The sequence below is a fragment of the Cyprinus carpio genome, chromosome B16 (genome assembly GCF_018340385.1).
Source record: "Cyprinus carpio isolate SPL01 chromosome B16, ASM1834038v1, whole genome shotgun sequence".
NCBI classification, from domain to species: Eukaryota; Metazoa; Chordata; class Actinopteri; order Cypriniformes; family Cyprinidae; genus Cyprinus; species Cyprinus carpio.
Genome location: NC_056612.1, coordinates 10,143,850 through 10,204,797, shown reverse-complemented (window position 1 = coordinate 10,204,797; position 60,948 = coordinate 10,143,850). Strand labels below are relative to the sequence as shown.

The 60,948-nt window shown below is 36.5% G+C and overlaps 3 protein-coding genes across 6 annotated transcripts in view; all 3 read left to right on the top strand.

The window, feature by feature from the left end:
• The first annotated feature begins 3,099 nt into the window (after window positions 1-3,099).
• LOC109063617 (protein kinase C gamma type-like) lies at window positions 3,100-31,559 on the top strand. The gene is made up of 17 exons (XM_042740648.1): window positions 3,100-4,056; window positions 5,117-5,451; window positions 8,455-8,486; window positions 10,067-10,149; window positions 12,319-12,430; window positions 13,084-13,212; window positions 14,893-15,049; window positions 15,170-15,371; window positions 17,445-17,627; window positions 20,008-20,181; window positions 25,390-25,481; window positions 25,853-25,915; window positions 26,001-26,139; window positions 27,772-27,852; window positions 27,955-28,062; window positions 28,252-28,392; window positions 29,356-31,559. The coding sequence occupies exons 2-17, from the start codon at window positions 5,222-5,224 to the stop codon at window positions 29,515-29,517; spliced, it is 2,088 nt and encodes a 695-aa protein (XP_042596582.1). The 5' UTR covers window positions 3,100-4,056; window positions 5,117-5,221; the 3' UTR covers window positions 29,518-31,559.
• Window positions 31,560-33,149: 1,590 nt separating this feature from the next.
• LOC109106385 (voltage-dependent calcium channel gamma-7 subunit-like) lies at window positions 33,150-48,154 on the top strand. 4 transcript variants are annotated; one of them, XM_042740646.1, is made up of 7 exons: window positions 33,150-33,385; window positions 33,478-33,568; window positions 37,719-37,914; window positions 38,995-39,081; window positions 39,166-39,306; window positions 45,223-45,368; window positions 47,374-48,154. In XM_042740646.1, exons 3-7 carry the CDS (start codon window positions 37,719-37,721, stop codon window positions 47,836-47,838), a joined length of 1,035 nt encoding a protein of 344 aa, XP_042596580.1. In that variant the 5' UTR covers window positions 33,150-33,385; window positions 33,478-33,568; the 3' UTR covers window positions 47,839-48,154. The 4 variants fall into 4 exon arrangements, with proteins under 4 accessions (XP_042596580.1, XP_042596577.1, XP_042596578.1 ...); XM_042740643.1 differs by having other exon boundaries at window positions 33,478-33,596; XM_042740644.1 differs by lacking the exon at window positions 33,478-33,568 and having other exon boundaries at window positions 33,152-33,385; window positions 47,374-48,153.
• Window positions 48,155-51,558: 3,404 nt separating this feature from the next.
• Window positions 51,559-60,948, top strand: part of cacng8b (calcium channel, voltage-dependent, gamma subunit 8b) — a 22,431-nt gene continuing 13,041 nt past the window's right edge. Inside the window, exon 1 of the mRNA XM_042740642.1 lies at window positions 51,559-51,848. The gene's annotated coding sequence lies outside the window, so the exon portion shown is untranslated. The remainder of the gene's footprint in view (window positions 51,849-60,948) is intronic.

The following is a 60,948-nucleotide window of genomic DNA, read 5'->3' as shown; positions in this document are numbered from 1 at the left end:
CCAAAAATGAGAATTCTGTTATCATTTACTCACCCTCGTGTCCTTCCAAATCTGTCTTGTGTAGAACACACACAAAAAAATAATAATAAATTGTCACTTTTTTTCCCTCCAACTGCAATAAATAGGGACTGGGGCTCCCTGCTGAAAAAACAAACAAACAATAGAAACCCTCAAAGAATTTGTAATGGTTTAAATGGTTATATTGGGAATTTTATTGGTTTTAATAGAGACTGTAATCATCCCTGTGGGTCTCTAGAGATAATTTGTTGCCTTCTATTCATGACATGCTAAAACTGCTAAATCCTAATGGAATATGGCCCAAAACACACCACTGGACAGGGTTGCCAGATCTGTGTAACAAAAACCAGCCCAAGAGCCAATCAAAAATAGCCCATAACAAGCCCAAAGACCCTATCCAAATATTTAAACTCATTCCCATACATAAAATACATATTTTATACTGTAGTCACTGTTATGCATTGTACACAATTTCAAACTGAAAATGACTAGTAGAAATCATAAACAGTATGTGTAATGTGTTTTATTATTAGTAGAATGTAAAATATTTTAATACACACATTCTAGTGAATTACAATTTATGCAATATGTCAAACTTTAAATTGCATGAAAAAAAAAACAAGAAGCCCAATTCCACTTAAAAACCACAAATTTGGCAACAGTGCTACTGGAAACCATTAGATAATGATTTTAATGGTTAACAGTTGATGGTTTGTAAGGTTTGTAATGGTATTTGTAGTGGAAACCATTAGAAATTCTATGATGGTTTCTTCAAGCTTAAAGAAGGGCACGTCACAGAAGTATCATAAATGTGCTTCATATGACTTGTGCACTATTTTCACAGTTCTGAATTAATATGCAAGCATTGTTTGAGGAACATACTGTAACTTATTCACTGATAATATTCTCCTCCAATAAGCTGTTATATGGAAGCTTGTCTCAGGCCCTTAATAAATTCAGACGTAAGTTGCATCTCACATTTCTGACTTTTTTCTTGCAGTCTCTTAGAAAAAAAAAGTTTGAATTGTGAGATAAAAAGTTTCAATTACCTTTTTATTTATTTATTCTTTGGCAGAAACAAGCTTTCCTAGTTAATCCCTGGTGAGATGAATCAGTTTGGTCCATGAATGAATCATTCAGGCTGCTTGTGTGAACTGGATCAACTGATTCATTGACAATATCTAACTCAAAAAAGACTTGTTCATATAACGCACTAAGTAGCACTAGAACAAATTTGGACTGTTCCACACACAAAGCTTATTATAATGTTTTTGGAATAAAGCAAATGAGTTATATGGCTCTTTTTTATGATACTCTGTTGGTGTGTTCATTGTAAATGCATGGAAAAGAAAGACCAGTACAATTTCTCAAAATACTTCTTTTGTATTCCGCAGATTTACAAGGTCACACAGGTTTTGTACGACATGAGGATCAATAAATAAGTGAATTTTCATTTTAGGGTGAACTTTCCCTGCAACAATTTCTCCTCTCCACATAACAATATAGATGACTATAGATAAGTGCACAGGCCCTTCACTTTGTAAAGCCCATCTATATTCTGCATTATTATGCTATTACAGCATGACCAGAGACATGAAGCTGGCATTGATTTATCACTGCAGACATTAGACACTGAAGCTCTGAAATCATTGCTGCAGCATGTGCCTCCATCTGAAATTAAGATATAAAACACGCTGACCTACACACCCTCTCTCTCAATGACAGCGACACACACACACACACACCCATAAGTCTCCATACACATACCTGTCCAATGATACTGTTTTGCACTTTAACAATCTTGCTAATTATAATTGTTAATTCATTTTCTCACAGTGTCCCCATCAGGAGACTAATAACCTACATTTTACATAATTAGACCTTCAACCTTTTACTCGCTCCCTCGTTCCCTCCCTCTTCCTCTCCTCCTCTCCTTCCCTTCACATCACCTCCTGGACTCTGTCTCACTCCTGTTCTCTGGATGTTAGTGGGTTAGTGTTATGTCCTAACACTGCTCCTTGCACCCTTGTCCCAATATAACAGCACTGTGGCAAGACCCCTCACTGTCGCGCTTCCCTCTGGTCTTCCTCCCTCTTTTAATGTCAGTGTCTGACGGCCATCTTGTCTGCCTCCTCTCTGTCTCACATACACTGTGACCTGGTTTCAGATGCAGCTGTGAGAGCTACAGATAGCTACCTGTGTGCAGGAGCATCATGCACCTATTTGTTTTCAGGGGGCACCAGGGGCACTCCTGACTCACTTTTGTGCTCGGCAAGATAAGACAAGCAAACTTTTTGTATTTGCCAGGGATGTTAGTCTAGAGTTAGTCTTTTTTTTTCTTTTTCTTTTTCGTATAGTGTGCAAGGTGACCTATAGGTTCAGATCCTCACTCACTACTGTACGTTGTTTAACTAGAAAAATTATAAGTGAACCCTTGAGCCATTTTTATTTTAGTTTATAATAATTGATCTGTCTATCGTATATTGTTTTTACACGCAAACATTTTGGGTGACATGAACCTTGTCTATTTATTTATTTTTAAAACGATTGTGCTTTACTTTTGTTGGGGGTCAGTAAGATTTCTAAAATGTTATTGAAATAAGTCTATTATGTTCTTAAAGTCTGATAAATAAATAAATCATTCTAATATGCTGATTTGGTGATTAAGAAACATTTCTTAACATTTTCATTGTTGAAAAAGTTGTGGAGTGCAATATTTTTGTGGAAACCATGAAAAAAAAATAAGGATTCTTATATAGAGTTAAAAATAACAGAATTTAGTTGATTTGTGTGTGTGTGTGTGTGTGTGTGTGTGTGTGTGTGTGTGTGTGTGTGTGTGTGTGTGTGTGTGTGTGTGTGTGCGCGCACACGTGTGTGTGTGTGTGTGTGTGTGTATGTGTGATAAAGTGACTTTTTTGTCACTTTTGATCAACTTAATACATGCTTTCTGAAGAAAAATATTATTTTCATTAAAAGTAATAATAATAATAATTTTACTTGCCCAAAAAATGTAATGGTATATGTATGTGTGTATATATATATATTATATTTAATAAATTTTTATGGGACCTATAATTTGTGAGTGACATAAATGCAAACATTTCATATTAGAATTTATAATCATTTTCATTATTTATTTATTTATTTATTTGTGAGCCTGGCTTATAAATCTGGCAGGGTCACATGCTCAGTTTGAATGAACATGACTATTCTGCCTGCATTAACTACCATTACATGCTGTTTAATGCTTTGTATTACTCTTTTCAGGAATGCTGAACTTCCTGTCTCATTCTTAGAGTCCTTACGTATGAGCAACACGGCTGCCAAGACACCCATCTGTCCAAACACGTGTATAGAGTGAGACTGGCAGTATTACAGACTGAAGCTGATTATTGATCACTGATCAGATTTCTTTGCATTCAGCACTTGTCTGCACTGGAGGAGCTACTGGCTGACCAAGCTGCTGGCCAACATCTCCCTCTCTTTATCTCTCTCTGTCCTCTTTCCTCACCCTCCCATCATCTGTCTCTCTTTTACTCTCTAGAGAGGGGTAACCCAGATTTCAAAAATGAATTGCTGCCTATTTCTCTTCATCTACTCCTTCCTTTTCCCTCTCTCTCTCTCTCTCTCTCTCTCTCTCTCTTTCTCTGTCTCTGTCTCACTTCACTTCACCCCCTCTTTCTGTTGGTAAAAACAGAATCAATCTTGGAAAGTGAAAATTGCCTCTTTTCCTCACCCCCTCTCCCTCTATACTCTATTGGATAAAGGAATATACGGCCATACACTCCTCCTTCTTCTCTCTTTCCTGGAAAGCTGCTGTATCATCCTTCACTTCATTCTTAATTTCCTTTTTGGGCTTTGATTCTTTTTTTCAGGTGCATTTCCTCTCTTGTAGACCTTCTGTTTGGTCAAGTTGTCTCTTTTTTTCTTTTACTTTTTTATGAGCCAAGGATTGATTGCATAGAATAACAAGAGTCTTGAGAAGAAGTGAGAGGAAGAGAGGGGAGGAAGAGGAGAAACCATAAGCCACACTTACAGGTATTTGCAAATGTCTTTCTCTTTCTTTCTTTCTTTCTTTCTTTTATAAATGTAGTCTGTCATTCATTTGTGGATGTCCTTAATTCTTTGTTTCCTTTCTTCAGTCTCCAGCTCTATAGATCTGCTCTTTAATTAATGTGACGATCCTTTGTTCAGTATTGTCTCCGGTTTGATTTGATCCTGTGTGTCATCATTCATTTCAGATTTTCTTGATGCATTCTCTTTTATTAATGTGAGTCTGATCGATCCTAAAGCACTCCACTTCTGACTGACCTCAAACCAGCCAAAAACAGCAGTCAGTTTATATCACAGACGTTTAGATGTATGCCTTATTTATTGCTCTTGTCATTTTAATAATAAAAAGTATTTATAGATACAGTATTTATAGTATTACTTTAGTGATAATGTAAAATATAACACAGAACTGTATAATAATATAACTATATTTAATACATATACATTTCTATAAACACACCTAATATATATATATATATATATATATATATATATATATATATAAACACTTATTGTTTTTCTAATTTGATAAGAATTCCACAGTTGAACTCTACTGAACTGAAGCTATAAAATTACAAAAGCAATATGAAAAATTATATTATTATTTTATTTTCTATTATATATTTAATAAATTGTATAAATAAAGAATGTTGGGGACAATGAGCTTGCAGAAAATGTGGAAGAGCAGGTGGTGGGAATCTGGTTGACATGGAGAATGTAGGGTGTGTGTGTGTGTGTGTGTGTGTGTGTGTGTGTGTGTGTGTGTGTGTGTGTGTGTGTGTGTGTGTGTGTGTGTGTGTGTGTGTGTTTGAAGTAGGGCAGAAGGTACACTAATCGCTATGCGTTTTGAAGTCCCAGTGGAAGTTTCTCTTAGAGTGTGTATTAACCTCTATTTCACTCTCTGTTTCTCACCCTCCCTTTCCTCCTCCTGGGAAACTCTTCCTTTAATTTCCTCAACATCACAAACTGAACTGCCATCACATCCTTTTGAATTCCTTCCTTTATGTTCCACGTAACCTCTTATGTTTGATCTGTGTTTTACCAGACGTTTTTCTTTTCCCCGTTTATAAATAAGGTCGCTTGCATAACCTGTCCATCCCTCTCCAAGTCTTCTTCTCTGTGTCTTCTTCTCTCCAACCCAACTGGTAGCATGTCTACCCCGGTCTCTCCATCTCCATCTCTTTCTCCCCTGGCCCTGTCCTCCCCATCTCCCTCCTCCTCCCCGCTCCCCTCTCCTCTTTCTCCTCCCCCCAGGCTGCCAGTCTTCCAGAGGAAGGGAGCTCTCAAGCACAAGAGGGTCATTGAAGTGAAGGACCACCAGTTCACAGCTCGATTCTTCAAGCAGCCTACCTTCTGCAGCCACTGCACTGACTTCATCTGGTACTTCACACCTTTAACACTGTTGGCCACATCTATAACTCATAACATTATTATGCTGTAAACCGATACTTCTACCTTAACCTTTACACTGGACTGCATTTATGTATTGATTTAGTCCTAAAATCTTAATGTCCGTATCGTGATTCATAGCATAACTCACTTTCAATGATGTACTGGCCTTGTTAAGTACTTTGTAGTTTATACTGAATTGTTATAATCTGAAGCCTCTTCAAATACAGTTAGCCATAACACTACATCATTATTTATTTATTAAAAGACTACATTTTAAAGTAATGAGGATTTTTTTATTTTAAATCTTTGTTTGTACTACACTGTTTAAAAGTTTTGGGTCTGTAAGATTTTTTTAAATATTTTATAGAGCTTTTTATGCTCACCCAGACCACATTTATTTAATCAAAATGTTATGAAATATTTTTTTTTAACATTTCAAATAGCTGTTTTCTAATATAATGTGTTTTATATGTATGTAATTTATTTCTGTGATGGTAAATCTGTTTTTTCAGCATCATTACTCAAGTCTTCAGTGTCATGATCCTTCAGAAATCATTCTAATATGCTGATTTGGTTCTCTAAAAAAGTTGTGCTACTAAATATTAATGTGGATAATATGATACAATTTTTGCAGGTTTGATAGAAACATTTTTGAAATATAATTTTTGTAACAATGTAAAAAATGTTTGGCCCTTTTGATCAATTTGATTCATCAGTGCAGAATAAAAGTATTTATTTCTTTAAATATATATAACTGACCCCAAACTTTTGAATGGTGGTGTATGTACAAAAATGTAAGTGCCTTCCAATAAGACATATTTCCAAAAAAAAACATACATAAATTTAAACTTAAATAAAGCTTAATCAGGTTTATGCTTTAAAAAAACATAAGAATAAGTAATACACTTACTTATCTATAAATATTTATATAATTTACTAGAAAACAAGACTAAAGAACTCAGTTGGCATTTACACTGAGTACACTTTCGATGACATACACAGAGAGGGCAGAAGAACACTGTCCCGAACATGTGTTACATGACTACACTTGTTCTCAGTTTCCTTCGTGCCTCATAAAACTCATGCCCCGAGGGGCCTCTTAAATTATGCAGTCCTCTCTGTTTGAGCTGCCATTTAACCACAAGCTCCACAGAACCCACATAGAACTGCGGCTGGCCATATGGCCCATGCATTGTCCTCTTATAGACCTCATGTCCATCAGTACAACTCAAATAGCTTCTGATAGATGCATCTGCTTCACATTTCATCCATTCATTTCAATTCATTGAAGTTTTATTGCTATCTGTCTACTGGAGTACAGCATTTCCAAAGAATTTTTAAGTACATTTGTTTATTTTTCAGCTTTATAATGTTCACAAACTCAAAGTCTCCTAACCTACTGTATGTCAGTGGTATGAGTACCATCAAAATGTTTAAGTAGATTTTTAAGGAGAAAGACTGAAATGGAATGGCATTACTATTCCAAATACTGTAGCTGTTTTCTGTTTAAATGCAGTATGTTTTAAAGTAAAATTTATTCCTGTGATTTCAAAGCTGCTGTTAGTCCAGTCTTTAGTTTCACATTATCCTGCAGAAATTATTCTAATAATCTTGGTGCTCAAGAAACAATTCTTATTATTATCAATGTTGAAAACTAGTGCTGTCAAATGATTAATCATGATTAATCACATCTAAAATAAATTTTATGCCTGCATAATATATGTGTGTGTACTGTGTATATGTATATATAAATACACATGCATGTGTATATTTAAGAAAAATATGTTTTGTTTATATATTACATAAATTTATATATAATGTAAATATATGTAAATATTTTTAAAATATATACTGTATGTGTGTGTGTATTTATATATATATATACATTTAATAAATATGCACAGTACACACACATATATTATGCAAGCAAAAACTTTTATTTTGGATGCGATTAATCACGATTAATCATTTGACAGCACTGTTGAAAACAGTTGTGATGCTTGATATTTTTGTGGCAATCATGGTAGACTTCTAGAATTCTTAAATGCATACAAGAGTTCAAAAGAACAACATTTATTTTAAATGTAATTTTTATATATTTTTAATAAAATATAGGTGTCTTTATTGTGTTTCTCCCTCATGTGCCCTTATTTGGTCGTTCCTATTCCTGTCCTCGTTGTCTCTTAATTAGTCATTCTGTTCACCCTATGTTCCTCCCAATTGCCTCGTTGAGTCATGTATTTAGTTATAGTCTGTGCGTTCCTCTTTTTTCGGGTCTATCAGTTGTGTACGTGTGTTTTCCTTCCCTTCCAAGTGTGGATTTACCCTGTGTGTTGGTTTTAATAAATGACAGTTTTGTTTATCCATGGCTCCTTCATTCCTTCCTGCAGCGTATCGTGACAATAAGGTGAATTCAGGTCAATTTAACCATTTTTTGACATTGAGATGACTCTGTGACTGCGGACAAATTCACCCAAACTAACCCTACAGTAGAAAAATCGCTGCTGAATCCTATTCATTTGAATCCTCTTTTCCATCTCCCTGTCTCTTTGCCCATGTCCTGTCTCAACCTATATTTCTGAGTATATGTTGATGTTGATTGGCCCACAGGATGCTCTTAAAGTGTCGTATATACTGTACACTCAGATGCATTTCAGAGCAGATCATGCCCAAAGTGTTGGGTGTCAAAGTATCTTATTTTAGCACTTGAGGGATTTATGCTAAGTTATGTTTTGCATAGCAAAGATTTCATGAGCAGAGCAACCTGTTATTATGGTGAACTGAAGAGCACTTAAATTGCCCGTCGGATGAGGATTTCTGGAAATTACCTTATCTGTCACGTCCTCAGCAGCTTATGTCTTCTGTTTGCCTTCTGTGCTCTTACACATACACAACACCACAGCTCTCTATGATCTCCTCTTTTCACAAATGTATTTAATTATTCACAATATAATTAGACACATGATGTGAGTTGTTGTTAATGTTTTACAGGGGAATTGGAAAGCAAGGATTCCAGTGTCAAGGTAATAATTTTGAATGTATAACACGTTTTAAATTCACTCCAAAGATTTAGTTAACTTCAAAGGTTTTTTTTTTTTTTCATATCTTCCAGCCCATCTATAGCAGTGTTTTGTTTTTTAATGGGCCATTCATTTTATTGGCTATTTATAAAATAAGTACTGTTAATTGTTATCATGCATGAAGATCCAAGGATGTACAGTAACTACATTTTCAATATTTAAATAGGGCTAAATTTAAAGTGTAAGTCTCTTTCATTGAAAAACCCATCAATTTGAAGTGAATATTGGGGGAATGCATGCCCCCCTCAGTGTCTATAGTGGTTATGACCCTGTGAAGATCCGAAAGTGTTTTGCTGAAGCAATTCATCTTTGACGATAGGTAAGCTGAGGCAGCAATATCTGAGCAAAGCCAGTTTTTGACCCGAGTTCAATCCCAGCTTGTGGTCCTTTCTGATCCCGTTCCTCCCTCTCTCTTTCTCACTTCACTTTTTGTCTGCTCTCTGTACTGTCCTGTAATCAAAAATGCCAAAAAAGTACTATCAGTAAGCAGTGTAACATAAGCGAAGAAAAGGTGTGAATTTTTGCAGCTGACCTGATTGCATATGCATTTGTAGGAGTTTCTCATTCAGAAGCAAATTTTATGGGAGGAGAGTTTTTAAGTGAATCATGCGAGGTGATTTATTAAGGTTTCAGGGTTCCTACGTGGTTTGGAAAAGTATGGAATTTGATCTGAGTAATTTCCAGATTTAATTTTCTTAATAGAAAGATGGCAGTGATGCATAAAGGAAATAGGTTATATATACTGTATATACAGTATAAAACAATAAATTGTAATGTGTGAGCATGCAAGAAAAATTCCAATACGCATTTCTAGAACGCACAAAAAATATTATTTTTAAGAAAGTTTTTTAGGGGCTCTGTATGTTGTCACTTTGAGAAAATCAATGAATAAACCCCTGAAAAAATAAAAATATTTACTGGTGACTGTACTATACTAAATATAAAGATTAAATAATGCTTCTATATTATGTTAAGCATGGTTTGAAAATCTACTGAGACGTTTGGAAAAGTATGGCATTTTGAGATTGGAAAATGTGTAGGAATCCTGAGGTTTGTGGTAGTCAGTTTACTGGTATTTGCGCTATTATTTAACTCCCAAAAGAAGCATGTCTTCACCCATTTTGCCCCAATGTGATTATCATCAGCTCTGCTTGTTTGCGACCCTATGCTAATTTGGGCTGCTCTTGGTAGAAAACATTGATCATTATGGACATGAACTGGCTGCGTCTGTTTTCTATAATTTGAGGATTGTCAGTAGATCACCCGCAGAACTTTCCACTCTCATTGGTGGTTTTATGGGATTGCGTTCTCATGCTAATTTGACCTATTTAGTAAATCTTGCCCATAATATTTCTGATTCGATTCAGAAAAATGAGCTTTTCGTTGTAAATGAATAATCTCCTATAAGCCATTAGCATATGAAATATTAATGTAGTGTGCTTCCATTTTACTTAATAAGCCTTGATGACTTGCATTTGACAAAACAGAATTGCTTTACTAGATATGGTATATGTTTCTTTTAGTCTGCAGTTTTGTGGTGCACAAACGCTGCCATGAGTTTGTCACTTTTACTTGTCCCGGAGCCATCACTGCTCCCAAAGCAGAGGTATGTATGTACTGTGAGTGTTGTTCTCTGTTAATGTATACAGTAATCAGTAAAAAGTAATCTTTTTGCCATTTAGCATTATTATTATTATTATTATTTACATTATTTTTTGTTTCCTATCATTATTTTGCTTGATCATCATATAACTCTTCTTTTCATGCTTGATGTTCTGCTATGATCACCGCAGTTCATCTTTTATTCTACTGTATTATCCGTACCCCATCTGTCTCTCGCCTCTTCATTTTCACATTTTTGCATGGCAAGCCATTTATTTTTTGGCTGAGTAAGCCAATATGGAAGTAGGTCTCACCGTCACACTCATCTTTTCCTTCTCTTGACGAGCCTTTTATTGCTCTCTCTTGCATTCCTTCTTTAAAAGTGGAGGCTTTAAAGGAAAGAGAATATCAATTTTCTCTCTCTCTTGCACTCTCTTATTCGTGCTACACTACGATAAAATGTGCAGGGGATGTGATATGATGGTGTTACACTGCTACTCACACTCACGTAGTGCGGAGTGTAATAATACGTGTGAAAGAGAAAAGCAAGGAAGAGGCTATATCGTAACACATTTCTATTGTTCCAAATCCTAGTAAGCAGCCTATGTAGGCAGCTCTTTTCATCAAAGGCATCATGGGCTGCTTCCAAAGGCTGTTTCAAAAGGCAGACGATTTAATTTTGCTGCCTGCAGTACGAAAAGTGATGAAACATAGTTTGCATAGTTAAAAATTTATTATTTTACCCAGTATCTGTGTCTGAGCTTAATAACATGACATGACATAACATAACATAACATAACATAACATAACATAACATAACATAACATAACATAACATAACATAACATAACATAACATAATCCCCTGCCTAAACTCAGTAATGCTTGCCTGCTTATATTTATTTATTTATGCCAATTTATTTGAAATTAGGTAAAAGGCAGACTTGTAAATAAAATTGTTAAAATTATATATTATATTCTATTAAAATGTATTTTAACTTCTCATTTTTTTGTGCATATGCAGCCTTGTTAGCATTTAAATCCTGTCAGTCTTGCAGGGATTTATAAATAACTCTAAATCATAATATAATAATTTCTTAATTATTAGAATAACTTTTTAATGAATTCATCTGTGGGAGTCTCTTTATGCTTTGTATTCATTCCCAGAATGAAAACCTAATCCAAGATGCTGGATGGTATACATAATTCAATATTATTCATAAAAATGTTTATTTAAATAAAAGATTTACAGTAGGTATTTTATGCTTATTAGAATATCACACTGTTAGCTTAGCAACATGCTAATGTTAAACTCTATTGAAATAAACTCAGATTAAGTGTGTAAAGCAGTGTTTAGTGGCACATGGCATGTAGAGCATTCCAGATCAGCCACTTGTTAAGATGCTGTCTTAAAAGCCAGCTGCCTGTGTAGGCAGTGAGGCAACATACTAGTTTCTAAACAGAGCTGAAGTCTTTATTTCACCCTTAAAGACTGAGATTTTTTCATAAGCAGCTAAATAAAATGGTTGTAAAATGAGTTAAAGGGGAGTGCTTGTGTGCGGCTTTGCATGTTTGACTAGGCCGTAAGGAAGGGTAGACAATGATGCAGATGAGGCAGACAGAGAGGAAGAGAAGTGAAGAGGAAGATTGTCAGAGGATGAAGAAAAGGAGCAGGCAGCATGCAGAGAGTGAGAAAGAGGGGGAGAGAGAGAAACAGGGTGGGGTGGAGAGGGTTTAGGCATTTAGGAGGATTCAGTTTTCACAGCTGAGCTGAACTCATATATTCATCCACCATTCATCCTCAAAATAGCCCTAGCTAATTGGCTCCCAGTGAAAAAGTCACTTCAAAATGAAGCCTTTCCTCTGGACCTTTAAAGAGAGAGAGAGAGAACCAGAGGGAAAGTAGAGTATCTGTGTTTGTTTGTGCATATGCTTGCTGTGTCTGTGCATAAAGATTGTCCTATTTATAGAGCAAAGAACAGTATGAGAGGGTTTCTTATCAGACACATAATTTAAATCTCTTTTTCTTTCTCTCATGGCCTACCCGTTTCCTAGAACTGGGTGTACATGGCGTCCCTCTGTGTTAAATATGAAATCACATCAAAGTGCTTTTCCCGGCAGACTAAACAATTAAATAATTAAATGAGTACAATGTTTTTGTCTGTCCCTCTCCAGGATCTCAAGAGCAAACACAAGTTTAAAGTACATACATACTCCAGTCCAACCTTCTGTGATCACTGTGGGTCTCTGCTGTACGGCCTCATACATCAGGGCATGAAATGTGCCAGTGAGTCTATTTATATTGAGATCCCAATGAAGTTCATCCATTCTAGACTGTAGAATGGATGTGTCTCTTGCTTGTATACAATATGGCGAAGAACAACATTGAAATAGTTTAAATAGAGTTTTTATAAAAATTTTAACCCTGTTTAAATTTCTATTATATCAATTCTTAGATCTAAATTAGTATGGCATAATCATCAAGATTGCTGTCATTAAATTAACACATTTTTATGTAATTATTTGTAACTGTAGAGTAATGCTTTTCAGGCTTTTAATAGATATCTCATGCTGTATATTAGATTGAATTAATTCCCTTTAACTCTGATTTAATCCATGTAATAACAACCATGTCATCTAATATAATTTGCATGACACTTTCAGAAAATAATAAAGCAGGCGGTGGCAGCTGACAGCACTTGCTGTTTCAGTATGTTGTCTTGTATCGCACAACGTACTGCAGTGGCTGTTAACACTGTTAGATTTGTATTAGATTTAAAAGCTTTACAGTATTAAGCAGACTGCTCCTTATAATTATGGTTTTTGGAATGGAAGGAGACTATATACATTATATGTAATTTTTTTCCCTAACACTCTCTCCTTCTCTTTTATTTTTGTGGTGTGTGTGTGTGTGTGTGTTTGTGTGTCTGTGTGAGAGAGGTTGTGACATGAATGTACACAAGCGCTGTGAGAACAGCGTCCCCAGCCTGTGCGGACAGGACCACACTGAGAAAAGAGGACGGATTCGCTTGACCGTGCGTGGAGAGAAAGAGGACATATATGTCACAGGTGAATGTAACTGTAACTTTTACAAACTGATGAACACAATTTGACTCTCGGTAACACATGATTACAGGGACCAATTCTATTAACTAGTTGCTTATTAGCATGCCTGTTATTAGCATATTGGCTGTTTATTAGTACTTATAAAGCACATATTCTGCATGACCATATTCTACATCCCTACTCCTACCCAAAATCTAAACTTAACAACTACCGTAGGCTACTAATTTAGGAGTTTATTGAGGCAAAAGTCGTAGTTAATGGTTTGTTAATAGTGAGAATTGGACCTTAAAATAGAGTGTGACTGTCTTCTCAGATAGCACATTCATGAATGCAATTAACTTTAGCATCCCTTGATGTTTTTGTGGGAACGTACATGTTTTACTTGTTGTTATTTGCTACATGTTCTTATTTTTGTGCTATGCCACATAAGGGTCACCGTGATTTTGCCAAGTGAGACATGTTCCTGGATCAACATCTTTTGTTGATCCTGGATCAACATTACTGTCCAAAAATATAGACTAAACCCAATCCCCACCCCTAAACCTAATCCTACCCATATTTTATTCCTAAAATCAATGTGAAATGATAGCTGATTAACAAGGGTGTAGAACAGGGTTCCTCAATTAGTTTTTTTTTTTATTTTATTATTACAATTATTATATTATTGTTGCTTTTTTTCAAATAATCAAAAGATGGTCGCAAGATAAATATTCAGATTTTTTCCCCCAGTAGTCTGTTTTATTCAAACAATTATGAACATTTTTGCATTTAGATACAGAAGAACTTTGCCTGTTGAATATTAAAAACAAATGAACAAACAAAAAATCTGGATCTCCATGTCTGCCATGCAAATCAACTCTTCCCATCTCCAGACTGGATCTCTTGTCTCCACTTTCCCTAATTGCAGATTCAATTATTAGATCTGTGAATATAAATATTTTTATACTTCGATTTTTTTGGGGGGGATCAAACTGTAACACCGTGTGTCCCAACCAGACGTGACGCGACACAATAAAAAGTATCTTTTCCATATAATTTACGAGTGAATGTATTCCCCAAGTTTTAGTAAAAGTATTGCAAAAAAAATTCAAATCCATTATAAAAAGAAAAGAAAAGAAAACATATGTCCTTGTTTTATGTCCTATTTGTAGAAAGTGCTAAGTAATGTTTATTAAGATTCCCCTATTTATACCCCAGTGAAGAATTACTCCTTAGCTCACAGAGAGAATTTGCTGTTTAAGGAAGCCCACTGGAGATGCATTTTGAGCCGCATAGCACAGCTCAACTTTCCTCCAGCAGAGGGAAATGTGTGCATTTAGCATCATCAGTACATGAGGAAAAAGCTAATTATACACACATACAATATGCTCTATTACAATGCATTAGCTGCACTGTGTCAACCTAACTGAGCCTGTGGCTCTTAGATCAGCGGCACCACAGAGAGACTAATGAGTAGTGAGAAGACTACTAATGCTGTACAGAGAATGTGAGCATTTAAAATGAATGCATGCATGTTGTTTTAAAGGCAACCAGCAGCATGAAAGCACATTTACTGTACGAAGCATAGCAGCACAACCACCGACATATTCACTTTTTTTATTGCATGGTATAATTCAAGCTATAGTCAATACTGGTATGTATGAAAACACATAATCAGTTCTCAATCTGTAATGTATGTTTTAGTGCATGAAGCACTTAACCTGATACCTATGGATCCTAATGGCCTGTCGGACCCTTATGTGAAGCTCAAACTCATTCCTGATCCAAAAAGCCAGAGCAAACAGAAAACCAAAACCATCCGTTCTACACTCAACCCTATCTGGAACGAGAGCTTCACCTTGTGAGTCTTATTTGTGTTTCTTTGTTTGTGCATATGATGCAGAAGTTGTTGCCAGGGTGTTGCTATGGTTTTCTGAGTGGATGCTAGGTTATCTGTCTCTGTCCTCCTGTCTGTGTGTAGTTCAGTGCGCGGGAGGCAGTGGGACAGGCGTTTGTCTGTAGAGGTCTGGGACTGGGATCGGACCTCACGGAATGACTTCATGGGTGCTCTGTCGTTCGGCGTTAGTGAGATATTCAGACGTTCAGTCAGCGGCTGGTTCAAACTACTCAACCAGGATGAGGGAGAGTATTATAACATCCCTGTACCTGACCCAGACCTGCAGGTACTCGCTCATATCATCTGCACTTTTTAATGTAATTATGCTTATTTGTACTAATTCCTGCTGACTTTTTTTGTGATTTGTCACTTTTATGATCTGACCAAATTTACTAGTTTTTAAACAAAGTTTATTATTTCATTCTTGGTAACATTCTTGTTTACACCTTTGTGTGTGTGTGTGGGTGTGTGTGGGTGGGTGTGTGTCTGCATGTTTCTGTGGTTTACAAGGACACAGATTTGCATAATGACATGGGTATGACAGGTATTACAATGTGAAGGTGATTTATGTGGACAGTTTTGGTATCCCCGTAATTGAAAAGGCTTATAAATTATACAGAATGAGTTTTTTGGAAATCTAAAAATGTCAAAAGTTTTCTGTGAGGGGTAGGTTTAGGTGTAGGCTTGGTGTAGTGCTATAGAAAATATGGTTTGTCCAGTATAAAAACCATTATGCCAGTGGAGAGTCCCCTTAAACCATAAAAACCAACGTGTGTGTGGTCTGGTATTCCCTACATGTCCCCACAACTATAGTAATACCAGTACATTTTGACCTTGTAGGGACATTTTACTGCTTATAAATCATACAAAATTATATTTTTTGAACATCATACAGAAATCAAACATCACACAAAACAGAACGTGTGTGTGAAATTTGTGTATGAACCAGCTATACAGCTAATTTTTATACAAAGGTTTTAAACACTTTGTATTAACATTCTAAATGTTAACACTTATACAATTAATAAAATTTAACAACAATGAATAATACAGCATTTATGGAGGTTAATATTCATTTAATCATCCTACTAATGCATTTTTAAGATTAAATTAACAAAGATCATCTTATTAACTAGGATGAATTAACAACAAACAATAATATATTTGTAAGTTAATATCAACCTTGATTAAGAAGTACTGTAAAAATTGTTCATTGTTAGTTCATGAAAATGAAGTGAAAATTCACCCTATCTATTTTTCAAAATGCATGTTATTGATCTTTTATCAAACAATTCATCCATGCATATGTTTCTAGTTTTAGATTATTTTTGCTGTTTTTTGTCTTTATGATGATATTACAGTTAGTTGACAGAAGCGAAGTGTGTGTGTGTGGGGCGGGGAGGTCCACGAGCCGGGAACTCTGGACTGCCAGCGAGGCTATCAGTGCCGACTTGTTTCTACTTTTTTAATTATTTAATTAATTCATTAATCTTTTTTTCTGCTGCTTTTTTGGGACCTCATAATTTTTTAATCAAACTATCATAACTGGATCTTCTGGTGAAAAGACAGACTTCTCTCTGGTGATGCATACAGGACTTCTCTGATCCTCACAAACCTCACCTCTTTCTTACAATCGACTGCAAGCTCACGCCAGGCTTCAACCAATCGATACTATAGATCCAAGTTTTTGATAATCTGTATTGCTCAGAGCTACATTACAAAATTAAAAGAAAAAATACCTGTAGCTACAGTACTTCCATGAATTTGACCAAATCTAAATTGTCTTCAGCAATCGTTTTAGCAAATTTTTATTACCTACAATAAGCACTACTGTAGGGAGTGTAGTATGTAACTTTTGAGTTGCCTTTCATAAGTTGTTGTAAAAACAGAAAAGTTGTTGGCTGAAATCTTCAAGTTACTGTCCATAAAGCATCATCATTTTGCCCTTGAGCAAAGCACTTTACTCCATTTTGCTCCTGGGGAGATTATCCCTGTAATAGATGTACTGTAAGTCACTTAAGATAAAAGTGTCAACATGCAATATTCAGCCAAGAGAGGGCTGTAGAAGCCTAGGGCCATCTCAGATCCACAAATAAACACATCCAGCTAAAATCAAATGTTCTTTTTGACATCATGCAGTCACAAACAGCCACATCTACAAATTCTGTAAATGTCATCTTAGTCTGACCACATTCTTTGAGCACCATAATTGTGTCACTTTCATAGCACATCCACAGGAGGGCAGTGTATTTCTTTATTGAAACAAACTATTCTTGTGCTCTCTCTCTCCCTCTCTCTCTCTCTCTCTCTCTCTCTCTCTCTCCCTCTCACTCATCCCATCTTTCTCCTCATTTCTGAAGTACCAGATGCTGCTATCATGCCCTCTATTCCTCCTGATCCTGTTACTGTGACGACGCCTGTTCCTACTGTGACCCCTCCTGCTCTGAGTCCGACTCCCACTGCACTGCACATGGGCAAAGGCCAAGTCAGGCTGCACGATTTCAACTTCCTCATGGTTCTGGGCAAAGGGAGCTTTGGCAAGGTGCTTGAAATTACATACATTTTTCCACACACATATACACATTTAGTGGGATCCAGAAGGCCACAATGAAAATATGGGATTCAAAATCAAATTTAAACCTGAAAATAGGATTCAGGATTTTGATTTAAAATGAATAGTGTATGTTGCCACTAAAGCAAATAAACACCTAAGTCAAGTCAAGTCTGACATTTATACCCTGCTGTATGTGTAATAAATCGTTGTATTTGTCCTCCTGGTTGTCAGTGGAACAGAATCTTTAAAGGAAACTCTCTAGACTCAGACTCAGACGAAACTCCCACAGTCCGCCCACTCTGTTCACTGACCGTCTGATGCATATTGAACACCAAAATGGCAAGCGCTGATTATGATCAACAAGTTTCAGTCTGTTTGGCTGGCTTCTTCCAAGAGTAAAGATACCATTTTTTATAATTAGTCTGTCAGTAAACAAATTATGTTTACAAGGTAATGAGTTGATACAGTGATTGCTTTGAAGGACAAAATAATGAGTCTGGCAGCTTAGAGACATCAAATATATGACAAATATATAGATTAGTCCCTTTCAAGTTTAAACTAGATTAGTTACAGTGTAGTGCATTGGACTGAATTTATTAATCATCAAGGGTTGTCCATACGCTCAGCTCACACATTTGCTTTACATTTTTTTGCACTAATTAGTTTAACACCTACAAACTACTGGAGACGTCAACAATAATAGCTGGTGATGTTGACAATCTCTTGTGTCGGGGGTTAAAAGAATAGTTCACCCAAAAATGAAAATTCTGTCATCATTTACTCAAACTCAACTGGTTAAGCACTAGGACTCAGACCAAACACTAATAGGCACTACATTTGTTTTAAGGAACTTTTTGCTTACTGTTTTATGAATGCTATAAATTTGGACATGCTACTCAACTCACATACTGTATTTTATTAATGATTTTTGTCCACAAGGTGGCAACACTGGACCAAATTATTTTTTTCTAAGAAATGGCAGAAACGGAACACAAACAATAAACTACTGAAGAACGTAACAACAGTAGATGACCTTGTTGATGAGAACTTGTATGAGGGGGGTTAAGAGATACAGTATACTTGTGTCAAAGTATACTTTGGCCTTCAGCCTAAGTAGGTGAGTTTGGGACAAAACAGGCTGCAAGGCAGACCAGATTTTTATGCCGAAAGTCAGGTTACATGAGACCGCACTCACCCATCGACAAACACGTCTACTTCCATGTTCCCTGTAGATGCAGTAAGGAGTGCGAAGGGTACAATGACCTTGGAACTGAATTAGGCCCTTGTCTCATTCGTTCCTGGGCTGCTGCTGCTAATTCAGGCAGAAGGGGAAACGCTAAAGCTTTAGTCTCAGCTGCAAGAAGAGGGTGCTGATTTCCCTATCTAAAATTTGCAGCTGTGGCTCTTCCTCGCTTCCTATAGTAGAAGGCTGAAGCTCTGACTCGAGGCCCAGTGAGATGCAGACCTTATTCACCTTGAAATACCTGGAGCTATGTAGGCACACAGTCATTTGGGTGTTCGGCCAGTATTGTTATGTGATAAATAAAGCAGAATTTGTGATACGCGTAAGAAACTCCTGGTGATTGCAAATCCAAGAGCAGCCATGGGATTGTTGGAATATTTCAGAACGAATGCCTTGTTTTGGTCAAACAAAACGTTCAGTCCTTCTGTCTGTGCTGAGCAGAATCTAAATGCTGTTGTCGTGTGTCAGCGCAGAGCACACAAGTGAAGGACTCTGAGCTGTTTGATCCCTGAGGAGGAATGATATGGGTGTGTGTGTGTGTGTGCATTTTGCACTCTCTTGTTTGAGCGTGTGGAGGAATGTTTGTTTCCTTTGTGGTTGTGTTCATGTACAGTATATAAAATCATTTTAAAGTAGATGTTGTGTGTGCACGAGCATATCTGGTGTGCATAGGCATGTGCGCACACTTGTGTGTGTGTGTGTGTGTGTCCTCACAAGATATTTGGTTATATAAGAGGCCAGGGTTATACTCAGTAGACAGCACATCCTCCAGGGCATAGAACCGTGCTAAAGAAAGGATAGAAACGAGGGAAGAGATTAAAGAGAAGAGCAGAGGAGAGAGACCTGGGACCCAGAGATAGAAAAATGACACAAAGCAGAAAAAAAAACAGGAAGAGAACAGGATCACACGAGTAAATGAAATGAAAGAATTTCTGTTCATTTTTTTGTTTGATTTGAGGTAATGTTCCCTTATGAATGTTAAACTGGTTTTGAATTATGTTTTCTGCTCTTGCTTTGTGTATGCACAGTCGAGTCGCTGCTGTAGGGATGTGAGCAGAAGATGATGAACTCTTAATTATTAATGTTCAAGAAGTGTTAGCGCAAGGTTTCCTTGTCATCCCGCAGGTCCTGCTGGCAGAGGAGAGGGGCAGTGAGCGGTTGTTTGCGGTGAAGGTGTTGAAGAAGGACGTGTTGTTTCAGGATGAGGACACAGAGAGCGCTATGGTGGAGAGAAGAGTGCTGGGCCTTGTGGGGCGACCTCACTTCCTGACCTGCCTCTACTGCGCCTTTCAAACCGAGGTCTGTGTGTTCATCGATGTGACTGAGAGTGTGTAAACGGTTAATGATTAAAAGAGAGTGAGAGCCTAGGGACAAGGTTTGTACATGCATATGCACATTTGCAAATTATGAAATATATATGGGCTGAAATGTCATTCGGCCCTAAGTGATGGAACAGATGCACTCTTCACCTTCAGGGCCATTTTTAAATCACTTTTCTGACCTCACACAGCTGGAACACGAGTACTGACATTTTGTGGGTCCTGCATGTCCACATGTGGTCTCCCAGGGCAGAAACTGGATATTTTTAAAGCTGCAGTCCGTAAGTTTTGCCTCTTTGTCGACATCTCGGTTTGAAAACCTGGAATTGCAGCTGTGGGCAGAATTATCTTCCTTCAGTGGGTTGTGCGCCGACACGGCTCCAGTGCAGATGTAACTAATGTTTTGAGGAGTATGTGTAGCAGTCAGTCACCGCACCAGTGTGGATATTCACTGTACTTCAGAATCACAGATTCTAGCTTATGTCTTGGAATACTGTATATGACCCAAGTAATCTCTCATTTTCAACGTATATTGTAATCTGAACAAGTATGTAACAAGTCTGCCATGTTTGTTCTGACCAACTGAGGAAAAAAGCATTACAATAAATTGCGCTACCAATGGTGATTAAATCAAAATGAGCTCATATCACATCAAACCGTGCAAATTATTATTATTATTATACTTTATTCTCAAATTGTTAATGTTAACAACCTCAGCATTACGTGACTATGTGAATATAGTGTGTATAAGCGAGTAATTTTCAATTTTTGTACAGTCTAATCTCTAATTGTCATTCCATTTGAATTTCATATAAAGAAATTCTTTCAACCCAAAAAGCAAATTATGCTCCCTTCGAATTGGTTGTCTTGAAAAAATACAGATCTTGTGTAATCCCAGGCAATCTGTAATCAGAAGCACATTTAAAACTGGAATATAATTTAATTTCATTCACATGTGTTTCATAAACACATAATCCTTTCTGGATTACAATCCTGCATCAAAATTATACATTTAATTATTCAATCTGCTGTGAGAAAAGGCTATAAACGATCCGCCACCTGCAGGATCCTCACATGCGATAGCCTAGTAGCCGGGACAACTTCTTTAAGTTTACGGACATGATGTAATGATGCAGCAGCATGCTCGAATTTCCCACGAAAACCTACCCGTACCACTCAAATTAGAAAACATTATTATAAGATAACCTTTGTGAATCGGGCTAAAGTAAGGTGATAGTTTTGAACACTGGCTGGTTATGTACTTGATCAAATATTGATTTCGGATGCTTTTTAACCAAAAAAGTTACTGACTGCAGCTTTAAATATGAACACAGTAATTTTTTGTTTTTGTTGTGTTGGTTGATAGTATACTGACACCTAGTGGCGTGGATGCAGCATCACACTAAAGTTTTCAGGTTCTGATGCCATTCTGCAGGTGATAGTGTCTGTTAACACAGGGTTACTAAAACAATCAAAGCATGTCGGGTTTACCATAACTAGTAAATTGTAAAAAGTGTTTATATCTTTACAAAACTCATAATTACAATTTATAAACTCTCTGACCACATGACTGCAGCAACGTGATGCTGAACCTATTAAAATGATAGCAGCTTCAGCAGTAAAATGTCGTAACTGCTGAAATGTAATATATAATATAAAATGTAATATTTCTGTTCTGTTTTGCCTATTATTAATGTATTAATAATTCAAGATTAATCTGAAAATAAACAAAAGATGTACAATATTGTTTAATGTAGCCAGCACAGATTTAGATAAGTAGTGTCTAATCTCCTGCTAAATAAACAAAATAAAGTGTATTAATAATAATTTACAATCATTGGACAGACCGAAGATTTTTTCTTCCTCGCGGTATGTTACTGCGTCATCAGAGAGAATTGCAGTAAGTTAGCAGAATACAGAATACAAGTTCGCGCTGAGGCTCACTCTGTTTGTCGGCTTGTCTCTTCGTGAGAGACTTCAGAACAAATGAGCGTGACAGCACACATAAACTCAGAAGAAACACACTGATGTAAAAATTCAAAATGTTTAGTTTATTCATAACATAATATAGTTAAGTAACACCATGACAAATGAGCTATTTTGCTCAATGTTCTCACGATGCAAAAAAAAAAAAACCTTGACTACACAGTGCACGCATTACGTGGAGTCTAGTGCGCGTGCGCATGCATTTCCAGTGCCTCCTTTCACTGCATGATTCAGTCTATTAAAATACATTCGGAATTATCACAAATTCAAGACACGGGCAGAAAATGTGTATATTTATACCACTTAATATAGTTAATCAATTTCACACGGAAGAATGCCTTTTTTCCCTCCAAAAATGACCATATACAAATGTGATATTGACAGTTCAATAAACTTGAAGTTTTATTAAGAGACTTACGTTTTAGACACCATATCGCCTGTTTTTGCTCTACTTCGCCAACAAAAATAATTCCAAACAAAGCCACCAAGCTGTTTTGCGTCTTTGAGCAACTTGACGGCGTTTCGTTCCTAAATGAATCACCCGTTTAAATGATTCGGTTCAGTCGCAGTGACTCACTTATTAACAGTGACATGCTGCCACCTGCTGGCGGGTTTTAATTTCACATTTAAATTATCTTTTCATTTTTTAAATCATTTCAAATATCAGGATTCAACGTTTTGTTTAATATAACAGATTATTTATGCATTTGTAACTACAGGTTAAATGCATACATGTTTTGCATTAAACAGTGTGTATATACTTCTAAATGCCACTTCAAGTGCAGTTTACTGTATGTCTGGATTGCAAAGATATATTTTGTTGATACTGATTTAATTTGCTTAATAACAGCCCAAATGTCTTATTATTATTCTAATTCACTGATTAAATGTAAGATTTTGACTCAAAAGATAATGCACACTTATAGAAAAATGGCTTTATAAATGTAAAATATGCACATAAAAGGTAAAAATCTATTTAAACTTATTGGAAAAGATTCATTTTTATCAGACCACCAAACAGAATATGAAGAATATCAAAAACTTTAGGAGTCAGCTGTCCACAAAAGTCCTTAAGATACCAGCGTGATAACACACTCAATCAGTTGAATGAATGATTCAGTGACTCACTCATTAAGTGACTTACCGCCTGCACTTACTGGTAGTTTAGTTGAGAAGTATGTTGGAAAATATGCATTTTTTCCCTCAACATTTCTTATTTGTATATTCATAAATGCATTTAAAATATTAATCTCATAACATTATTGCAGTTGTAATTATTGTTATTTGCAGTGTAAATTATTTAATCTGACTTGGAGCCCTATAGTGTATATTGAATTTATTGATAAATTGTAATAATTTGACATGAAAGATGATGCATACATCTAAAAAGGTTAGAAATAGGCCTTTGTAAAGGTAAATAAAAATATGCAGATTTAAGTATGTAAAAGCTGATAGAACACTGATGAAAATATTGTTTCAGAATAAATTGTTTACTCTACTAAAAATCTCAGTGATGCAGTTATTTTGCAGGGATATTTTGTATGGAATATTGTCTGCTGACATGAAAAGTTCACTGTATATCGTAGTAATAAATATAATTTATTACAGAAATTATATTTTGATTTCTTTTTAATTTAAACATATAAAGTATTACATATATGTAATAAAATGTGTATTTCCATTACAGGTTTAGGTCTTAAATTTCAAATAAGGTGGTATTAAAAATGTCTTAAAAAGTCTTAAATTTAGCTTGTTCATGTCTGTAGAAACCCTGCTAGTAATTACGGTAATTACAAAATGCCATGAACGTACTTAAATATTAATCTGGTCATGTGATTTAAAAATGGCTGCCACTATGAGTTAACCCACTCTATGTAAATAAACAGCTTTTATTAGGCTTCTAATATGCCTAGATTCTTCATCACATGCACATGTTCATCGTGTATCTAAAGAAATGTTTTTTTAAAAATTGACAAAACTGCAAGGTTTGTATGCCAGATTAATAACTGTATCAGTTATGGAGTAAAGCTGTTTAATCATAGTAAAAATGAAAGCATCACCGTAAGTGTTCTTCTTTTACCTCATTAAAAGGTTGTTTACATTGGCGTAGATAGGGACTGATAGATTCAATTCATTTGCCCTGAACAAGGCTGTTAGCAGTCTTGAGAGGGAGACAAATCACAAGAACAGATTGCTTTTACAATATTGACTAACAGGGTTTATAAAATGTCAACATGAACAATGGGTGAACAAAATAACAGAAGCTTCTGACAATGTAATAATTATATTCTTGGAAAGCTGTCATGTGAGTTCTAAACTGGTAACCTGGAACAACCTGCGTAATAAAAGGTGATTCAACGATCATTTTTTATATTTCAATCTGACAAGATAAATAATTTTTGTAACTAATGAATCTGGAGGGCCTTTTTGAAATGTTGGTTGCCTCATTTTGCTTTGAAAAATGACTTTTCATAGTGCTAATTGTCTGACCTCTTTCAGCAGACACATATTGCAAAGTGGCAATCAGCCTAATGAAATACATTGGCAGCTGGAGTACTGAAAGAGAGAAAAAGAGGAGTGTGTGTGTGTCTGGCTTTAATGGTTTGTGAAGGTTTGAATTACTCTTGTTAAATCATTTGATTTTTTCCCCCCTGTCGATTGAATTTGTAACAAACACTCAATGTGACTGGGTTTGGTAATGACTTCTTTGTGTATGTAAACTGTGTCTCATTGTATCAAGTGCATGAAATAGAGTTTCCTGTCAAAGCCCAGTGGAAAAGTGCAGCGTCCCACTGATCAGAAGTTCAAGTCGTACAGACACCAGATGCTGTAGTCAGATGCCTCTGGAGATAAAGTGTAGGCTGTTATCTTGCCTTGGCTGTAGGTGACAAATACTGAAGCATCTGAGAAAACGTGCTGGTCTCAGCTTACAACACAGAGTTCACTCAATTCATTTTGTCACTTTACTCATACTGTATAATTTCTGTAAAAAAAATTATATTTCTGCCCTTGTGTGATCACAAGGTCTTGTTTCTATTCATTAACTTACAAAAAATATGTCTTTTAATTTGACTGATTGCTAATCTGCTGTGGCATTTGTTGTATTATTTACTTGTATAGCATGAGAACAAGCGAACTGATTGATGATTCATTTTTGATTTCTATTAGTATTGTGAAGTTGCATATCTGTTTTGTGTTGTAGGATCGTCTGTATTACGTCATGGAGTATGTGAACGGTGGTGATCTTATGTTTCACATCCAAATCGTCGGCAAGTTTAAAGAACCACACGCGGCGTAAGTTTAGCACTTCTCTTCTGTAATAATTTGCATAAAAATGAACATGAAAATGTACTCATCCTCAGGCCATGCGAGATGTAGATGACTTTATTCTTCATTGAAACAGATTTGGAGAAATTTACTATTACCTCACATGCTCACCAGTGGATCATTTGCAGTGAATGGGTGCCGTCAAAACGAGAGTCCAAACAACTGATAAGAACATTACAATAATAATCCACAACTATTGCATTTTTTTTTTTTTCACTTTTTAAGTACCCCCTCGGTTCTGTTTCTAAATTCATCTGTATGGCATCATTCTGTCATTCTGTCCTGCAGTGGAAGAATGTGTGTTTAATAGAGTTAATGAGAGATTTTCATGTTGGCAGGTTCTATGCTGCTGAGATTGCGGTGGGTCTGTTCTTCCTGCACAACAAAGGAATGATTCATATGTAGGTGAAATGATTGATGGTATTCTTCTTCAAAAAAAACATATTTTGTTGTAGTTTATTATTATTTTACTTTCTCGGTCTGCAGAGATCTAAAGCTGGACAATGTCCTGCTGGACAGTGAAGGACACATAAAGATAGCAGACTTTGGGATGTGTAGGGAAGGCATGATGGAAGGGGACACCACTCGGACCTTCTGTGGCACACCTGATTACATCGCACCTGAGGTTTCCTTTACTCCATCTCCATCCTTCTGCTCCCGTCTGATTCATCTTCTCTTCTCCATGACCTCGGCTCTGTGTTTACACGAACACTCAGTGGATGTGCGCAGTCAGCACATGTCTGCGTGTATGTGCATCTACATGTCTCTGTGTGATTTAATTTAGGTTCACTGCGGTGTTTACTACACGGCGACATGACGGACATCCCGCTCGAGTGATGTATGTGCTAAATCGTCAATGTTTGTGTTTTGCTGTGTGATGGAAAGGCGATGTGAATGTGGGTCTACTGAAGCCCAGTATGCGTCAGTGCTGTATTAACCCAGCAGTTAAACTGGCTCACATTGATCACATTATGTAAAAAAAAAAAGAGAAAAAGCCATTGATCTTTGTGTCCCTGTCATTTTGAAAAGATGCAATATGTGTCCCTGTAGGCAAGGAAATTAATCTCTCTTTCTCACGCTGTGACACACACACTCACGGCTGACACAGAGACACTGGCATATTTATTGTTTAATTATCTTTAATATGATTTTCATGAGCTTATCTGCACATTGAGAGGGCTGTAATAGCATCCATCTAACTCTGTAATGAGAATATTTCTAATTTAAATGATTTTGAGAATATAACATTATGAAATTACGAAGCATTTAGCAAGGATGGGCAAAATTCAAGAGCTATTTAAAAATCGTCTTTCTTTAAATTTAGGAGTTGGAATGTGAGTTTAATTGGTCACATTCCACAGGACGTTGAATTGGAATGATGGGAAGTGGAATTTATTGAATTGCAATTCAAAGAAATTCAACAGATGAACAAAAATCATGAACAGAGGAACTAAAGGACAAGAACAAACTTTCCTAGAGCTCTAATTAAAGTTTCCATCTTATCATCCGGCTTCATGTTGTTTGGCTCCATTTTGAAGAGTATTGTGTGAAGTATCTTTAATAAATATGTTATATTAAAATGTGTAATTTATTGAATATATTTAAACGCCTACTGTACACTACTATTCAGAAGTTTGGGGTCAGTAAGTTTTTGTTTTTTTATGTTTTTGAAAAGTCTCTTTTGCTCACAGTAAAATCAGTAATAATTTGAACTATTATTACAGTTTGAAATAACTGTTTTATATTTTAATATATTTTAAAATGTTGTTTATTCCTGTGATGCGAAGCAGAATTTTCAGTAGCCATTACTCCAGTCTTCAGTGTCACATGATCCCTCAGAAATCATTCTAATATACTGATTTGCTGCTCTAGACATATTTTTTTTTACTATTATCAGTTTTAAAGTTGTGCTTCTTTTTTCTTTTTTCTTTTTTTTATGCATTTATATGAAAATGAAATCATTTGTAGTATTATAAATGCCTTTATTCTCATTTTTGAACATTTTAATGCATTCTTGCTAGAAGTATCACATATTTTTTTCTACATGGTTCCATGTTTATTGGTAATTCATATTAAATGCAGTTATATTGAATTTCATTTTACTTCCTTAAATTGAAACTATAATACTGCGTCCTGTTTGCTACCTCAATACAAATTAAAGAAGTTGGAATTCCAAAGGCATTCTAAATGAACACTGTGGGAAATCTATACCCAATGTAAAAAAGAAACGGTTCTAACAGGTATATGTTGTTTTCAGATTGTGGCGTATCAGCCGTATAGTAAAGCAGTGGACTGGTGGTCTTATGGAGTCCTGCTTTATGAGATGCTGGCTGGGCAGGTAATTTTTCATCCTCTGCTTCCCTGAGCCTTTAATTTTGTCTTTTTCTCAATAGATCTTCATCCCCGTCGCCCTCTCCCTCTGTCTCTCTCTTTTCATCAGCCTCCTTTTGATGGCATAGATGAGGAGGAGCTGTTTCAGTCCATCATGGAACAGAGCGTTTCATATCCAAAGAGTCTCTCTCGGGAGGCTGTGGCCATCTGCAAAGGGGTAATCTACTTCCTGTTCTTTCATCTCTGCTGCCTACATACTTTGCTCACAGTGCATGCATAGGGCAATCTATCCCATCTTTAGTACTAACACAACTTCTAAAAAATTTGACTTAGCATACAACTGAACTTCCATCCTTTCTGTCTCTCTGTTTTTCTGACATTCTTTCTCCATCTGTTTCTCTCCCAGCTCCTCACCAAGAACCCTGCTAAGCGTTTGGGTGGAGGAGAGGATGCAGAGAGAGAGCTGCGGGAGCATCCTTTTTTCCGCTGGATAGACTGGGACCGACTGGAGAGACTGGAGATACAGCCTCCCTTCAAACCCAGAAGTGTGAGTATCACCTATCACAACACCTGTCTCTGTGTGTGGGTCAGGCTTTACCCCAGAAATGCCCAACAACGATAGAAAAGCTTCTGGATTATTAAACATGCTCAATAATGTCTTTACGAAAATGTAAAAATATAAAAATTTTGGTGTGACGATTTGGTTTTTGAGTAGGGGAAACAAAAAAATCATTGTCTAAATAAAAACAGTAGAAGAAAATGGTAACTCCACACCATGAAAGAAAAAAAGTTTATTAAATAATAAAAATGGGTGGATTGGTAGATAGACATTGAATGATTGAATGATTGATTGATTGATTGATTGATTGATTGATCATGTTATATGTAATAAAAAAGATAGTTGTTTTTAAACTCCAGACTGTTTTTCTTAAAGGGGTAGAATTTGCTGGGGTTAATATATATATATATATATATATATATATATATATATATATATATATATATATATATATATATATATTTTAACAGCAAACACATTAGCTTTTGATTTGCTTATCTTTAGTACAGTAATTATAATTAACTTTACACTGAACCAACAGAAGTTATGGTATGTCGACATTTTCTTGTTGTACAGTTTATGTGTTTTTTTATTTTATTTTTTATTTTAAACTTGTAACCATGTAACTGGAAGTTTATTAATGCGCTCTGTCTGCTTCTCCTTATTATTTTCAGTGTGCATCCATGCATCCGTGCATGCGTTACTGGTGTTGTCTTGTAAAGACAGAAGAACCAAAATAAACCTGACCCTCATTGCCTGTAGCTCTTTGCCCATATTACTCATGCTAATCTTTGTGGATATTATGCTGTGTGAATGTATGTGAGCACAGCAAATTATTAGAGGTGCTCTGAGTTCACAGCGCTGAACTGACGTCAACAGCATCCAATTAATTTGCTTGGCATTAAATAGAAATAAACGTAACCCAGCTAATTCTATTTGTCATTCCCACAGGGAGGCAGAAAAGGAGAGAACTTTGATAAGTTTTTCACATCCGCCCCCTCTGCCCTCACGCCATCTGACCCAGATGTTCTCGCCGCAATAAGTCAAGAGGAATTCCAAGGCTTCACCTACATAAACCCGGAATTTCCTCCCTCACCCCTAACAGCTGTCTGAGAAAACCTCAATCAATCCACACCAACCGTCTTTTGACTTTTTCTGCTCCTGTTCATGATTTAAACTATGGTGACCAAAAAAAAGAATGTGTAATTTGGCTTCAGCTTGCTTACAATAGTAGTCTGTCTCAATTAGACCAGCAATCACCTTCTACAACAACACCACACTGATTTTAATCATCTTAATGGTAAAGCAAACTAAGCATTAATAATATTTAGCCGGTCCACTCTGAGAGTATCAGCCTGAATTATTTAAGGGTCATGCATTCATGCCATTATCTCATTGGACAATATAGGATCTTATTGGATATGCCTTTGGATGCTAGTAGTTGCCATGACCTACAGTAATTATAACTGAGTACACTATAGAAACCAGCATGAACATGATTTCCCCCATGTTTTAAAGTTCACTTCAAGCTGATTATTTAATCTCAGATCAAACTAATGCGTTTCTGCTTGTCTTTATGTAAGATCCTGTTTGCTCTGGTTTGGTTTAGGTAACTAAATAAGTGCAGACAGGTAAGCAAATACTGGTAATCCTTTCATCTAACAACTGGTATAGAAACTCCGCATTATGATTTAGGAGTCACACACATGACAGCTAAATGTTAAAAAAAAAAAAAAGAAAGAAAGATTAATGCTTCAGCATATAAACTTCTTGTTTGTGACATTAATGTTATAAGCTGATCCTCAATATTTCTTTAGATGCATCAGAATTCAATCCAAATATGATTCTATACAAACTATGAACGTTTGCATCATCTTAGCATTTTACAAAAATAAGTCCTTGGGATCGATGGTATTAAAACAAATGACTTTATGAAAAACACAAATTTAGATATTTATGATTTATTCCATATATTTATATGCATATCTGTATAAAGTATGTGTATTATAAAATATATATGTCAATGTTTATTTAGAATTACAGACATTTTTTATTAACATGTTAAACCATATCATCAGTATAAAATAAAAATGTCCATGTAATCACAATGTTTTGCAACATCTAGTGTGAAGAAAATGTGGTTCCAACTTATAGCAACCAAAATTTTGTTTATAGTGCATAGGATTGATTAAATTTAAGTGCTAATTATTATATTACCAAACTGGTCTCAAAACAGCTTTTGAAATCTGAGATTTAAGGATGAATTTATTGAGTGTTATTTGTGTGAAGCTGGTGTGAATATGGTTATTAAGACACTGTGAGAGCTTGAGATCAGCATGCAGTTTTCTTGCATAGTGAAAAATCATGATGCCTGACCTGGAAAGACCCGAGTCTGCATCCTGTGCCCAAAATGTCCATCTAATACAACTTGAAATTTACACTGACAATAAAATACTGCCAACAGAAAAGTGGGAACATTTCATGCATTATGTGGGAAAGACAGTTTAGGAGGAGTGAAAGGTTAGGTAAAAAGAGATGTGTGAATGAGGAATGTAGATGACTGTAATTTATTATATTAAAAAAAATCCCTGGAATTTGTAACAAGGCAAAAATGATTGATCAATGCCTGATCCTGTTCGACATTTCCCGGCCTTTTATTTCATCGCTGTCTTGCTGATCTTGTGGTTATGAAAATGGGATACTTTGTAAATCAGTTCTGCTTCTGGAGATCGATTGTACATTTCTGCAGATTGGTTCCAGCTACAGCACACCTGCCAAATGTTCAGTTGAGCTCAACCAATTAACAGCTGTGCTTGTTTTTAGGTTGGAACTAAGCTCTGTAGGTAGATCTACAAACGCTACTTAAAATATTAATGTACTAATTAGTAAAAACTCCATGTATTGATGTAATTATGCTATATGCTGTGTCTCTGTTTGTTTCCAGTCACAATAAACGATTCAACCTCAATATCAAAGATAATTTGGTTAAATGTGCTAAATAGATAGACAGACAGACAGACAGACAGATAGATAGATAGATAGATAGATAGATAGATAGATAGATAGAAAGATAGATAGAACCATTGCATAATGATTTTGCATTGAGTTGTTTTGTGTTTTCAAAGTGTGTAAATAAAATAGATGACTTAAACTGAGCACTTTTTTGTGTTCACTCCATCCTTCACCTGTTTGGCCTCGTCTTACTGGTCACGTCTCTGGAGTCTGTGTTCGTGCTGATGAGACGGCAGACCTTTACGCTCAGCTCTCAATCTCTCTCAAGACATTCTCTCTCCACCCATCAGTGCTGTCCCAGTGGGCTTGAGTGATATAACAGGATACCCTTAGATACCCTGCCTATTAAAAACTACCCTAACCTCCTTACTGTAACTGTCTTCATCTCCGTCACTCCTCTTTTTTTTAATGCCCCACTCTGACTTTCTTTTTAGTTCTGTGACCTCATCTTCTTTCTTGAACTGAAGATTTCCAGCATCTGAAATTTAACAGAAATGCTTACTTGTCGTGTGTTGTTGAATATAATGTAGAATTTTGTCTCTCTGTGTCTCTCGCTTTCCCTTCTTCACTTCTTGAGGTCAGAGTGTACTATGCTATTGATATCATGCCTAAAAATACTTTATCATGAGGCTAAGGCCACTATAAAGTATAATGAGACTAACAGGGAGAAGAAACTGAGAAAGGATAAGATGAGGCTTGATTCTGACATGGATGACGACAAAAGTGATCATTTATCCACAATGTTTTTCTGAATTTAAGGTGAAAGTGTACTTGTGTTTGCATATTCGTACGCATGCAATCTCTTTAATATTTAAGTTTCTCCCAGACAGACTTTACATGTTCCTTAAAAGGAACCCAGTAATCAAACATGCATCTTGTTTTGAATTTCAGAAGAGACAAATTCATGATGCTGCAAATTTTTTGTTAACTCCAACAAAGATTCAGTGGCATCATGTAGCCTACTGTAAATCTTGGATGCTGCTGCTGCAAAGACTTCCCTTTGAATTATGACAAAATTGTTAGGGGAAATTGCACTAATTACTAATGTAAGGAGAAAATGAGTGCTCTGTCTTCTTTTTCTAACTCACTCATTAACTGTAAATTATGCCGCTCTTTGCCTGACTGTCTACTCACAATACACTATTGACCAATCTGTATTTCCCTCCATACCTAAACTAATTTAATGACATTCTCTGTCTCTTTTACACGAGGGTGATTGTCAGAATTTGACAGATATACACTTTTACAGACGCAACCACTTAATTCACAAACTTACAGCCATAATATGCATTACAATATAATGCACAGTATGAAAAATTGGTATTTGTTTAGAGATTTTCTAAAAAAAAAAAATAAAATACAATTTCACACTGTCTAGTTAAAAATTTCACGTTTAGCTAACTTTTTCATGGCATTGTTATTAAATGATTTGCTTTTTAGCTAATTATTAGCAAAGATTAACTTAAATTGAGCAAAAATATTACCGCATAGGTAATCTATATGCAAAAACATGAAAGTGAAAATCAGCATGGATACTGGCTGTTGTACGTGCATTATCAAACTGATATTTGTAAGCCATATATGTTTTGAAATATCAACCGTCTTTTTCCTGTCAAAAGCAGACACCAGACTTAAGCTTCATGCAGTCTTTCCATCCATCCATCAAAAATGCAAAAGTACGTTTTCCATTGCGCACTACCCAAGCCCTACTCCATATTCATACGCACAACGTCTGCGTTGCTTTTTGTTCCGTTTCGTTTTGCTGGGATAAAAAGAGGGATGGTAAGCGTGCAGATGTGAGGGAGGAGAAGATAACGGAGTATCAGTGGGAAATACGCACGTAAGAGAGAGAAAGAAAGAGGGAGGGAGAGACGAGAGAGGGAGAGAGAGACAGAGCGCGGATTTTGCCAGGCACCCCTGGTGTGAGGCTTGTGCCTGCATACTTGTCAGCTCCACGCGCACGGGCAGGGTGAGTACACGCTTCTTCAGTCTGCTTTCATTGTTCTTTACTGTTCTCAACTAATGCGTGGCTGAGTCGAAACACATTTGAACTTTTGGCAGGTGTTATAGACAGAAGTTAAAGAAAACCAAGGGATATGCGTTTATGGCTGCATGTCGACCGAGTACAGACGCGTTTCCATAATCCCAGCAGGTCTGTAAGCGAGTCGCATGTTGTGTCGGTACGTGAGGGGAAGATTTGTCGTTGTTTGTGGTCCGTTGTGAATTGTTAACGTCCAGAGTCATTTAGGAAACTGGCATGCGGTGATTCTACTAACATTTGCAGCTGTTGAGCATTTTTGTGTTGGGCAGAAGTGAGTGAATGGTAGCTGAGGTAGTTGAGACTGTAACTGGCTCAGTCAAATGCCCCAGGAGGCGCGCGCTGGCATGTAGGTGGGAACTCCATCATTACTGGGCCAAGGTCTTTCCATACATTAGCCTACATCTGGCTTGGCACTCTTTCTCTTCTCCCTGTCCCCGTTCCTCACTCTACTGTATGTCTTTTGTTCACAATTTATTTATTCTAATACATTCTGATACCTACTAAATATCATAGTGTTCCTTTAAACAAAAATATGCAAACATATTTAAAGAGACAGTTCACCCAAAAATGAACATTCTTTTTACTCACCCATACGTCGTTTCAAATCTGGAGACTTACTTGCTTCTGTGGAACATAAAAGATCTTTTTGAACTGTATTTGTCCATACAAGGAAAGTCATTGGGGTCCAAAAAACACTGGATCTCAATGATTTTGATTTTAGGATCAAAAAGACATTTTCAAGATATTTTCTTAACTGTTAACGGTTCCTTTAATATTTTGGATCGAGTACTTACTGTAAGCCACACTGACATCATACTGCGTTTGAAGGGGATCGTTCACCCCAAAATGAAAATTCTGTCATAAAATACTGTAGAAGTCATTGAATATCAGCAGCTGTTCTTCAAAATCTTCTTTTGTGTTCAACAGAAGAAAGAAATTCATACAGGTTTGGAACAGCATAAGGGTGAGTAAATGATGAAAAAAAAAAATCATTTTTGGATGAACTATCCCTTTAAGTACACACTTTGTGTGGCACCAAGCTCAAGGGAGTTACCTCAAGTTGTGCCAGTGCACAAAGATTTCCTTTAGCAAAGGTCAAGATCAGATCAAATCAGATGTGCAGACCCCACATAAATGTAAAAACATAAAAAAGGAAATCTTTGGGTGAATATGCAAGTTTGAGGTGGAACTTTGGGGGACTGATTTAGTCATGGAGAACTAACCTCTCTTCTACATCAGCACACATGGCCTTGAGGGGGCAGAAGAGCTGCGGGTGAAGGAGTTCAGTGAAAAAAACCTTTAAGTGAAGACGGTCAAGCTGGAGTTTGACATTGTTGGTCTCTGCCTCTGTTGTGTTTGCTTCAGAGCACTCTGCACCAGCACTTTTCCTCCACAACGTTCACACTGTGCCTTTTTTCACTGCATTGCAAAATCTGTCCATCATTTGCTGAGGTTCTTCTTCTGTTGACTGCTGGGGTTAGGGCTTGCGTCATTCTTTGCAGCAGGATGAATGGCAAAAGGTCGAACTCTCCAATATTTACACAGATGCACTAAAGTCTTGACTAGACTTCTGAGATTCATTTTGGAAGCCAAGAGTCTCAGTCTCTTTTTTTCTCTTTCTTACGTTTTCTTTTTCTCCCTCTCTTGTTGCTCAGGGTGCTGCTCTGAATCACCAGCTCGGAGAGACACACAGGAAATGACAGCATGAAAAAGCACACAGACACACAGAGACACACACACACACACATATACACATACTCACTCTATACAACCTCTTCAAAAATATCCATCATAAAAGTCGCCATAGCAGCAGCAGCTGAGTGACTGCGGAGACAGAAAACTGATTCTTTCAACCTCACACGTGTAACCGAATGACAGCATTCATTTCATTAATCACATGTCAAATCGTAATCTTTAAATATGTAGAGAGCGAATGACGGGATGAAAGCGTTCCTGTATTAGCTCGGCACAGATGCAGAAACAATGGCAGAGAGCAATATGCACATTTCGCTTTGAAAAGACCTTTCAAGTTGTCGTCAGCACTGTCATCCATTCACAACCGAGACAAAAAGCATCCCTCATTAATTAAGAATCGATCAGAGCTTTGCCCTGGGAGAATCAGAGAGGTGCACAGGGTCAGAAAGAGGATGTAATCTTAGTTTTGCAACACATTTCACATAGAGAACACTAGTTCATAGTGTACCTCTGACATTTACATACTGCCATTTTTAGTTAGGTGCCCCGTATATGGCCTTTCCTCATTCCCGTGTCTTTTCTTGACTCTGTTTTTTTACAGTCTGTACCTTTCTTTCTCAGTTTTAAAGAAGTGTTGTTACTTGTTATGTTAACTAAAACTACTAAAAATATTTGAAATGAAGGTCAAATAATTTTTTTTACATATATCTTATTCCATACACTCTAAAAAAATGCAGAGTTAAGTACAACCCAGCGTTTGGTGAAATATGGACAAACCCAGCACTGTTTTAACCCAGCAGTTTAACCCAACCTTCTGGGTAGTTTTATTTAACTCTACTAGACTGTTGTTTAAAATTACTATATGGCTATCTTAAAATGAACCCAAAACAGGCTGTAAATTAAAATCAGACAAATTATTTCTAGAGGCATCAGCAATAATCAAAAGGTGAACATTTATTAATAAGCAATTATTTCATTATTTATTCAACTTTTATTGAACATAATAATAAATGTTCATTTAATTCCAACCTATTTTGGGTTCATCTTAAGCAAGAATTATAGTCATTTTGAAGCAATAGTTTAGTCAAATAAAACTACCAGAAGGTTAGGTTAAAAATTTAAACAACCAGTCGCTGGGTCAAAACAACCAAGTTGCTGGGTTTGTCCATTTTTCACCCAGCATTTTTTTGATTTTTTAAGATTTGATTAAAAATTACCTTTAGAAATGTTTTCTTGGCAACTAACTGACATAAAATACGTTTGTTACTTATTAAAATGTAAAGCACTAAAATGACTAAAACTAAAATGATCAATTAATTAAAGCTAAATGTAAACATTATAAAACTAATAAAAATGACAAAGCACAAAACAAAATTACTAAAACTTAAAATAAAATGGAAACTGAAGCTAGTTAAACATATTAATAAATACTCAAGAATAATAATTAAAAAAAAAACTAAAATAACAGTTTCAAAGCATTTAATAAACTGTTCATTCAAATTCATTAATTCGCCTTCATTCCAAACTTATGTGACATTCTATCTTCTGTAGAGCACTAAAGGATTTTTTATTTTTTTTTGGTCCATGCAGCTACAGTTAAATGATGCAAAAGCATCATAAATATGGTCTTATGATCTATATTTGAAATTGTAATTCTTAAAATAATTTGACTTGTGATTGTTTTCTAATGTCAATCATCAATTTCACAAAACCAGTCTGAATGATTTAACTCATCTGGTTATTGAGTTCAACTCACTTGATGCAATTATTCAGTCCCTAACGGCTCACTGGACGGGAAGATTATCATTAAATAATGACTTAAATTTCTGTCAGTTCTTCACAAATTCGGTTGAATGGCTCCAGAACACTCACAATACAGTCATATTCATAATTATTATAATTATTATAATATTTTTATGGTGCCTCAGTTCATTTAACTGTAGAAAAGAATGATTTGTACAATCCTTTAAAATTTCTTCTTTTGTGTTCAGCAGAAAAATGAAAGTCATAGAGGTTTGGAATGACATTTGAGTGAGTAATTAATGAAAGAATTGTCATTTTTGGATGAACTTATCCAAAAGCAGTTTTTATCAGATTCTGTTTCTTTTTCCGTTCGGATGAGGTCTGTCTCACAGTAAAGCTATGACTCATGACTCTCTAGGTGCTTGTGTGTGATGTGCCATCTGAATCACTGCCAATAATCTTTCACGTTCTGCTTCAATGAATGCCACCCGTTAAGCCTGGTGAACTCTGACCTTTCGTGTGATTGGCTGATTACCGCCAAAGAGATCATAATCTTTTACACTCCTCTTATCTGTTTTCTCTTGCCACTTTTACTGGTGAACTGTAGAGTAACAGCGACTGTGTAGAAGTGTCTAGGTATTTTTGGTATTTTTGCAGTGATTTGAAGCTTGGGTGCTGACGGTTGATATGTATGTATGTGTGTGTGTGTGTGTGTGTGTGTGTGTGTGTGTGTGTGTGTGTGTGTGTGTGTGTGTGTGTGTGTGTGTGTGTGTGTGTGTGTGTGTGTGTGTTAGCCTGTGTGTGTGTGTGTGTGTGTGTGCAGATGAGCTCTTGCAGCAGCAGGGCTCTGACTCTGCTCTCCACAGTGTTTGGGGCGTGTGGACTGCTGTTGGTGGGGGTTGCCGTGGCGACGGATTATTGGCTGCTGATGGAGGAGGGAATCGTACTGCAGCAGAACCAAACTGTCGATGTCAAGATGGCATTACATTCGGGCCTCTGGAGAGTATGTTTCATAGCAGGTGCGGGCACACACATATTATACACTAAGGTCTTAGACAGTGCTTTATAATACAAACTTCGGATAGCAAGGATGCCTAAACATGCTGATCTGCCTGCAAGGGACCCTCTTCACACACAAAAAAAAATATATTATATGTAGTTCTATACATGATGATTCAAAGGTTTGGGTCAATAGATAGATAGATAGATAGATAGATAGATAGATAAATAGATAGATAGATATAGTACTGTATATACACATATATACTTTATTCAGCATAGGTATGTTACATTGGTCAAAATTAAGAGTAAAGGCATTCATAATGTTACAAAAATGTTTTTTGAGCTTTTTATTCATTCTATTCAAAAAAGTAACAGATAAATGTTTTCAACACTGATAATAAGAAAAATGTTTCTTTAGCGGCACATCAGAATGATTTCTGAAGGATCATGTGACACTGAAGTCTGGAGTAATGGCTACTGAAAATTCCATCAAAGTACCATCAAAGTAATTTATTACATTTAGATTTAAAATAGAATAGAAAACAGTTACTTTAAAATTTAATATTATTTCCCAGTATTACTGTTTTTACTATATTTTTGATGAGCAAAACAGTCTTCTTTTTAAAAACATGATTCTGAATTTTTACCCACCCCAAACTTCTGAACGGTAGTGTAAAATATTACAAAATATATTGTATATTTTCATGTATAAAGACCTATTTATAATTTGTGGGAAAAGTAGTGTGAAAAAGACAATGTGTCATCCAAAAATTAAATAATTTTATAATTTATCATTCTACTGATGTCAAAGAATTGTTTTTTTTTTACTTTGTATTAGAGCAAACGTGCATCTACCTACTTAGAATTATTACTTTTATTTTGTTGTTTGTTTCATACTATTAAAATACTGTCTGTTGAATAAAATAATCATGATTATTTTTATGAATTCTGAACTTTCCTTTAAATAAAAAAGACAAATAAAATGGGCAATATTAATAATATAATAATATTAATTGTGTTGATATATATTCATGTAGTTGCTGTATTTTATATTTATATAAACATCTTTCATTATATCCTCTGTCTCACTGTTTTAGGTACAGAGAAAGGTAGATGTGTGGCCTCTGAGTATTTCACAGAGCCAGAGATCGAAATCACCACAGAAAACACTGCAAATATCCTCAGTGAGTGAACGTACTTCAAATCAAAGTAACATGTCCACATTTACACGCACAGCTCTCACACACATGCATTTACTGTTCTGGCAGAGATGGTGCGGACAGCTACGCCCTTCCCTATGGTGTCCCTGCTCTTCGTTTTCATGGCTTTCATCATCAGTAACGTGGGCCACATCCGTCCGCAGCGCACCATCCTGGCCTTCATTTCTGGAATCTTCTTCATCCTCTCAGGTATTGGGAAACCTTTCCTTCTTGTAAGGAGGACACACCTGGTGCAATGAATCCCTAATGTGTGACCCTTTATAAGTTTTATTTAAATTTCCTCAGTTTTTAGACATTTTATATTTATACTGAATATTATATATAACACTTTTAGGATATATGATATAATTGTGTCATCACAAATGGGCCTGGAGGAACATTCTTTTGAATTAAGTCTCTTTCTAAAATTCTCTTACAGTTAAAAATAGTTCATAACATATTTAATACAAATCCTTTTTTCAGGAAGATTACATTTGTGAGGATTTTGTGTTCTGTACTTACCAGAATGCAACAGTACCATCTGTATTACATTAATGATGTCTCCTCTAATCATAAACCTGTGTCTGTGCATGAAATCGCTCCATCTGTTTATTTAGCAGTTTTTGGAACCAGTGGATGCAGTGATAAAGTTTCTTTGAAGGAAGTGCTGTATTTTTATTGCATTAGTTATTCTGTAAAATTACACATCTATCATACAAGTAGGATATCTTAACCCTCTGTCACATGATAGCTCTCATTACACAGTTGCATATCCTTTGCACTTATTATTTTCTCATGTAATGTTCTAACACAGAGCAAAAACATAGTCATTCACGTAAGCACAACTGCCTGATGTGTCCTGTATCATGTAAATGTGAAGATTAAACTGATGCCAGATTTATTTTCCAATAGATACCTGAAATATATGAGCATGCAGTTCAGTGCTGCACCAGCAGAGGTCACCAAGATTATAAAATATAAAACATGTTCAATTAGAATCAGACAGAGACCCTAGTAGGCATTGCAGCACAAATTTGTCTAAATATAAAGAGCTCATATGAAATGAAATTTTTAATGATTGAATTATTATTGTTCGTTAACTTAAACTAACCACATAGTTAAACTGTTCAATAGTAGGATGTCTTATCAATTTTTGTTTTAAATCCTCAAACCTAAACATTTACGTACAGAGATTGTATTTCCACACTAAAAACACACTAATGAACTACTTGTGGACAAACTTGTGGCGTTCATGCACCTTGAGTGCTGCTGTCATTACATATAAAAAAAATTATTAAAGGGGTCAAATTTTTTTGGTGTATTTGGTGTAATGAAATGTGTTTATGCAGTTTAAGGTTCTAAAAACAGTATTTTCCACATTCTGTACATTATTGTGTCCCCTCTATGCCCCCCCTTTCTGAAACGAGTTGTTTTTTACAAAGCTAATCGGTCTGAAAAGCGAGGTGTGCTCTGATTGGCCAGCTATCCAGTGCGTTGTGATTGGCCGAATGCCTCAAGCTTGAAATGTTACGCCCCTTAACATACTGTGATGCGTGTCCCAGTCAGAACACCGGCGCAACAAGACAAAAACAATAAAACCCATTACAAACGAGCCATTTGTTGCATCGAGTGGGGACATAATTATGGATTATAATGACTTGTACCGTGTTTTTATGCGTTGCGTTGCATCACACCGTTTAAACATAAAACCATGTCTGCATTTGTGATCGGAGAAACGACAAACAACAAGCGCTACTCTACACCAGCGGTTCTCAATTCCAGTCCTCGCTCCCCCCAGCTCTGCATATTTTGCACGTCTCTCGTTGTTGACACAAGGACTGGAATTGAGAACCACTGCTCTACACTGCTCAAAACTTGCATGTGAATCATCAGTTGCAAATCCTTTACATATGTAAACATACTTACAGACTGTGAGTCAGAAGTCTTTCATTGTAGTCTACTCTCCCAGGATCAGGAAACAGTCTTCCATAAAATGTGCTGCACACATCTGAATATTTGGGTTGAATTGTTCTGGAACAGTGTTGTAAATACAACTTAACCACTGATTTCTAGTTGTGTCCTCTTTTGGAAGACCAAACAACATATTTTCACTTTCACAGTGAAAAATTGTCTCCACGACATGGCGCCGGGGGCACCAGCGAGAATAAAAGGTTACACCTTTTATTTTATTTTATTTTATTTTATGCTACGCCTTTTCTTTGCATGAACATTTGGGCGTTGTTATGCAAATCTTCCCACATTGTGATGTAGCGATGTGGGGGCATGTTAGAATGAGCCATTTTCGGTAGGCGTGGTTGACTCTTAACTTTTATAAAGAATATCTCTTTGGATTTGAGACTTAAGTCTTTGCAACTTTACAGATCTTCTTTATGCACCAAGGGCTTGTAAACACTACAAAGAGAAAGGAAAACTTGAATTCGCATCATATGACCCCTTTAAAATTAGAGGATTTTAATAACATTATAAGAATTATAGTATTAATAGAATACTATAATGACATTGAAAAAGCGCTAAATAAATGCATTTTCCCTCATGAACTGCAGTGAGAGTCTAACCCTAACCTGAATGTAGAACTTATTTGTATGCAGATGCAACTGTTGTTTACTGCATCGCTGCCTCAACCTTGCACACGGCCAGAAAAGACCTTCAGCTTTATCGAAAACACCTCTCTCCTCTTGCAGCACAAACTTCCTGACAGACTGCCCTTGAAAAAACACCTTTTTACTTGTCCTTTTCTCTCTGTGTTCTCTATCAGCCTGCTGCTGAATATGTAATGGGCATTTCAGACTGCTCGGGGCTGATAAAAGTGCTTTAGTTGAAAGAAGCCATTAAAAAGTAAAGATTAAGTGCGCTGATAGTGCTGTTAGATGGAGTGGCTGTGAAACGTAGCTGATGTTTGCAGGAATGTTGTGTTTTTGTTTTGTGTATGTGGGTGAGAGAATCGGTCATTCGGCTGTTGCAATAAATATTACAGGCATTTCTTGGTTTGTGCACATTGTGTGAGCTTTTCTCACCCTGTTTCTTTGACAGTTTTGCCGTCATTCTCTGTCCAAACCCGCACACATACTCACATTCCTCTGCTACTCACAATCTGCTTGCCTCTGCTTGGTAAAGGAATAGTTCACCTTATAGATTATAGATAGATACATTATTTTCCACATACTGTACATTATTGTTTGTCCTCTATGCCCCACCTTTCGGTCAGAACACCGGCGAGACAAGACAAAAACAATAAAACCTATTACAAACGAGCCATTTGTTGAATCCAGTGGGGACATAATTACAGATTATAATGACTTATACTGTGTTTTAACGCGTTGCGTTGCATCACATCATGCCGTGTAAACATAAAACCATGTCTGCATTTGTGATCGGAGAAATGACAAACAACAAGCACTACTCTACACCAGCGGTTCTCAATTCCAGTCCTTTCGCCCCCCAGCTCTGCATATTTTGCACGTCTCTCTTTGTTAACACACCTGATTCAGATAATCAGCTCGTTAGAAGTTAGTGCCATGCATGAACTGTGTTCCTATTGACATGGTCCCTACACAGTTTTCATTGCTCCCTACTCCCTGAGCAGGGGAAATCTTTTGAAGTTTACTTCACTTCGGAACATTCATTCACAGATCTGCGCTGCACAACGTCTTCACACATGGACAAGTGTGACATCATATACCTCTGTAAATAAATACAATTTAAATTCACGCCTCGCACACTTCAATGCACTTTGAATAGAACATATACATTCGCTTCTAACTGGAATCATGGCGGAATATCCTGTGATGTCCACTTTGCAGGGCACTTACGTTTGAATAGAACAAGCGTCTGAAGCCATAAGAGAAACATACAAAATGTGCAGAGCGGGGGGGTGCGAGGACTGAAATTGAGAACAGCTACTCTACACTGCTCAAAACTTGAGTTTGAATCATCAGTGGCAAATCCTTTACATATGTAAACGTACTTACAGAGTCAGATGCGCTGCCATTGTAGTCTTCTCTCCCAGGATCAGGAAACAGTCATCCATAAAATGTGCTGCACACAACTGAATATTTGGGTCGAACTGTTCTGGAACAGTGTTGTAAATACAACTTAACCACTGATTTCTAGTTGTGTCCTCTTTTGGAAGGCCAAACAAAGTAGTTTCGCTTTCACAAGGAAACAGCATCTCCACAACATGGCGGCAGCAACAGCGAGAATCAAAGTTACACCTTCTTTCTTTGCGTGAACATTTGGGCGGTGTTATGCAAATCTTCCCACATCATGACATAGACATGTGGGGGGGTGTTTAAACGAGGCGTTTTTGGAGGGCGTGGACGAGTCTTAACTTTTATAAAGAATATATCTTTGGGTTTAAGACTATAGTTTTTGCAACTTTAAGGATCTTATTTTTTCACTAACAGCTTGTAACACTCCAAAGAGAAAGGAAAACTTGAAATCGCATCATATGACCCCTTTAAAGGGGAAACTTCCTGCCACCAGCAACTAAACACCCTTAAAGGGGAAACATAACAAGAACTGTATGTGAATTCTGTCACATCTTTAAGTGTATGCCGCCACAGCCTAAAAATTTCAATTTTATGAAAATCTACTCTCTCAGGCCATTTTAGATGTAGATGAGTTTGTTTCTTCATCTGAACAAGATGAGAAATTTAGTGAAAAACTAAAAAATAAAACAAACTCTAAAATGAATGATTCAGATGCACCAGTGTCTCGAAGAATCTAGGAACCCTATCAGTACTTTCAAGCAGTGACACATAGCCATCTGTAATGAAAGGAACATAACCTACGTCTCCATCATTACAAAGTACCACCAGTTTCTCCAACTTCTGTAAGCTATCAAGATGACCATCAGAATCATTATCTGTCTGAACAGATGAAACAACAAGAGTAGGCTTGGGTTCAGACACGCATGAGTTTTCCATTGAGTGCTAAACAATCCTTTTTCCAGAGACCCTTTCAATGACAATAAGCACAACGGTCATTTCTATCAGCATAACTTTTCAAATTCCTCTCACCCCTATTATTATGGTCAGACAAAACTTGACGGAGTGCAGTTATACCCTATGAGTATGTACATACTCACCAGTAAGAATGGCAGCATCCTCAGTAGATGTAACATTTTGATCAGACATAAAGGTAGAAACATGCTCAGGCAAAGTACTTTTGATCTGTTCTAATATGAACAACTCATGAAGATCTTCATGACTATTTGCACCTGAAGCAGCACACCAATGATCTAACTGTATCTTTAAGTCTCTCGCAAATTCACAATATGTCTGTTCTGCAGGTTTTCTCATGTTCCTAAATTTTTGCCGATAGGCCTCTGGTAGAGATAGAAAAGGCGTAACAGCACCCGTTTACTGCTGAGGATCCAATTGTTAGCAAGTGATGCTGAATTTCTCCAAATATGTTCCTACAAAAACAACTCTTTTACATCTTGGATGGTCTAAGGGTGATGAATTTTAAAGCAAGTTTTCATTTTTGGTCCAAGCCTCTACTCAATTCAGTTCAATTCATACTATCTCAACAGCCATTTATGAGCACTATTTATTACAAATATAAGCTAAGCTATTAAAAACTCATGGTATACAGTCTCTGGGCTCACAGCATTCATAAAAGATTCATAAAAGTCTGACCATCAGTAATTTCAATATGGAAAGGTTAGGATTATGATTTATATATATATTACAGCACACCGTAGGTGTACAGTATGTTAGCATTGTTGTTTGCTTTAGGCATCTAAAACAGCGTTTGGACCCAGAAACGGTAATGCATGACGTCAAACTTACCAAGCAGATTTATCTCCTCTGTCCTCCATGCATCTCTCCTAGCCTACTGTGCCTGCAGTGAGGAGAGTTTGGGGATGTGATTTATTTAGATGGAGCTGATGTCCTCTCATCAGTGGCCGGGCAGAGCCCTGGAGTGTGTACAGTACTTGTGTGTGTCTGTTAAGTTGGCCCAGTGCAGTTATTTATCTTTATTGTTTAGTTCTGTTGTTCTAGTTTTCTTGCAGCTGCATTTAATATTCGTTATTCAGCAGGTGCTATCTTGGTGGTCTGTTGATTTTTCTTCACATATTTGTTCTCTCTCTCTTTCTCTCAGGGTTGAGTCTGGTGGTGGGGTTGGTGCTGTATATCTCAAGTATCAATGATGAAGTAATGAACAGGCCGCGGGAACCAGAGCAGTTCTTCAACTACCGCTACGGCTGGTCCTTTGCATTTGCTGCCAGCTCCTTCCTGCTCAAAGAGGTCAGAGGATGAAATTTCAGTCCTAAATATCAGTGCCTTTTTTGGTTGTAATTTTTTGTAGCCCCTTGAATGGCCAAGATGTAGTCATATTTCTTGTGAAAGCTTCAATGACTTGAATGTATCCATTCTTCTAGGCCCGAGGGGCTTAACAAAGGATTTTAACATGATCCTGCTTTGACATACACTTCAGTTGAAGGCAGGAGCTTCGAATGTGCTCTTTATGTATTATGAATGGGAAGCTTCAGATGTGCTCCATTTTAGTTGTTACTCAGGGTTTGAATACTGTATTTAGAGCACTTAATCATATTGTTTCATTGACTGCTATATGAAAACGTTAAGTAACCTGAGCTCAAGGAGGTCAGTTTAAGAGATTTTCAATTTCATTTCTTTTTCTTCACATGATAACCACATAAGATTGGGTTTTTAGGTTTTCAAATACTTCTGATTGAAGTGTAGATGTTATCGAGGTGATTATGAAAGTCAGAAGAAGATGAAGTGAGTGATGGAGCAGTCAGAGCTGCAGATCACAGGCCGTCTGTCAGCCGTTTCTTCTGTGTGCCCATAAAGTGAGGATTAAGCAAAATTGAAGCTCAAGCTCTAACTCTTTTTTTCTGCTTGATTCAGCAGGATCCTTTTATTGTTATGGTCACCAAAGGAAACATTAGTTTGTCAGTGTGTGTGAGAGAGCGAATATTAGAGCAAGAACAAAGAGGGATTGCTGTAAAATCATCTTGTATATTCATCTCAGGTTTTTCTTCGTTTAATGAAGAGTGTAGTCGCGTAACCACAGTACAGTAGTTCCTATGCATTCTGCTGTTATTTCCAACCTGTCAGAAATGCTTTATTAATTTGCCATATTTATCCAAAGTAAATAAATAATTAAGCACATACATACATACCTAAATAAATCTGTCATTTATTTTGTGCATATTTTCAAACTATAATAATAAATGTCAATTTTAAAAATACCTCCCTTATGAAAAAGAAGTTTATACAAGTGTGCTATTAGTATACTTCTTTTAAACTAAAAATAGGAAAGTATGCTCAGAAATGGGCTTTATGTACTCCTCAGAAATGTACTTAAAATTACATTTAAGTATACTTAAATTATACTTACAAAAAGTCTAAATATATTTGAGCTATACTTGTGCTCATAGAATCCGTGTTTTCATTGTTATGTGGTAGAGGGCGCTAGTACACATTTTCTGTACAGAATTTCCAAAAAAAAACACAAGCGAAGAAGAAGAAGAAACAACAGATACTAACACATGTAACAGGATCATCTGACATGAAACAGCATCAAAACTGTAACATTATGGAATAAAATGTTGACCGAAGAAGATGTAATAATTACAGTCAAGCTTTGGGGTGTTGATCGACTCCATCTACGTTTTGATTATCATTCTGAATCCAATTCATAGTATTTTTTTAGCTTTTTGTTCAAAATGGTATTTCTTTATTTTTTATTAAACTTACCCACATTAAAGTGTTAAAAAAAAAAAAAGAATGCATAAAGCTAGAATAAAATATTTTTGTTTACAAGCAGATACCCTGCTCTTTTTTTGGATGTTTTGTATGTTCAGATATTCAAATAACAAAATATATACAAATTAAAACCTAAATAGGGACATAGTAGTATACTTAAAGTATGATGTAAAGTTCACTTAAAGAAAACTTATTATGAGTATACTTGCAGTATAAATCTACTAAACTAGTAGTTTACTGAGACTATACTTCAAAGTGTACAAAGTATTTAATTAGTAAACTATCAGTATACCTGTAAGTTCACTTTTAGTATAATTGCAGTACAAACTACAAACATAGAGGTAAACTAGTTGTGTACTCAAAGTTTGCTACTGTTATACTTAATTAATGGTTTGTTAATAGCAAGAATTGAACCTCAAAATAAAGCGTGACCGAAAAAGGATAAATTTATCCTGAACAGCTCTTCTCTCTCTCTCTCTCTCTCTCTCTCTCTGTTAAACTCTTTCTCTCGTTCTCTCAGGGTGCTGGTGTGATGTCAGTGTATCTCTTTATGAAGCGTTACACTGAAGAGGAAATGTATCGGCCTCACCCAGCTCTCTATCGCCCCCGCCTTTCTGAGGGCAGCGACTACAGCGGACAGTACCTGCACCCAGAGACCTGGCCTCCCCCTCAGCGTGCTCGGAGTGCCTCCGAGATCTCCAGTGACATCTCCATCCAGCTCACGCAGAACCCCCAGCCCCCGCCGAAGATGAGTGGGCAGCAGAGCACATCATCTCCGGGAATCACCGCTGCATCCAGCCCCACCTCTGGAGCTGGATACCAGCTGCAATCAGCAGGTTCTGCAGCTTCATTCCCCCACAACCATCCCCTCCACCCTGGGGCGCACGGGGCAGCATCCCAGACCCTGCCTCTGTCTGCGGCGCCCGCTGCAGTGCCGCCCCCACACTATCACACACATATGCGCATGAGCGCCTCACCATGCTAAACGCAGACAGAACAGAAAGTTTATAGAGTGTTTGTTTTTACTGAAATAATGAATTAACAATGAGAAACAGAAATATGATGTAAGGTAAGATGTAGTTTTTTATATGAGAAAAGGAAGTTACTGTTTGTAACAAAAGGCCTCTTTTTAAGACTGAATGTTGTGAAATTGTAGCATATTAAACTGCAATGGATCGAATGAGGGTTCATGCAGAACACTTGACAATCGCACACAACAGAACTGACAATTCATGTATTTAGACACACATTAGAGCACATATGTGAACTATTGCCTTCTTTTGGTGATAGAAATATATATATATATATATAGATATATAATCTATATATCTATCTATCTATCTATATATATATATATATATATATATATATATATATATAGATAGATAGATAGATAGATAGATAGATATATATAGATATATAGATATATAGATATATATATATATTACTGAAATTAAGTTATTTCTCATCATGGAATCTGTGAATTGTTAGTTTTAGTGTTAATATTATCATTAAATGCTAAAGTGGGAATTACTTGGTACTGAACAAATTTTAAATGATGAACGTGTTTTTTTTTTTTTCAAAGAGTTGAGAAATATTGAATATTTCTTGTATAAATACTGTGTACTGTTGTGTTTTGGCTGAGTTGATTCACTGCCTTTCTGCAGAATGTTGACAATTTAAGTGGGAAAAAACGAAATTAAAATCATTTAAATGTTCTTATTTTGTAAGACTCTTTTCTAAATATCATATGTAGGTCCACAGAATAAGCGCTTGCCTGAAAGCGTATTTTAAATTGTCAGCGTTTACAGCGCCCTCTAGTGGTTAAGAGACTGTATTGAAGCAGCCGCTTAAAGCGCTGTCCGTGGTGCTGAAATCGTTCAAGTCAACGCAGAGCATGCGGCACAAAAAAATAAATAAATAAATACATAAATCTGTAACCATACAATATTATTGTGATTAAGTATAACAAATCACAGCTACAAATAGATGTTGACCAGATTAAAACTGTTAGACTGTGAAACAACAATGCCTACTATACCAGAGACTATACTCTAACTATAAAGTGTTCTTGGTCTATGTGTTTGTATCTGTCCCTTGAGTAAAACATGGGCTAATTTTTAACCCTTTAAGTGTATAATGTCTATCACAGGGGTGTGTTCAGGAAACCTGTTTGACAACAATCATTATTCCGGCAATTCTGTTTATTGCCGCTAGTGGCATAGATCGGAATTGCAGGAATAATGATTGTTGTCAAACAGGTTTCCTGAACACACCCCTTGTCTTCCATTGATCGAACACACACATAGCCCCGCCCCAAACTGGCGCCTTTGGTTGATCTGTGTCGGACTGTTTGACAGAATATTTTATCCCGCCACAAAGACAAAGAGTACACATTTTCAGAAAATAACGTACGAATTGCTTCCTCATAGTTGTCCCTGCACTACACTGGATTACTAAATGTATTTCAGCATCAAAAAGCACATACTTGAGGATTAAACGTCAGAGCAATGTGAACGTGTGTATATTTGCGTGTGTATTTTCTGCACTGGGACTGTTAGCCTAAGTGCTTCTCTGCTCTGCGGTTCATCGTTCCATTGCCTCAGGGAAGCGTGCAGTCCAATTGATCAAAACTGTCTCTCCATCTCTCTCTCTCTCTATTTCTATTTCTGCGTGTTTGTGTTTGAGTAGGATGTCATAACAGTCGCATTTCAGTAATTCCTTTCTCCAAGGGGTTGCATATGCGTGTGCACTAATCCTACTAATAGTATCTCAAACAGCTAATATAGTGTGTGTGTGTGTGTGTGTGTGTGTGTGTGTGTGTGTTATTGTGTACTTATATGAGGGGGTGGGCAGTCTGCCCGTGTGTGTCAGTCAAGAGTTGGATATAGCTCTCTTTTCACCAACATTACTGCATGAAAGAGCTGTCACCCAGCATTAGCCATTCTCTGCTCCGTGTGTGTGAGTGAGAGAGGTGGAGAGAGGAAATGAATACGAATATCGGTCGAGAAAACCTTTGAAGGTCGTAGTTCACTGTGCAGAAGTCCGAGTTTGGTCATTTGACAGTCTACTTAATGAGGAGCATATCTTGGCAACGCCACGCTTACACGAGCCCAGACCAATGAGAGGCCAAAAAAAAAAAAAAAAAAAAAAAAGAAGCCTCACTTGGTCCAAAACTGGGACTAGTCTTTTCACATGATTACCCATCACGCTTTCACGTTTTACTCGACCTCAGATTATTTTACGCACGTCCGGGACTCACACACACACACACACTGAGTGTTTATTGATCTTTAAAACGACTGGAAGCATAAGAAATAGACTCTCAGCCGCTCTAAGCCCATTTTGAGGCATCTGTCGCATTCAACCTGCCATTTTTCACTTCCCTCCCTCCATACACCCCCCTCTCCGTCTCTCTCTCCCTCTGCGGAACTCACTGCTCTTTCTCAGGCTGGATAACATTGCATTTCATTAGCAGTGCGGTACTAACATCATCTCCGAGATGCCTGTTTCTCTCATCTCCTGCAAAAATCAGCGAGGACAAAATGTAAAGCAAGTTGCTTTGTGTTTCTATTATGGTGGGGACTTTACATTCTACCGTTAATTATATTTTCTATCCCATAAACCTAAACCTCAGACAAACATTGCTGCATTTTAACATATTGCATTTACAGGATGCTATTTGAGATGTTTATTAAACATTTTTGTACACACATTGTGAATGATATCAGCATCTAGGTTATGATTATGTAAATGCCATTTAAATGCATTAACTCTTTTTTCCATAAATGGATTAAGCTAATATTCTGGTTTCTATCTGAATAAACAGATGGCTTATGCCTGAATAAATCATAATATTTTGGTAATTATTGGTGATAGACAGACACACAATAACATTTCTAAGTTGTAAATAAAACAAAGATTGTTGAAGAACATTTAGAAGAAAATGCTATTTCAGTCTTTCTCAAAAAAACAAATCACGTTTAATTCAATGTTACTTGGTGTTTCTTTGTAATTTACTAGCAATTACTAAATGAATTTTTTTTTCCAAGTGAATCCTACACCAGTTTATTTTTCAGTGAGGAAACTATTGAAGAAACATTTTAGGAGGAGCGTTTATGTATGTTTGTACTTATTAATTCTAAGCATTACAAGAAGTGAGTATGAAATCAACATACAGACACATTAAAGTACCTCATAATTTTTACAGGTCATTGTATTCTTGTTTGCTGCAGTCAGACAATATATTGATTAAATCATCGTGCAAAATACTAATAATGGAATAAATTAATTAATAGAGAAAGCACCTGCAAGACTTCCACAAGAGATAAGAATGAAAAACTTTTAAAGTTTTATGCTGTAAACTTTGCAAAACTGTCCATGCAAACGTAGTCAGCATATTTCATATTGTGCTGTCATTGTGGGAACATTTGGTCCCCAAAATGCAGGCAAAACCTGACCCTCTCACATCGGCTCCATGCAGCGTCCCTGGAGATGGAGTTTGTGTGTGAAGGTGGTCTGGGAAAAGCTTCGTTTCAAAGCACAATGGCGCGAATATTTCGTCTGGTCTGTCAGGATTTGGTATGCGACAAGTTGCTTATGACTCTCTCTCTCCTCTCTCTCACACACACTCTCGGGGAGTAAGGAAAGGAACGGATAGCGCGAGCGGAGCGTTGCGGCGCGGGCGGGGGAGACGCAGTCGCGCACACGCATTGGCTACACGCGCTCTAGACAAATCCGTGCTCGAGTGACGTGGGGACGTGTGCGCGTTGAATATCTCCTATATACTATATCTGTCTTGAGAGAGATTCACATTTGTAACTTGTTTTTATTAGATTTTGACGTCATTTTAAACGCTTTCTGAGACGCGCGATCTCCATCCGTTCCTTTCTTTCCTAACTCGTTTATAGTCCATTTCTCTTGATATGCAATTATCTCTCCTCGTCTTCCTCTTTGGGAGTGCGACGATCTTCAAACACCAGACAAACTAATCTGGTAAGCAATAATCTCAGATTTTCTGTAGTCTGCGTGTGTGCTCGCGATTTTTGGGGGCTGTTTGGATGTTTCCGTTTGCATGTGTGTGTGTCCATGTGGAATGTAAAGAGCGGAATCAATCGATGCCAAATTGCAAGCTTGCAAGCTCAGCTGTCGATTTTCTCAAAGCTCTTCGCCTGCGTTTGGTTGTTTCTGCAAATGCTGGCTAAACTGGGGGAAATATGATAAATGAAATCGTCTTTATTGTGCATCTGCAAGCGCATCTTCGCATTCATTATGCATGTGCAGCATAAACTCTCCTTATCTGGAGCTCGATGAAACAAACAACGCTGATTTACTTCTAAAGCAAGTCTGTTGCGGTTCTTTGGACACATCCTGTCCCTTCAGCTTTTTGAAGGGAGAATGGAGGGTTTTTTTTTTTTTTTTTGTCAGAGAAAGGCGTCCATTTTCGGTGTCGGTGGAGGGCTCCTCTAATGAATGCACTGCGGCTCGCATCAGCGCCCAGCCTCCCCCTGTCAGCTCCCACACTTCACCCTGACCATTTATCTGATCTCACTGATCACGAGCGTGGACCTTTTCACAGCCCTGCTCGTGCATGTTTGATCCATGCTTTTCAGTCACATCATGTGACCTAACATGGCTTTTGCTGTCAAGAGGCCTATATTTCAGCATTAGGCAATTTTCAAAGGAGAAGATGCACCTGTCACACTGATAGACGATGAAGGCCTGTGCTGTAAAAATGTTTTATAATCTAGGCTAATCATTAAAAAAATATGTGTTTACTGTGATTCTAGCAGAAGGAATGAACATAAAAGTTATCTTGCTATCCATTTAGTAAGAAAAAAATGGTAACACTTTAGTATAAAAAATCTCACTATTAACTAGTTGCTTATTAGCATGCTTATTAGTAACGTATTGGCTGTTTATTAACATATTCTGCATGACCATATTCTATATCCTTAATCCTACCTAACTATTAATAAGCAGCAAATTAGGAGTTTGAGGCAAAAGTCATAGTTAATGGTTTGTTAATAGCGAGAACTGGACCTTAAAATAGGCCTTAAGTGTGACCGATAAAATAATATATTTGCCATTTTTAGAAAAAGCTTCTTGTTTTAATTATCAGTTACAAACACCAGGGTGATATGTTGCAAAAAAATGAGATTATTAATAGCTTAAGCAGGTTGGCACATTAACATATACTTCAATGATTTAACACAGTAGCAGAACTTCACTTAATTACAGAAGTGTAAAATATACCATCACAAAAATGCCAACCTATAATGCCTGTAACATTGTCAGTGTATTTTACATCAACATTCTGGCAACTACAGGTGCCTCTTTTTACTGTAAATGAAATATAATATATAAATATAGTTATGCATTTAGCAACTAGAGAACAAAAGAAATGCAAAAAGCATTTCTCATTTTTTCTTTTATTGTAAATGCATAATAAAACCTCACGCCAGATTTCTTGGGTACACCTTTCAAATCATACATTATGAACATGCAGCAGTATTGTTTATTTGAACATTTATTTCACTCACTCAGTTGACAAGTAACAATATGTCTTATTCAGTGTGTTTTACTGTGTAAAAAAAAAAAAAATATTTGAATGAGACTTTAAAAATCACACAGCGCAAGCTAGTGATGGCAGTGTCTGGCTTTGGCACAGAAACCTTAATCAGCATGCTTGTGTGCTCGCAGGAAGCCTAAGATGTGCCTCCATCATTTGCATGGCCTATGACCACACAGAAATGTTTTAATGAGAGAAAGCACCTGGCCAGGACTCAGGTTGTATCGCTCTCCTTTGGAGGAATCTGTTTAAGCAGAATGTGACTCCTGGGATCATAATTATGTAATACTCTGAAGAATCCTGTGTCAGCATTGCTGTACCAACACCATTTTCCCACGATCTATACAGGAACTGAGAGCGTTTCAGACTACAACAAAGGAAAATAAACCCCAGCGGATGGCTTTCTTGCAATTATTAAGGAGCGGACCCCTGACTGAGATTATCTCCTTTATTCTCTGTATAATTTAGAGAAGTGAACTGTAAAAATATGGAGTCCTGCATGCAGCTGTAATGCTTCAGATGTAAATAGCATTTTATCTTTGCCAGAAGAAGCCTCTGCATGTTTTTGAAATTGATAAATATAATCGAGACATGGATTGTTTTTGCAATTGGCTTCTGCACAATGTGTTATTCGTGACACTTTTCCTGGCACACTTGTTCTTTCCCACTAGACCAATACAGCTTTTAAAACCTACTGCAGCAGACAAACAGAGTGGAGTGAAGTGACCTCTCATACCCCTGATCAATGCTGTCTATGGCAAAGCTTTATCCTCACGGCGCCAGTAAAAGTGTTTTCTACCTACATCAGTGATGGATGTTTACGCTGTTTAAACAGAATTAGAAGTTGGTTTCTGTTTTGTTGATATGTAGATTGTTTATGGTCAGTGCGGTTAATGTCCTGTTTGTGGTTACATTAGTGTGGCTTTTTAACAGACAGTGACATCAGATGAGCCAAGCAACATCTGTTTGCAGTGTATTTACTTTCACCCTAGTGTAATGATGCAATAGTACTCATTTTGGCACAGATGACTTATGTCTTTTTCAAGCAATAGTGATATTTAATAAAGAAATAAAATTTTTGAAGCAATTTACATAGAAATCCTACATAGAAATCTAACATCAACATGCATTCAGTTAGATCTAGCACAGAAAATGATGTTACCTGTAATCTAGTCTCAGCCTCAGACGTCACGCCCACGGACCGTTGGCTAAACGTCTGATGCATATGGCACACACAAGTGGAAACACTTCAGGAGTGTCGAAGTCATCATCGGATTGGTTGAATTATACAGGATTTCCGGGAGACGTGCGTGTCGCGTTCTTTAATGCTCCGCCTGGAAACAAAGATGCCGTGACACCAAACCCCCTCATGAAAGAAGCCTAGTGTTTACAACTGTGATGACGAGCGCTTATCGGGATCAACTAAACGCTGGATTTTCAAAAGATTGTGAAATATTTCAAGTTTGCGGCATAGAATTTTTAAAATACGCCCGAGAGTTTTACACACCAATCTGTAATTGTGACGACATTTCCACGCCCCGAAATGTGAGGCTGAACGAAAAGAACTGTGATTGGTTGTTTGACATGTCAGTCAAACGGCCTCATGGGCGGGCCTTGGCCAATGAAAGTTGCCATGAATTGCTAAACGAGACTAACTGCAATCCAACTATAGTAATATAATATAATATAATATAATATAATAAACTCTAAAGTTAAATAGAATTATTAACACTTTAATTTATATACAAATGTTTTTTGAGCAACAAATTAGCAAATTAGAATGATTTCTAACAGCTGTAGAAAATTCAGCTTTGCTATCATATAAATAAATTAAAATGTAAAATATATTAAAATAGAAAACAGTTATTTTAAATTGTAATAATCTTTCAATTTTTTTTTACTATAATTTTTGATCAAATAAATGCAGCCTTGGTGAGCAAAAGAGACTTCTTTCAAAAACATTGAAAAACACTGTTAGATTCCATAGGCTTTTTGATTGTACTTAGAGCTGTAATAATTAACTCTCCTTTTAATCGGTCCCATCTGGGACTGAAACTTTCATAGAAGGAGAATCCTCTACCTTATATACAGACAAGAAAGAGTGCAATAGATAGACTGTAATCATTTGTTCCCTTCATGCATAGTCATCAAACTGAACCTATAGCATGCTGTAAGCAAGAGAAAATAATTCATTCAGTCAGTTTATACATTTGTTGTCTGAATCTCAAAAGGAATTAATAAACAAGGTAATGGCGCTTGTTTAGAGACTCTGTTAATTGCTTGTGGGAGGAGACACGGACATCCAGGTTAAGCAAATGAAAGACTATCCTCACTTGCTCTCTTCCTCCAAGCTTTCTACATGGGATACAGCAGCATAACTGCAACTATATTATTGTTTATCGTTCATTGAGCAACTGCCTCGCGGCAAATGATCTTTATTTTTGAAGTTCATCTGAAAAGAACTTTACTAAAAATAAAAGAGCCATGGATTTATTATGGTATTAGAAGGAATATCCCTGAGCAGAAATGCTCGTACTTTCATACGCTGCTACTGTATCATTTATTCAAGCACCTGTCAGATGTTTGAGGATGTGAGTGCAGGAGTGATATATTTTTTGTTGGGGAATTAAGCCTAGCTGTGCTTGCTTGTTTGTCTGAATATGAGGAGATGTGATAAATTCTAATTGCTTAATGTGGTTTTGTTAATCTTCTCTCGTTTATTGAGAACAAATTGTTTAATATTGCAAATGTTCTTTTTTGCTGAAATTCACTTTAAGCCACGTGGTGATGTGCATTTATTTGATCAAAAATACAGTAACAGTCTGTTACTTTTGATCAAGTTCATGCATCCGTGCTGACTTTTGAACTACAGTGTATATATAGTATGATTAAATTATGTTTGTTTGTTTGTGGAGCCAGTTTAGGAATAGTGTAGATGTTTCGTTGGTGGTATTTAAGAATGAATCTACTGAATCAACTGAATCATTTTTTGTAGTCTGATTATTAATATATCTAGGCATGAATTGGCTGTTTAATATGTTCTAATGGGGCTTAAATGTATATTATGTTATTAATTGATCCTGTGCTTTGTACTGTTTCCTGACTGTTGAATTTGAATCTTTAAGGTGACCTCATCCTGAAAGCCTTACATGTCTATGTATATTAACATTATGTAAATTGCCTCTTCTCTGACAGAGTATAAATGTAGTGCCTGCTGGTTCATCACCGCTCCTCCATCAGAGTTACACATTCTTTCCTTCATGATATTGGTCATGTCAGCTGATAATGTGGTGTAGTGTAGAGCTTGGCTGGTAAGAGAAAGACTGTGGAAGGGGTGATCCAAGAACTATTTCCACTATCACTTTTGTGCTCATAAACAAGCCACTTAACCCAAGCTTGCTCAAGGGGATGGTCCATGTAACAAAAAAAAAATCTGGACGTTATTTATGAAATGTGTCAGCTAAATGACTAATTAGTTATGATGAACACATTAACTTGAAGCACAACATATAGGCAAGATTGCATTCACTTCTTTTAGGGGGAACATGATCTTAACTAAACACAGCATTTCATTTTCAGACTCATTTCCTCGTTCTGGCAAGCTCTAATCTGATTGGCTGACTTTATGCTACTTCAATGAGTAAGGGCTATCTTTATTCAGTCTTGAAAAAAGGTCATGTTTACTTTCAAGGATGAAATAATCACTGGATTTGCAAATACTTTAAAAGAAATTCAAGTATTTTGAAGTTAACTAGATATCCACAAGTGAAACTGTGTATTATGCTTTGTTTTGAGTTATGTCTGTAATAATAGTGTGTACTTTTTGCTTTTGAAGGGACAGAAAATATAATCACAAAGGCAGACTATACACATTTTCCACTTTTTTCCAGTTTGCAGCAGCCACGTAATCCTTTTTTTACTCTTTTGTGTTATTGTGGTATAATCATCCTAGTGAAAATAAATATACTAAAATGTATTTGAAATACATTTATTTCATGCTAAATATACTGCAAATACATATACAGTAGATATTTATGTGCTTAATAAAAATACTCAATCGTACTTTTAGTATACTAAACCGGTATACTTAAAGTACGCTAAATTGGAACAACTCATTTTGTACTTTGTGTGGAAGTAGTGCTGAAGTCCAACTAAAGATGTATACTGAAGTATATTTGATTGAAGTATATTTAAAGTGGAACTACTGCAAGCATAGGCCTACTTTAAGTACACTTTAAATATCTTGCATTTAAAGACCGATATTATTCAAAAATCATGCAATCCTCATTAATAGTAACATTGAAACACATTTTAGGCTTATTATTAAGAAATTGGCATTGTGCATAAGTAGTACTCCAAATAAAGTTTAATTCTAATTTTTATATCAGTAAGTCTCCAGCGATAGGTCAGTAAATGTTAATAGATTTGAACTATACTTAGTATGAAATAAATGTATTTTAAATATGTTACTCTTTTCCTAGGGCAGGTCAATATCTTAGGTAAACATGCAAACTGTGGTTGGTTGTTTTACATGTCAACTAGATGGTCTGTTTCAGTCTAAAGTCATCTTTCAACTATCTTTGACTTAACCTACAATTTTCAAATTTCTAGTGATAGTTGCACACAGCTTTCAAATTTTTCATGTGCTCTGCTTATTTACCATGGTAAAATAAATAAATGTATGAATATATCTACACAAAACAAATGACCACCAGCACATTTGAAAAAAAAAGAATATTGCTTGTATATGTAATAGTTATGTTAACTACTCTTCATTGGAAATGAATGACTTCTCATCTATGCTGTTTAGTCAAAGGTCAGGGTATACGGGACTAGCTTAACCTTAGTTACCCTTTACTAATTAAACAAAATAATTTTCATGCTTAAAGGAATACAATTACAGTGTCAGAATGCCAAAGCAATCAATCATTCACAATTGGTGTTGGTTTTATCCAAAGCGACATTTGTTGCATTTAAGATATACATTATTTTCCATTTTATGCATTCCCGGGGAATTGAACCCATGACCTTGCGGGATGCTCTACCGTTCTAACTACAGGAACATGATGCGTCAAAATACAATCCAAAGACATGTATTCATGAGGTGTGTGAAAAGGCAACACATTTTGTGTGCATGCAGGCACTATGTCCACAGCTGGGGCACATGGCAGATATGACTACAGTGAACGAGAGCAGTGGGAATTTGAGAGGTGTAATAAGGGGTGTGTGGGAACGAGAGCTCAGGTGTTATACTCTAATCTTTCATTAGCGATGTCATCTCTGAGCTCAGTGCAGTCTTACACCCTCAGCATAACGATGATGCTGCAGCAGCAGTAAATTCATCCAAACAGAATGGTGAAGGTAGTTTTTCATTGCTTCATTTGATGTAAAACGCTATTCACTTTTCAAAGTGAATCACTCAAGTGTTTCCTTGCACAAAGGTATCCAATTTCAGTGCGCTTGCTTTTCTTTGATTTAATTCGGACTTTCCATTATTATATTGCGTCCGCTCTGTCCATTCTCTCTCCATCTGCTAGTGGCTCACGTTCATTCTCCTTCTCTTCCGAACGGTGCAAAAGAGGTCATAATTGATGCTCTTTGTCATGATTGCAGCAGGGACTTATGTGCTAATTATTTTGATTCACGAGTCATAATAATTGGACGCGTTTCCCATAATTACGGCTTTCACAGTCATGACATGATTTGTCTGAATGGTATATTAATTGTCTAATTTTGATCGGTTACTAGATGTACACATCTTGACGTGTCGAATGTATGGTGAGGAAGTAGTGATCTGGGGGAAATGAGTTATTTTGTGTCTTTTCCTCCCCCAAGCCTTGCTAATCAATTCTCACACAGCAGCAATAACTGTGAAATTATGAATGGAAGCAGCATTGTGGCTGATTACACGACAGTCTCAAGAGAGCAAGATCTCTGCTGTTTTGTCTTGTGCCTGTGTGATTATAAATAGATGTAAATAAATATGTTATTTTTGTGGTCTGCCAAGCCATATGTTTGTTTGTATTTATCGCAAATAGATGTGGCAGACTGTGGAAACGCAGAGGCGATCTGCTTCATATCATGTGTTGTGTGTGGTTCTGGATTTGTTTGATGCGGGGTTTTTTTTTTTTTGCCTACTTGAGTTTTAAGAATGGCAGAGGCATCACATAGAAACAGACACTAAAAGCTGCCTACTGTCTTGTGAGTGACTCTCATGCTGATTAGTTTGACATATAGAAGAACAGTGTATTTCATACTGCCTCAGTTAATGTTTCTGGGGCCTGCAGAGGTGGAGTTAAACCCCTCAGGGCTGTTCAGTTCTCACTGGCTTTCTATGGGCAGTCATGTGAACTGCAAAAAATTATGGCCTGTTATTAATCATTACATGCTGTAATGCAGTGGTTCTCAATTGGACCCAGATTTACCCAAAATGTCACTAAAACAAAACATTTTAATTATATTATTATGAACTGCATAGGCCTAAGAATATGCAGCATTAGTGATTTTTTTTTCTTTCTATATGTTTCATGCTATGGGCAGTCAATAATTATTTGCACAAAACACAATGTACTTGGTAGAACAGTATATTAAGTCATGTAGAGATTGACTAGATGCATGCAAGGTGGTATGTATTTTTGCTACACATTTATATTGTAAGGTGAAGCACTGAACGATTCTTGTTTGTTGAATGAAAAATACTTTTATTCAGCAAGAATTGATTAAATTGATCAAAAATAACAGTGAAGACATTTATAATATTACAAATAATTTGCTTTTCAAATAAATGCTGTTCTTTAAACTTTCTATTTATCAAAGAATCCTGACAAATGTATCATGGTTTCCACAACATAGTTAAGCAGCACAACTGTTTTCAACATTTGATTATAAATGTTTCTTGCACCAAATCAGCATATTAATATGATTTCTGAAGGACTCTGAGGACTGGAGTAATGATGCTGAAAATCCAGATTTACCATTACAGACATAAATGACATTTTACAATATATTAAAATAGAATTTATTTTAAATTGTAATTATTTCAAAATATTACTGTTGCGCTGTTTTGATCAAATAAATGCAGCAGCAACAGCCTTGGTGAGCATAAGAGTCTTCTTCCAAAAACAGAACATCTTTGATTATACTACATTTGCAGTGCTCTAGACAGTAATAGTCCATGCTACAAATGAAGTGTACATTTGATACACATACCTCAAATTACATACAAAAGACTGAAGTATAATATATGTATTTATACCATACACTCTCAGAAAAAAAAGGACAAAAGCTGTCACTAGGCCACTGCCTTTTCAAAAGATACACCTTTATACCGTATTTACTCCTAAAGGAAAGATAACCAACTCAGTGATGGATAATACAGTTTAACTTAACAGGGCTTACTGCATATTTCTGCACATTTCTCAGGGCACAGATTAATTGCTGTAACATTGAGAGAAATTAAATTTATAGAGCATTGAACATGGTAGTCAGTGTATTTTACCGTGTGGTAGTATCGTAGTAGTTTCT

Excerpts from the sequence above, each read along its gene's own strand:
- LOC109063617 (XM_042740648.1), top strand. The coding sequence starts at position 5,222 with ATGTCTACCCCGGTCTCTCCATCTCCATCTCTTTCTCCCCTGGCCCTG. Across the intron at positions 12,431-13,083 it reads TCAGGGCATGAAATGTGCCA|GTTGTGACATGAATGTACAC; the intron begins GTGAGTCTATTT and ends TGTGTGAGAGAG. Across the intron at positions 17,628-20,007 it reads GCAAAGGGAGCTTTGGCAAG|GTCCTGCTGGCAGAGGAGAG; the intron begins GTGCTTGAAATT and ends GTCATCCCGCAG.
- LOC109106385 (XM_042740643.1), top strand. The coding sequence starts at position 33,513 with ATGCGTTTATGGCTGCATGTCGACCGAGTACAGACGCGTTTCCATAAT. Across the intron at positions 33,597-37,718 it reads GCGAGTCGCATGTTGTGTCG|ATGAGCTCTTGCAGCAGCAG; the intron begins GTACGTGAGGGG and ends GTGTGTGTGCAG. Across the intron at positions 39,082-39,165 it reads AAACACTGCAAATATCCTCA|AGATGGTGCGGACAGCTACG; the intron begins GTGAGTGAACGT and ends CTGTTCTGGCAG.